At 45.5% G+C, this 72,089-nt stretch overlaps 2 protein-coding genes across 2 annotated transcripts; one reads left to right on the forward strand and one right to left on the reverse strand.

Moving 5' to 3' along the window:
- Positions 1 to 7,314: 7,314 nt before the first annotated feature.
- LOC120916901 (3-galactosyl-N-acetylglucosaminide 4-alpha-L-fucosyltransferase FUT3-like) lies at positions 7,315 to 30,631 on the reverse strand. Its single transcript, XM_040327846.1, has 2 exons — positions 30,453 to 30,631; positions 7,315 to 8,753 (listed from the first exon to the last, which is right to left on the reverse strand). Exon 2 carries the CDS (start codon positions 8,649 to 8,651, stop codon positions 7,560 to 7,562), a length of 1,092 nt encoding a protein of 363 aa, XP_040183780.1. The 5' UTR covers positions 8,652 to 8,753; positions 30,453 to 30,631; the 3' UTR covers positions 7,315 to 7,559.
- A 27,619-nt stretch (positions 30,632 to 58,250) lies between these two features.
- LOC120916902 (3-galactosyl-N-acetylglucosaminide 4-alpha-L-fucosyltransferase FUT3-like) lies at positions 58,251 to 70,747 on the forward strand. Its single transcript, XM_040327847.1, has 2 exons — positions 58,251 to 58,520; positions 69,518 to 70,747. The coding sequence occupies exon 2, from the start codon at positions 69,542 to 69,544 to the stop codon at positions 70,589 to 70,591; it is 1,050 nt and encodes a 349-aa protein (XP_040183781.1). The 5' UTR covers positions 58,251 to 58,520; positions 69,518 to 69,541; the 3' UTR covers positions 70,592 to 70,747.
- Positions 70,748 to 72,089: the final 1,342 nt, after the last annotated feature.

The following is a 72,089-nucleotide window of genomic DNA, read 5'->3' on the forward strand; positions in this document are numbered from 1 at the left end:
AGGCGTTCTGGAGCACCCAGGCCAATTTTGACATTTCTCTCCTACATGTAAAAATCATCATTTATTTGCTAAAAAATTACATAGAACCCCAAAACATTATATATGTTTTTTTTTCAAATACCCTAGAGAATACAATGGCGGTTGTTGCAACTTTTTATCTTGCACGGTATTTTCGCAGCAATTTTTTGAACGCGTGTTTTTAAAAAAAAAACTGTTTTGTGCTTAACTACTTGCCGTCGCCGCACCGTCATAATACGTCCACAAGGTGGCTCTCCTAGGCGAGATCACGTATTATGACGTCCTACCCTTTAGCCGCCACTAGGGGCGCACGCGCGCCGCCGGAGGCGCGCGCACGCGCCCCCCGCTCGCCCCCGACTCCCGTGCGTGTGCCCGGCGGGCGCGATCGCCGCCGGGCACACGCGATCGCTCGGTACAGAGCGGGGAACGGGAGCTGTGTGTGTAAACACACAGCTCTCGTTCCTGTCAGCAGGGGAAATGCTTTTCTTCGGTTCATACACTGTATGAACCGAGGATCAGTGTTTCCCCTAGTGAGGCCACCCCCCCCCCCCACAGTAAGAACACACCCAGGCATACTTAACCCCTTCCCCGCCCCCTAGTGTTAACCCCTTCACTGCCAGTGGCATTTTTATAGTAATCTAATGCATTTTTATAGCACTGATCGCTATAAAAATGCCAATGGTCCCAAAAATGTGTCAAAAATGTCCGAAGTGTCCGCCATAATGTCGCAATACCAAAAAAAAAAATCGCTGATCGCCGCCATTACTAGTAAAAAAAATATTAATAAAAATGCCATAAAAATACCCCCTATTTTGTAAACGCTATAACTTTTGCGCAAACCAATCAATAAACGCTTATTGCGATTTTTTTTTACGAAAAATATGTAGAAGAATACGTATCGGCCTAAACTGAGGAAAAAAAATGTTTTTTTATATATTTTTGGGGGATATTTATTACAGCAAAAAGTAAAAAATATTCATTTTTTTCAAAATTGTCGTTCTATTTTTGTTTATAGCGCAAAAAATAAAAACCGCAGAGGTGATCAAATACCACCAAAAGAAAGCTCTATTTGTGGGAAAAAAAGGACGCCAATTTTGTTTGGGAGCCACGTCGCACGACCGCGCAATTGTCTGTTAAAGCGACGCAGTCCCGAATCGCAAAAAGTACTCTGGTCTTTGGGCAGCAATATGGTCCGGGGGGTAAGTGGTTAAAAACAAAACAGTAAAGTTAGCCCAATGTTTTTGCATAATATGAAAGATGAAGTTACGCCGAGTAAATAGATACCCAACATGTCACCCTTCAAAATTGCACACGCTCGTGAAATTGCGCCAAACGTTGCTACTTAAAAATGCCCATAGGCGACGTATTGCAAGGTATTGGAGTATTGAGGGGGTATTGCAGAGTATGGGGGGGTACTGCAGAGTATGGGGGGGTATTGCAGAGTATGGGGGGGGTATTGCAGAGTATGGGGGGGGGATTGCAGAGTATGGGGGTGGTATTGCAGAGTATGGGGTGGTATTGCAGAGTATGGGGGGGTATTGCAGAGTATGGGGGGGGGTATTGCAGAGTATGGGGGGTATTGCAGAGTATGGGGGGTATTGCAGAGTATGGGGGGGAGTATTGCAGAGTATGGGGGGTATTGCAGAGTATTGCACTCATACTTTAGCGCTTATCATTATTTTTATATTGCAGAGTATTGCGCAGGGATGGCTGGATCTTTGACTGCAATTGTCACAGATCCAGCCCACAGTGCGGCGGCTGCTGCTGCCGCCCGCTCCCCCCCCTCCCTCTCCTCTCACACTGTACCGAACGGTACAGAGAGGAGAGGGAGGAACCGGCGTCATTACATGACGCCGGTTTGTTTACAAGTGATCGCGCCGTCATTGGACGGCGCGATCACGTGGTAAGGAGCCGCTTCCATTGGCTCCTTACCGCGATCCGTGTTGCTGCGGGTCCCGTGGACCCAGCGAGCGCCGGTGATCGCGTGTGCGCGCCCGCTCGGGCGCGCAATTCTGACTCTCTGGGAGGACGTATATTGACGCCCTCCTAGAGTTAGGGAACCGCCTTGTAGCCGTATTTCGGCTATAGGGCGGTTACCAAGTGGTTAAAAGCTGATATTCTGCCCTGGGGACCAGACATTTTCCCCTACTTCTTATCTTCATTTGTACTGCTCCCCTCACCCCCCTTGTGGGCTCTCCTACCTCTGGAGCCTATAAGAGAACACACAGCTGCTGGAAGCTTTGCCTTTACCAATTGAAGGTGTGCACATCCAGCAAGCAGTGATGTGGACATCTGAAGAAGGACCTCAAGAAGTAAATAGAAGAGTGGAGTAGGATCTTCAGGTGACCATGGCTTCAATTAAGTAAAATGGGCATTCAGATTTTTTTTCCATACCAGCAGTTACTATAGTTAGAGGGGAAGATTGGACAGCCGCACTTCCACGAAATCCTTAAAAAGGTTGCCTTTAATGATAAAAATGGAAACAGCACTACAAATCACAGCAGACAGTGGGGTATATAGCTGACGTGTTTCGCACTGTAATATCAGCGCTTAGTCATAGCTAAAACAAAATGGTACACAACTCAAATATATACACACCTAAACGTGTGTTGATGTGTGTTGGAATGGTAGAAAACAATCGATGGTGATCACCTGGAGGGGTGGACCACATTAGTGGTGAAGTCTAACACACATAACTGAGGTAAAAATTGGATAAAAACCAGGTGCAAAATGTATAAGGATACATCTTTCCTTTATTTCATGGTCTAAATATATTTTCATGTATTTTGTGGACTCTCCTGTAGTCGCCATGATATATATCATATTCACCCACTGAGGGTCCCACTATAACAAAAATAGAAGCATTGGGATGTTCATTCTGTGACTCGTCTATCTGAGACCTCACATTCATGTCTTCTGCTAGGTCATTGATACTAGAAAAGTCAGGCAATTTAGCCAGACATTAATTAATATAACCTCTAGCACACATGAGAAAGACCATAATACTAATACCATCATAATTATATCCTATAGGTCTCGGACATCCCTCTACTTATGTACACAATTTTTTATAATTTTTTATTTCTTTTTTTTTTTATATTCATCTTATTCATAACCATACGGGTTAGTGCAAATTGCCTTTTTACGTTATATGAGAACATCTTCTCACATTTAATTGTGACAATATGCTCTGTTATTTAATATACCTCTACACATTACATCTAGTACATTCACTATTCATTATCCTTCCTCGTTGGTTTCATGGGGCTCTTGGGGGTTCTTTATTGAGGATCATTCACATGCTAGATTGGCCGACTTATCGAGCCTTTTCCACACAGCATTTATTTCGATCGGGTGCACATGTATGCTCTCTTTTATTTTGTCATACAATTTTATTATTGTTTACAAAAAATAATTTGTTACACATGGACACACTCTGGTCTTCATACCAGTATGTGTATATTGTTTAGAGAGCACCATACGTGTTGCCCCTGTCTTCTATATGATGATATGTTTAGTCCATACACACAATAATCCTCTAATCAATTCCCTAGATGTCCTCATGGTTGAAGACTTCAAAGGTCTCAATACTTTTAATGCCTAAAAATTCTTCCTAGGTTTTTTATTATGATATACATCTTGAATAATTGTACATGGTGGGGATCTAAGGTTATGTGGTGGGAGTCATACCTATATTTGCACCTCTCTTCCCCATATACCTCCGATTTCTATTGTGTTTCTAGATGTATGGACACACACATAACGATCACCCAACTTTTTTCTCAAATATACTCACCATCACAATTGTATGATGAGCATAGATTTGATTATTCTTAGTTAATAGGTACATGAAACATATACTTTATTTTAATATAGCTCTTTATCCGAGCTTCATTATAGTCACCGATAAATTTGCACAACTCTACTTTTACATATAACTTTGAGCTTTGTCTTCTTATCACATTAATTTCTTCTCCCATTGATTTTCTTTTTGCTCACAACGTTTGAGTTTCCTGTTACATAATGCCACCTTATTTTTGATGTTTTTTTTATTTGCATCATCATAATTTACATACATGCACAGGATCCTCTGCTTCTTCACGTTGTTTCACATGTCGAATAGAAACACATGCACACATTTGTGTTTGAATGACATCGCTCTGTGCTATTCATTGTCACATTGATTATATTTGTATGTCAATTTATTGTCACTAGACTTTATTCATGTCTTTATTTTATATTTAAGGTTCATGTCCTTTTTATCCTTATACATTTTGCACCTGGTTTTTATCCAATTTTTACCTCAGTTTTGGGTTTTTCTATATGTGTGTTAGACTTCACCACTAATGTGGTCCACCCCTTCAGATGATCACCATCGATTGTTTTCTACCATTCCAACAAACATCATTAGCGATGGTTGGTCACAGGTGAAGGTGGATCACGTGACTGGTTTGGCTTGGTTTAGGTGTGTATATATTTGAGTTGTGTACCATTTTGTTTTAGCTATGACTAAGCGCTGATATTGCAGTGCGAAACGTGTCAGATATATACCCCACTGTCTGCTGTGATTTGTAGTGCTGTTTCTATTTTTACCATTAAAGGCAACCTTTTTAAGGATTTCGTGGAAGTGTGGCTGTCCAATCTTTTCTTCAAGTTTTGCTCCGTGCATTGCCTGCACCCACGCTTCTGAAAGGACACTGATTGCTTAGTGCACTCACCTGGAGAGGCAGTTTATTTCTCCTCTACCTGTCTATGGACTTTGCATTCATTTACTGCCAGCTCGGGAGTGCGTACTAGCTTGTCCGTCCATTGGATCTGGTTCTACCATCCGGACACTATTCTCTCGGAGGATCAGCTTATACATGGATACTAATATGCCTACTTCAACAGCAGCAGAACCGGGATACAGTAGGACCCTCAAGGCGCCTTCAGATAATCCATTGAGATTGAACACACAAGTCCCAATACCGACCATCAATGAGGACAGTAACATTCCACTCATTAAAATGTTCAGGAAACTTGAACAGCTGATGACAAAGGAAATCAAATCATACTGGGATACCCACTTTTTATCCGAATACATATCTTTGACTCAAATCCCACGAGGCTTACAGATCAAAAAGTTTCCATCATCTGAGCTTTTTGATGAAGACCTGAAATCAGAGTGGACTGACACCTTGAACATTTGCTCACTTAAAATGATGGAAATTCTTACACGATCAAACCAGAAGCAAGTGGAAAAGCTACAGGCAGAAATTATTTCTATGCAGAAAGATCTAGTTCCATTGCAGACACATATCGAATTTGCAGAACTAGATGGACATCTAAATAAAAAATTGGACAAACTAGAAAAATCTGTTATAGACACCAAGGGCCAGATCCATGAAGAAGTTACTTATTCAGTTCTAATAAAGAGAAGGAGGATACCCCAGCATTTACATCCACACATGTAGCACAGTACCCCTATTCCAATCACCATAGAATGTCTCAAGGTGGATATTGATTGACCAATAATCTACTGTAATAGGAGCAGTAAAATTTGTGTAATCACCCTGTTCAACTTACATAATTCCATCCCTTAGTGTCTAAAAGTGTGCATAGGTGTTATTCAGAGGTGCATTGGTGCTATTATTTTCATGTAAAAGGCTGAAGGTGTGAATTGTTTTCAAATTGCCAGGGTTAAAACGGCATTATATGTGGAAGACCGATGTAGTAGAAGACCCCAAGCCAGTTTAGTTATGGAATGTACCTTTTCCTTAAAATGTAAGAAAACTGCTGTAGGCTATTTTCACACCGAGGCATTGGGGGCATCGGCGGTAAAGTGCCGCTATTTTTAGCTGCATTTTACTGTCTTATTTGCAGGGCTCTGGCTTTCACATTGGAGTGAGAGAAGAGACACTTTACAGGTGCTATACAGGCGCTATTTTTAGCGTATAGCGCCTGTAAAGCGCCTCAGTGTGAAAGCGGCCTCAGAATTTGCCTCCTTATGTCGGGCTGCTCTTTGTTGAGAGTGTGTTTATCTCCACAATGTACAGATCTTTGAAATTCTTACTACACTGTACTGTATATGACAATTTTACACATTACAAGTTAGCTTGTGTTTGGATGTTGAGTCTTTTGGATTAACAATCTATCGCAATGCATTTCTGGCCTTGAAAGACAAAGGATAGGACAATCAACATCTCCCTTTGCACATTCCATGGTGATTAAGGGGACAGTGCTACCTGTGCAGATATACATGCAGAGATATGTTCCTGAATGCTCAGAACTTAACCACTTAAGCCCCGGACCATTTTGTTGCTAAATGCCCAGGCTAGGTTTTGCGATTCGGCACTGCGTCGCTTTAACAGACAATTGCGCGGTCGTGCGACGTGGCTCCCAAACAAAATTGGCGTACTTTTTTCCCCACAAATAGAGCTTTCTTTTGGTGGTATTTGATCACCTCTGCGGTTTTTATTTTTTGCGCTATAAACAAAAATAGAGCGACAATTTTGAAAAAAATTCAATATTTTTTACTTTTTGCTATAATAAATATCCCCCAAAAACATATATATATATAAAAAAAAATGTTTTCCTCAGTTTAGGCCTATACGTATTCTTCTACCTATTTTTGGTAAAAAAAATCGCAATAAGTGTTTATCGATTGGTTTGCGCAAAATTTATAGCGTTTACAAAATAGGGGATAGTTTTTTTGCATTTTTATGAATTATTATTTTTTTACTACTAATGGCGGCGATCAGCGATTTTGTTCGTGACTGCGACATTATGGCAGACACTTCGGACAATTTTGACACATTTTTGGGACCATTGTCATTTTCACAGCAAAAAATGCATTTAAATTGCATTGTTTATTGTGAAAATGACAGTTGCAGTTTGGGAGTTAACCACAGGGGGCGCTGTAGGAGTTAGGGTTCACCTAGTGTGTGTTTACAACTGTAGGGGGGTGTGGCTGTAGGACTGACGTCATCGATCGAGTCTCCCTATAAAAGGGATCACTCGATCGATGCAGCCGCCACAGTGAAGCACGGGGGAAGCTGTGTTTACATACGGCTCTCCCCGTTCTTCAGCTCCGGGGAGCGATCGCGACGGAGCGGCTATAAACGAATAGCCGCGCCGTCGTCCCGGATCGCTCCCCGCGGGAATCCGCCCGCCGCACGCAGCGGAGGGGGTCCCGATCGGACCCCCGACCCGCTAGAAGGCAGGGACGTATATATACGCCCATCTGCTTGTACGTGCCTTTCTGTGGACGTAAATAGGCGTGAGGCGGGCGTTAAGTTGTTAAATGGCGTAGATAGGCTGTGAAACATCTCCAAAACTACAGGTCAGGTCCAGTTGAATGTGACTTGTTAATACTAGTTATACCATGACCTGGAATAATAAGAACCTTCACAGACAACCTGCGTAATTTATATACATTCTGTTTTAAAGGAATGAGGTGGCAATTGCTTGAGAGCGCCATCAGATTTAGTGTACTGCTAACCTCTTCATGCATAATTAACAAGTGACTAATATTATCTTTAAAAAAAGTGCATTTTATGTAATCACTTAAACCATTCAGCAATACTTGGAATTGCCCTATAAGTCGGTGCCTCCTTCAGTGTTTTACAAACTTTACAATATTCCGTTATCCAGGTTTTCCTCTTTTCTGCAGGTGCATAATGAGACCTCCAGTTAAAATATTGTCGGTATCTTTGGTCATCCTTGTCTAAACGTAGAAGATAGGCAGCCAGCTCTTGTGCGGATGAAAAGTCATCCACATGAATAAATGAGTCCGGAGGCATAAAGCGCTCATAGTTTTTACGTGGTGGACCCAGTACAACTGGTACTACTCCTGCATAAAATGCATTGTACCAGAGTTTCTCTGTGATATAATCCTCATGAACAGAATTCTCAAAAGCCAGGTAGAATTTATACTTAGAGAGGATTAAAAAGTGGTCTTTTCTTGGTAAAGGCATATGATACTTTCCATAGATGTCAACGTGAAGATGTTTCTTTAGTTTGATAAAGTAGTGCACTCTCTTCTGTTTGCGGCTCCAGTTGCTTACTATCCATGCCACAAATTTGGATTTACTGGGAAGTGTGAATTTTTTTGCTTCATTGTTACTTTCTAACCAACCATAAGGGGTAAAGATGTTTGAATCACTCCTATAGGACATAGTCAGGTTTATGATATTGTCCATAATGGTGAGCTTACGCAGATGTTCTGGGGGCTCCATATTAAACCAGATCCAGTACTGATTCAAAGGTCTTGGAGTTGGGGGTAATTGTTTCTTTGAAGTTATATCTCTGTGGTGAATAACAACAGCATTTGCTTCCAAATACATGCTTCTATTCATTGTGAAGAAACACCCAGATGAATCAACCAATGGAGGACATTGGTTAAGAGGGAAGGTGTGTTTTGAAGGCCATGTCCACAGTAGAATAGTAAAGAGAAATTTGTTGGATATCAAAGTCATTTTAGGTGTCACTGAGCAATTAGTTTGCATTTTTATTTCAGCTCTTGGGTGCAAATGTATTTGGGCAGGTACTTTGTTTGCATTATAATAAGCAAATATGGAAAATATATTATAACCCTGTAGAGACAAACACAAAAAAATGCAGCCCAACTTGAATGATTGCTTAAAGCGAGCCATCGCAAAAGTATTGTATATTTTTCTGTGGCAATTTAAGCAGGTGTGTTAAGATGACGCTGGAATAGGTTTCTTTTTTCCTTGTAGTATTTATTGTTTTGAACCCTTTGGAAAAGAAAAATACATTTTAGTTACATTTTTCTGTAATACTATTTTAAAACCTATATCCTTTTCTATTTTTTCTTTCTATTTTTAAATTCTAGCAATAATTGTTGATAAATAATGTTTGTCCTGTTAGGAATGGGCTTGCACTAAGCTCTAAAAACGTTTATAAAACTACAATAGTATCCCTTGGTACGGTGTACAATACATGTCCCTACATTACAGCTAAATTACTTCTACTTTTTCTTGTTAGATCTGTTTTACTGAAACGACAATCAAGTAGGTATGTCACACAGTGAGTGATATTATAGAAAGAAATTCTTGCATTTTAGCTCAACAAAGAAAATAAAAAAAATAAATACATATAGCCAGATTCAGAAAGACTGGCTTAACTTTGTGCAGGCAAAGCGTATCGCATATACGCTACGCCGCTGTAAGTCAGAGAGACAAGTGCTGTATTCAAAAGTGCGTAAGCACGCCTAATTCAAATGAGGAACAGGGGGGTGTGTTTTATGTTAATCAATCGTGACCCGACGTGCGCCGTCCGTGGACAGATCCCAGTGTGCATTGCTCCAAAGTACGCCGCAAGGACGTATTGGTTTCGACGTGAACGTAAATTACGTCCAGCCCCATTCACGGACGACTTACGCAAACAATGTAACATTTTCAAAATTCGACGCGGGAACGACGTCCATACTTAACATTGGCTAGGCCAGCTTTTTGTTCGACTAATTTTACGCCTGAAAACGCCTTACGTAAATGGCGTATCTTTACTGCGACGGGCAAGCGTACGTTCGTGAATAGGCGTATCTCGCTGATTTACGCATTCTAGGCGTAAATCAGCGTTCACGCCCCTAGCGGCCGGCGGAACTAGACAGCTAAGATACGACGGCGCAGGCGGTCGTATCTTAGCTACATTTAAGTGTATCTCAATTTGAGAATACACTTAAATGTACAACGGCGTAAACCTCTCTGAATCTGGCTATTACTGTATATACTGGACCGCTGCAGCCCATACACTGGGCCAATACCAAATAAAAAAAATTAAATATATATATAGTATGTTAAATAAATTCTAGTTGATAATGTCCATATACTGGTAAAAGTGCCCAGCCTGGCATGCTCAAAAAGTTCTTCACAAAAGTGCTCAAATTTGCTCTTTCAAAAAAAAAAAAAAAAAATGACCGCTTACCAAACGATATTGACGAATTACAGAGATCAAAAAAAGCATGACATCCATCTCCAAGTAAAAGGCTACCATATCAAATCAAATCGTGACAGTAGACTTCCCCAATGGATTAAATGGGATCATAAAGAACCAGCCCTCGTGGTCTCATAGAATCGCTCTATACAGGATCATGTATGAAAAATAAGCAGGGAAAAACTCATAGCGTAACACAGCCAAAAAAGTTTTATTTAAAAAAGAGAAGTTGCACTCACATTTAGGCAGTACATAAAAGGGTCCAAACCAGTGGCGGCTGGTGCTCAAATTTTTTGGGGGGGGCGCAAACGAAAAAAAAAAAAATTGCAGCCTCACTGTGCCCATCACATGCAGCCACTGTGCCATCAAACGCAGCCACTGTGCCATGCCACCAAATGCAGCCACTGTGCCATCAATTGTCACCACTGTGCCATGCCATCAAACAGCAACTGTGCCATCAATTGTCACCACTGTGCCATGCCATCAAACGCAGCCACTGTGCCATCAATTGTCACCACTGTGCCATGCCATCAAACGCAGCCACTGTGCCATCAATTGTCACCACTGTGCCATGCCATCAAACGCAGCCACTGTGCCATCAATTGTCACCACTGTGCCATGCCATCAAACGCAACCACTGTGCCATCAATTGTCACCACTGTGCCATGCCATCAAACGCAGCCACTGTGCCATCAATTGTCACCACTGTGCCATGCCATCAAACGCAGCCACTGTGCCATCAATTGTCACCACTGTGCATGCAACACAGCAACTGTGCCATCAATTGTCACCACTGTGCCATGCCATCAAACGCAGCCACTGTGCCATCAATTGTCACCACTGTGCCATACCATCAAACGCAGTCACTGTGCCATCAATTGTCACCACTGTGCCATGCCATCAAACGCAGCCACTGTGCCCCTCAACTGTTGCCACTGTGCCAATTGTCACCACTGTGCCCTTTAATTGTCACCACTGTGCCCCATGATGCCACTGTGCCCATTGTCACCACTGTGCCCCATGATGCCACTGTGCCCATTGTCACTCACCACTGTGCCCCATGATGCCACTGTGCCCATTGTCACCTCTGTGCCCTTTGTCACCACTGTGCCCCATTATGCCACTGTGCCAATTGTCACCTCTGTGCCCTTTGTCACCACTGTGCCCCATGATGTCACTGTGCCCCTTTCCCTGTAAAAAGCACTTACCTGAGGATTCCATGTGCTCCCTCGATGTCTTCTGCCGCTGTGGTGAAGCTTCAGCCAATCAGGTTCCTGATAACCAGAATCCGGGAACCTGATTGGCTGAAACGGCCGTTTGTCTTATACAATGAGCGCAGATTGCCTGCGCTCAGAGTATAGACAGCTGAGAGCCGGAGAAAAGCCTATCAGAGCCGCTGGCTTTGATAGGCAGTTCCCCTCAGCCAACCAGCTGCCGCTATTCGGGTAACCGGCGTCCCGCATCCGGTTATCTGAATAGACCAGGCAGCGCTGGCAACCAACAATAACATACATTTGTGCATTTATGCACGAATGTGTGTGTTATTTGCGAGAGGGGGTGGCGCTGCAGCGCCCTCTATAGACGGCCACCAGAACTGCGGCTAAAATGTCAAAATGACGTTTTAGCCGAATAAAAGTTCTTAAAGGGCCCGTTTTTTTTTTTTTTTGTGACTGTGGGAGGGGGGGGGGGGGCGGCGCCCGTGCGTTCCTATGGACGGGCCGCCACTGGTCCAAACCCTCCAATCCCAGAGGATGCCATTTTTGGGAAAAAACGTCGGGCAGAGAGTGTGTGACCACGTACTGGTTGGTCGGAAGACACAGCAGCTGGCAATTTTTATGTTTGAAACCTTTTATGTACTGCTTAAATGTGAGTGCAACTTCTCTTTTTAAATAAAGCATATTTGGCTGTGATACGCTATGAGTTTCTCTTTTCTTGTTTCTCATACATGATCCAGTGGAGAGCGATTCTATGAGACCGTGACTGGCTGGTCCTTTATGATCCAATTTAATCCACTAAGCAAGCCTTTTCCTTCCAGATGGATCCCTGTAATTCGAGATCAATATCGTCTGGTAAGCGGCCATCTTTTTAGAAGGCGCACATTTACATTTGAGCACTTCAGCACTTTTGTGAAGAATGTTTTGAGAACTGGGAACTTTCATCACTATTACCTGTATATGGACATTATCAACCAGAATTTATTATTACTGTAAATAGTATGTTGTATTTTTTGTAAAGAATATTGATTTACACATTACTCAACTACATATTTGAGGCATTTAAGGTCCATGCATTGCTGAAATATGCACATCTTTTTTTGCACTTTAAAACCACAGATTGATTAACTATTTAAAGAGACAGCGCGCTATTATTTTAAATGTCACACAGTTATACAGTTTTACCACTTTATGGAGCAATGAAAGACAACCTTCTGAAGGAACTAGCTAATGCTCTCTATTCAGAATGCACAAAATAAAATGTTTGTGCTAACTGTAAAATCCTTTACTTAGAGTCCATTGGGGGAGAAGTTTTAACCTACAGGTTATACTGTCACAAACAGGAGGAGTGGACATTGAAAACCTAAAAAATGTACTCCTGTGCAGGATAAACCCTCCTACTACCAGCATGCCTTTGTTTTGTAGAGCAGGGCTCAAAATTTCAAGTCCTGAGCTACTAGCCAGGCCTCAAGGGTTACTCGCCACCAGTTCGCCCACCCAGCCCGCCCCTAATTCCACACCTAAACACGCTCTCATAAAATGACACTCAAATGTATTATGCAGAATTAAGTTATTAAAATAAATATTAACAACAACTGTATCCGTGCCCACCAATGCAGGCTGCGTGTGTTCACCATGCAGCCTTGTGCCCACCAATGCAGCCTTGTGTCTAGTGCCCACCAATGCAGCCTTGTGCCCACCAATGCAGTCTTGTGCCCAGTGCCCACCAATGCAGCCTTGTGCTCACCAATGCAGCCTTCTGCCCACCAATGCAGCCTTGAGCCTAGTGCCCACCAATGCAGCCGTGTGCCCACCAATGCAGCCGTGTGCCCACTAATGCAGCCGTGTGTCCACCAATGCAGCCGTGTGCCCAGTGGCCACCATGCAGCCATGTGCCCACCAATGCAGTCTTGTGTCCACCATGCAGCCGTGTGCCCATTGCCCACCAATGCAGTCTTGTGCCCACCATGCAGCCTTGTGCGCACCAATGCAGTCTTGTGTCCACCATGCAGCCTTGTGTCCGCCAATACAGCCTTGTGTCCACCAGTGCAGCTGTGTGCCCACCATGCAGCCGTGTGCCCACCAATGCAGCTTTGTGCCCAGTGCCCACCAATGCAGCCGTGTGCCCACCAATGCAGTCTTGTATCCACCATGCAGCCGTGTGCCCAGTACCCACCAATGTAGCCTTGTGTCCACCATGCAGTCTTGTGTCCACCATGCAGCCGTGTGCCCACCAATGCAGCCGCGTGCCCACCAATGCAGCCGCGTGCCCACCTACGCAGTCGTGTGCCTAACAATGCAACCATGTGCTCACCGATGCAGTCGTGTGCCCACCAATGCAGCCGTGTGCCCACCATGCAGCCGTGTGCCCACAAATGCAGTCTTGTGTCCACCATGCAGCCGTGTGCCCAGTGCCCACCAATGCAGTCTTGTGTCCACCATGCAGTCGTGTGCCCACCAAGGCAGTCTTGTGTCCACCATGCAGCTGTGTGCCCAGTGCCCACCAATGCAGTCTTGTGTCCACCTTGTAGCCGTGTGCCCAGTGCCCACCATGGAGCCTTGTGTCCACCTTGCAGCCTACCTGTGCAGCCAAAGAGAGGAACAGGAGAGCCGCCCAGGTGATTAGAGCGCAGCGGGGGAAACAGTGATAACAGCTTTCATTTCAATAGCCGTGTTCCCGCCGTGCAACATCATATACAGCCCTGGCCGGGGGAACGTTGATAGACGGATGACCCGTCCAATCCCAGTGACGGGTGATCTGTCAATCAAAGTCCCGGGACCAGGGGGCGGAGCTGTATCTGACAGCAAGTTGCGGGGAACACGTCTATTGAAATGAAAGCTGTTATCAGCAGCTTTGCACAGAGCAGCCCAGATCCTCCTCTTCTCGGGTCACTTGCCAGTGCTCCTGGCCCCTCCCTCCTGCTAAGTTCCCCCAGAGCAAGCAGCTTGCAATGGTGGCACCAAAGGAGGACTCACTCCTGGGCCACAGTTCTGTGTATCCATTCACATACACAGCCGCAGCTTGGCCTCACCCAAGGATGGACTGGCCATAGGGACTACAGGGAGTTTCCCGGTGGGCCGATGGCTCAGTGGGCCGTTTTTTAAAACAGAGATGCTGCTTGGAGGACTTTTTTTTAACACCCTGGCAGCGCCCAAGTGTGAAAGCAATCAGGCTTTCACCATGGGACTGCAGCGGAAGCGTTTTTCAGTTGCTTTACAGGCGCTATTTTTAGCCCAAAAGCGCCTAAAAAATGCCTCAGTGTAAAAAAGGGTCCTACACTCACCCCCCCTCTCTCACCCACCCCATTTCCCTCAACCCTGCCTCTCATTCCCCTCTCTCTCACCCTCTCATGATATACAATAAAGGATTTGGTGGGCATGATTTTTCAGGGGGGTGGGGGCAGCATTTTATTGAATAAAGTGGGCCGGTTTGGATGAAGTCCAGGGCCAAATTTTTGTCCCAGTCCAGCCCTGGCCTCACCCCCTATCTCTCCTCATTGGCTGTGATTGGCAACAGTGGGAGCCAATGTCTCGGCCGATGGGGAGAGAGAGTTCCCAGAGAGCCAGGGCTCTCGTTGATATCGCTGGATCATGATGGGCCTCAGATAACTATTGGGGGCTGCTACAAAGAGAAGGTTTTTAACTTTATGCATAAAATGCTTGAATGTAAAAAACCTTGAAACTTTAGTACCACTTTAAGAGAACGTAAAACAAAGGCTCGTGCACAGGGCAGAGAATTTAAGGAAAAAAATGAAAAAGAAGGAAAATGAGAACAAATTTCTAGAAAGATCAATTTAAATTTGTATAAAGCATTTTCGCAAAAGAGAAAAGTGGATCCTTGTAAGCATCAAAAGAGGAAGTTGAAAAACACCTCAGAATTATAGGTGTGCACAGCCTATTGCATTAGGGTGTGCATCCCAAAGCTCAAACACACATGCCTTTCTCTGCAGCGTCAGCTGCACTGGACAGTGAATGAATGGGAAGTGCTCTGTGCTGAGCGACTTCCTGTTCATTCACAAACTGAAGCATAGTAAACACAGTTTACTATGCCTAAGTTATGAATGAACACAGTGAGTAAGTGTGTTCACTATGTTTATTTAGAACGGGAAGGGGCTGGTAAATTACATATTTACTAGTCCCTTCCCCCACTCTCCATTCTGAAACATTCCCCGCAGGAGCTGGGGGTAGAGGGGAGGAGAGGAGCCAGTAGCACTGCGGGGGTGGAAGGGCTTCACAATACGGGGGGAAGCCCAAGCAATAGGGAGTAGCCTGACATTAGTGCTGAGGGTTATTAGTGTGTCAGCTGACATTAGTGTTGGGGGTTAATAATGCATCCGCTGAGACCAGTGCTGGGGGTTAATAGTGTGTCTGCTGAGACCAGTGCTGGGGGGTTAATAGTGCATCTGCTGACATCCGTGTTGGGGGTTAATAGTGCATTCAATGAGACCAGTGCTGGGGGTTAATAATGCATCCCCCCCCCCAGTTTTGACTGTGGTATCTTTTGTGCCCCCCATATATTGTTCCTAGAGTCACCACTGCACACACACCACTTGAGCTTTGGTCTGAAATGCCTGACAGCACTGTAACACAGTCCGGCCTCCTAGATCAGACTCCTGTGAGATAGACAGTGATATTGGATCAGTGTGACGTGTATCATAGGAGCCGCAAGCCGGTCTAGGAGGCAGGACTTTGTTACAGTGGCCGCCTGGGAGATTCAAATCCAAGTTCCGTGACAGCAGGAGATCGTCACCTCTCGGTGTGGTAGGCTGCAATTGGTGGGCACTGGCAGGGTGCAATTTGTGGGCACCAATAAGCTGCATTTGATGGGCACTGGTAGGCTGAAATTGGTGGGCACTGGTAGGTTGAAATTGGTGGGCACTGATAAGCTGCATTTTATGGGCACTGGTAGGCTGCATTTGGCGGGCACTGATTAGCTGCATTTGGCGGGCACTGGTAGGCTGCAATTGGTGAGCACTGATAGGCTGCAATTGGTGGACATTGGTAGGCTGCAATTGGTGGGCACTGGCAGGCTGCATTTGATTTGCAGTGATAAGCTGGATTTGGTTGACACTGGCAGGCTGCAATTGGTGGACACTGATAAGCTGCGTTTGATGGGCACTGATAAGCTGCATTTGGTGGGCACTGATGAGGCTGCATTTAATGGGCACTGGTAGGCTGCATTTGATGCATTGATCTTTTGTATTATGTCATCAGTCTCTGACCATCTCTTGTAGTATGTCTGCAGTCTCTGACCATCTCTTGTAGTATGTCTGCAGTCTCTGACCATCTATTGTACCATGTCTGCAGTCTGTGACCATCTACTGTATCATATCTGCAGTCTCTGACCATCTCTTGTAGTATGTCTGCAGTCTGACCATCTCCTGTACTATGTCTGCAGTGCCTGACCATCTTCTGTATCATGGCTGCAGTCTCCGACCATCTCCTGTCTGCAGTATGACTGGGGGCTCTTTCTAACAGACTCTCTAACAGAAGCCCTCTCTGTGCGCATCAGAGAGACCCCCATCCAGGTCCCATTAGTGTACTTTCTTTCTGTATTTTCTTTATTGTAAAAAGATCATGGGATGATCCCATTGTATAGAAGACTTCTTATGGGAGCATCTCTGTCTTTGAGTCGTTGTCATTGAAACATTTGTAAAGGGGAGGGGTTAGTAAGATGACCACGCCCATGAGTGCACCCAGGCATCTGTGACAGTGGCGTAACTAGAACCTTCAGGGCCCTGATGCAAGAAACCATGAAGGGCCCCCCTGACTCCTGGACATGGCTCCTTCCTCCAAGCCCAGTTGCGGAAGGAGGAGAAAGTAAGATGACCACACCCATGTGGGGGCACCAGAAAAATTTCTGCACCCAGGCTTCTGTGACCTTAGGATCGGCCCTGCAACTTAGTCCCCCAGAGCCATGATTGGCAAAAGGCACCCTGCCTTTGGCCAATTATGGCTCTCTCAGCAGAGCGCGCTGTGATTGGCCAAAGCATGCAGGTCAGTTGCATGCTTTGATCAATCATCATACAGCAATGCACTGCCATCTTGCAGTGCATTATGGGGCGCTCCGCGGTGCTTGGATTTCCTGCAAACGCCCCATAATATTTGCTGTTCTACAAACAGGCGAGCACACCAAATGTTCGAGCTCATCCCTAATCAACATCATATAACCTAATTTTGCTGATTTACCATTTCATGGATAGAACATTTGATGTCACTGACAAAAGGAGTTATAAAGTGAATCAGCGCTAAATACTGTGACCAATACTTAAATATAAAGTGCTAATATAGTGCAAATAATAAATGGGTATACATATATATATATATATATATATATATATATATGTGCAAAAATGCAATCCAATGACATCAAAAATAGACCATCAAACAAATATATAAATCCATACCCTTGATAAAGTCACGTGTGGTGTGACGCAGCACGTCGGATTATACTGCTAATTTAAAAAATAAACCGCATATTTTGGATAAAACTACTACACTATGGAGGCTCTTCTCTTCTGTCTATAATCCTGTGGATCTGGAGATACAATTTGAAGTATAGTAGAAGAGTTGGTTATTGAATCTGGATTTCTCTTATCGTCCATGGACGGACACAGCTCCTTAAATCTTGACAAGTGGGTTATGTTCCCTGTTTACGGGAGAGGACTAGGCAGAAACATGTTAAATAGTTAAATACATGTGTAACAATACGCCAAATTAGATTCAGGTTTATGGATCGCAACTGCGGAGACTTCTCAGGTTCGAACCCAGGTTTCACTCTTAACTCAGTTAAGAGTTTGGGTTCTATCATCACAGCCTCAGTAAAGTAAATAGTGCTTATTCCAGCATAAGCAACATTAAAGTAAATCTTGGTATTAATGGTATACCGTGTTTCCCCGAAAATAAGACCGGGTCTTATATTAATTCTGGCTACAAAAAACACACTAGGGCTTATTTTCAGGGGATGTCTTATTTATGTATAAAAAAAAAAACTTCAAAAGTTTAGTTAGAACTGCAGATCGCAGAGAGCCTTGTCGCTGGCTCTGCAGCTTACTCATGTACTTGCAAATGCGTGCAACCAATCATCTGCTTTTAACATATACAGTTAGACAGTTGAATTTGGCTTGCTGTTTGGGTGGTAAGTATGAGCCTGGTTATAAACGTTTACTATTTTACCTATAATACTGTTTGTTTATAAACGCATCTCATTTAAAGTCCCAAAAAAAACTTTTTTTTTTATATCCAATAGGGATGGAGGCGTGTGTTTTTCATACACCTCATTTAAAGTCCCAACCCCAGTTTTCTTTGTCTTATTTATGTATGGTATGTACAAAAAAGTTTCTCCCCTTGTCAGCTCTGGAGTCAGCATTGTGAAATTCTGTAATCCCAAAAATAAATCTTTGTTAAAGACCTTATAAAATGATGTAATCCGTTCTGTAAAAAGATAATATCATGTGCAGTGTGTCTCCCTGTGTAACATTATTGTGGAAAATACCTTATTTACAGTGCCGCTTGCCGCTCACGTGACCCGCTGGAGCTCTTCTTCCCTATTCCAAATACTGCAGAAGGAGGGGCCAAGATGCCCAATGACATCAGCCTCACTCTGAGTACTGCAGTGGGTAGAGACTTAATAAAGTTTTATTTAAAAAAAAACAGCTGACATCAGCAGGGAGGAGAGGAGAAGAGCTCCGGCAGGTCACGTGAGCGCCCAGCAGTGCTGTAAATAAGGTATTTCCACAATAAAGTTACAAAAGGGAGACACACTGCACATTATATAATCTTTTTACAGAACGGATTACATGTTTTTACAAGGACTTTAACTAGGGCTTATTTTTGGGGTAGGGCTTATATTGCAGCCATCCCAGAAACTCACGCTAGGTCTTATTTTCGGGGTAGGGCTTATTTTCGGAGAAACAGGGTAGCACAGGTATAGGAATAAATGTAGCCGCAGTACTGGGACTGCACACTAGAGGTCAGTAATGAACACAGGCATAGAAGCAAAGCAGCAAGCAGAGCATAGTAATTGATATCTATAGCAATGAACTTAACCACTTCCATACCAGGCACTTACGCAGCTTCCCGCCCAAGCCAATTTTCAGCTTTCAGCACTGTCGCACTTTGAATGGCAATTGCGCAGTCATGCTACACTGTACCCAAACAAAATTGGCGTCCTTTTTTCCCCACAAATAGAGCTTTCTTTTGGTGGTATTTGATCACCTCTGCGATTTTTTTTTTTGCGCAACAACTAAAAAAAGGCTGAAAATTTGGAAAAAAAATTACGTTTTTATTTTTTTCTGTTAATTTTTTTGTAAATAAGTTTTCTCTTTCAATTACGGGCACTGATATGGCGGCACTAATGGGCAACGATGAGATGGCACTGATGGACATCGATGAGGTAGTACTGACGGGCACAGATGAGGTGGCACTGATTGGCGGCGCTGGTATGCGACACTGATGGGCACTCATAGGTGGCACTGATGGGCACACATAGGCGGCACTGATGGGCACACATAGGCGGCACTGATGGGCACACATAGGCGGCACTGATGGGCACACATAGGCGGCACAGATGGGCACTCATGGGCGGCACTGATGGATACTTATGGGTGGCACAGATGGGCACTGATAGGTGGGCACTGGGCATGGATGGGCACTGTGGGGTGGCACTGATGGACACTGGGGTGGCACTGATGGACACTGGGGTGGCGCTGATGGACACTGGGGTGGCAGCACTGATTTTTGCCAGGTTGCCAGTCAGTGCCCATTTGTGGGCACTGACTGGCATCTTTTTTCTTTTTTTTAATGCTTTTTTTTTTTTTTTTTTTTTTTAGACTTTTTTTTTTTTTTTGCAGGCTTTTTTTTTTTTTTTTGCCCACCCTGGTGCTCCAGGGTGGGCATTCCTGGTGGTCCAGTGTGGCGATCCGAGGGGGGGCTGCGCTGATAAACAATCAGCGCGAACCCCCCCCTGTCAGGAGAGCCGCCGATCGGCTCTCCTCTACTCGCGTCTGTCAGACGCGAGTGAGGAAGAGCCATCAACGGCTCTTCCTGTTTACATCGTGATCAGCCGTGATTGGACACGGCTGATCACGTGGTAAAGAGTCTCCGCCGGAGGCTCTTTACCGAGATCGGAGATGCAGGGTGTCAGACTGACACCCCGCATCACCGATCGCCGCGATGCGCGCCCCCACGGGCGCGCGCGGCATGAAATCCTTAGGACGTTCTAGAACGTCCTGTCAGGATTTCATAACCACTTCCCGGACGTAAATCGGCTATAGGCCGGGCGGGAAGTGGTTAAACATGAGTGCTGTAGTTGACTTTAGTGAAACTCCATAGTACTTGATAAGATTAGCATAGCAGTGAACATAACTTGGAAGCAAGCGACAAGTATGGGATCAGCGTCTAGTAATTGGTTTCTATAGCAGAGTACTTGCGGTTGCAGATAGCTGGGCATGGATGTGCGTCCTGGGAGCCTGGACCTGGTTGATGAGAGCGGCAGCTGCTAACAAGGAGTCCTGGTGATCCAGTTCAGGAAGCTGGAGCTCAGTTCAGGTGAGTCTGGAAGCCCAGATGGCTGTGGCGTTCTGTCAGCAATAGAGGAACACCTTCCTGTCAGTGCTGGGAGTTTAAATAGGCCGAACAGGAGAGAACCAGGAAGTACCACTAGGTGGCGCACCTCCGCAACCACCGTGGGGAGCAAGGCTGCAGAAGTGAGAGGCTATTCAGAAAGAAGGAAGAGAGTTGACTGGGAAAGAAGCAACTATAGTTGTACTTAGTGCAAAGTTATTGGTGTGACGTTACAACATGTTACATTAACAGAGTTGAACAGCCACGCCCAGGGGGCGGTCCCTCCAGACATAACCCTCCTCACTGCAGCTTCAGTTTCGTTCTGCCTAGCAAGGAGAAGGACGTATGGCTCCCTTTGGGCCCAGCGCCCTGAGGAGAAATTGTATTTTATTTTACTTTTTCTTGAAGAATCTTCTTTCAACTGTCAGCTGAGAGACAGGCTGGATAATATAGATCCTTGTAGTCTACTCAGTCCGACCAGCAAGCATGGGCACAGCTTTGCAAAGAGGCTTGGTCTGCCACACCATACCCCATGACTCCTGGGGTGGCCGGTGAGCTTTGCTCCGAGGTCCACATATGACTGGGCTGTGGTGTTGTCTCACTCACAGTGGACCGGGCCGACAGCTACCTCCATTTCGGTTGTAGTTCTGTCAGGAATGCGTCAGCGAGTCCTCGCTTGGACGGGTAAGTACAGTCCCTCCTGCTTCGGTGGGTTGGTACCAGGGGAGGGCTGGCAGCCTTAGGCCTGGGGGGGAATGTCCAGTCAAGTGGCCCATAGAGCGTGGAAAAGTGATGGATCGAGGAAAACAGTCTAAGATTTTTCACGATCACAAGAGTTCGTAGAGAGGCCCCCCTTACATCAGAGTCCGCACAGAGGCCCCCCTTACATCAGAGTCCGCACAGAGGCCCCCCTTACATCAGAGTCTGCATAGAGGCCCCCCTTACATCAGAGTCCGCACAGAGGCCCCCCTTACATCAGAGTCCGCACAGAGGCCCCCCTTACATCAGAGTCCGCACAGAGGCCCCCCTTACATCAGAGTCCGCACAGAGGCCCCCCTTACATCAGAGTCCGCACAGAGGCTCCCTTTACATCAGAGTCTGCATAGAGGCCCCCCCTTACATCAGAGTCCGCACAGAGGCCCCCCTTACATCAGAGTCCGCACAGAGGCCCCCCTTACATCAGAGTCCGCACAGAGGCCCCCCTTACATCAGAGTCCGCACAGAGGCCCCCCTTACATCAGAGTCCGCACAGAGCCTCCCCTTACATCAGAGTCCGCACAGAGCCTCCCCTTACATCAGAGTCCGCACAGAGCCTCCCTTACATCAGAGTCCGCACAGAGCCTCCCCTTACATCAGAGTCCGCACAGAGCCTCCCCTTACATCAGAGTCCGCACAGAGCCTCCCCTTACATAAGAGTCCGCACAGAGCCTCCCCTTACATAAGAGTCCGCACAGAGCCTCCCCTTACATCAGAGTCCGCACAGAGGCCCCCCTTACATCAGAGTCCGCACAGAGCCTCCCCTTACAACAGATTTCGCACAGAGGCCCCCCTTACATCAGAGTCCGCACAGAGCCTCCCCTTACAACAGATTTCGCACAGAGGCCCCCCTTACATAAGAGTCCGCACAGAGGCCCCCCTTGCCCACACATGCCCACACATGACTCAGAAGGAGGAGGAGCAGATGAGCTCTATCTCTCCTCGTGTCTGTGCAGAGAGAGAAGTGGATGTCAGCGCTGGTGTGCGCTGAGACTGAGCTATGTGTGAGATGGGACATAGCTCAGCTCTGCAGCCATCTACCTCGGAGCTGACACAGGCACGGCTGCACAGTGGGAGGTGAGCAGCGGCCGTGACCTGTGTTAACAGAGCTCCAGCAAGCATATTCCTGCTCTGCAAAAACAGCATTTGGTAGTGGCGGCCAGTGACTGTGCATAGTGTCACCAGCCCGGGGGGAGATTTCCACCCTGCCAGCCCTCCCCTGGTTGGTACGGCTGAGCATTCCTGGGGTTCGGGGGTCCCTTCTCCTCCCTTCCCTGCTCCTTTCCCTTGCTGCATTGCTAACATTGCCGCTGTCAGGGGGGAGGGGGCCTTCCTGAGGGGACTGTGTTATCTGGCCTGAGTTTTTTCTTTTTTGTATTGGGCTTTCCTGTGAGGGGTTTTTCACTGTTAAAAAGCCCTGTGATGAGCACAGATGTTTATGATTATACTTCAGCAGACGCTGACTGATTGGTGACACCTGTAAAGGTTTTGCTTTTTATGCTGTATCTGTGTCTTATCCTTAGATAAAAAAGCCCTAGGAGGCTTTTCCTGTTTAAACACAGGTCCCTGCAGAAGTTACCTCATGGTTCTTTTCCTCTCACAGGCAGCGCTGGGCAGTCTCCTCCTGAGGGAGTCCCCTGGTTACCCCTGGTCAGCGCAGCAAGTGGGTGAGAGGCCCTGAATAGGGCTCTAGGAGCTTTTGTCTATTTGTATGGACAGGTGTGCATATTATAATACACACTATGTAAATATTGGAGTCAGTATCTGGGTTCTTCCCCATCTGCTGGTGGTGGCAGCAGGTGTTAGCACCTGGGATTCCCACAGAGTTTTTATTGTTAGTCCTGGACACAGTGAGGGCGGTATTAAGCCTTTTTCGGCCGCTAGCGGGGGTTAAAACCTCACCGCTAGCGCCCGAATATCGCAGTAAATACGATGGTATAGCCGCGCTACAAATAGCGTGGCTATACCGTCACCGCGACTTTCTTCTGAGAGCAGCTTCTGTCTCCGACCTAGTGGATGGGTTATTCGCATTCAGACCCTCCGAAGATTCGGGTGGGTGTTAAATGTTAAGGCCAGAAGGTGTAGCTCAGTGGCAGCAAGCCTGCCCTCCATGTGTGTGACCCAGGGTTCAAATCCTGGGCATGCTAGGTTCCAACTCAGCGTTGGAGTATCTAGTGTTGATCCAGACTCCTCGGTGGCAAAGGTCCTTCTTCCCCTGGAGAAATTTTAGACTCTTCAGTCTGCGGTGAAGGTATTGGCATCACACAATCGGTCTTCTCGCCAGGCGCCTGCTGGTTCGGGGCCTGTGGGTAGCCTCCTTCAAGGCGGTACTGTATGCCGAGTTCCACACCCTGGTTTTCCAGGGGAAATACTGCCCAGGTGGTAAAAATCTCTTGTCTCTGAAATCATTAGATTCCTGTGCGCCACCTAGTCAGAGTCTCTCTGAGTTGGTGACAGAGATCCCTGACTGATCTTTCTTCCTTCCAGTGGTCGGTGTTTACGACGGATGTCAGCTCACGGGTTGTGAACCTGGGGGGTTCACAAAACAGGGGGGTCCAGTCGGCCCTTAGTCGCTGGACTTGCGTGGACCTACGGCCACACCTCCCTGAATGTGTCTGGTCTCGGTAGCTACCCAGGGTCGGGCCTGGCTAGTGCCTGGTGGGAGACTGCCTGGGAATACCAGGTGCTGTCTACTGTTCATTGTCCTACTATTTTAGGCGATCAGGCTATGCTTCTCCTTGTGGTCGACCGATCTGGTTTCAGCTGGACAACGCCACGGCCGTGGCTTTGGTCTACCATCAGGTATGCCGGCAGGCGGACTACTGGAGTCGCCAGATGCTGGACCAGGGTGTTTCGACTCCCTTGCAGGAGGTGAGCCTCACAGGACATGGATCTCCTGGACGCTCGTCTCCGCCGCAAGGGTGTCAAAGTTACTGGCCAGGTCTAGTGATCTGGTACAGACGCATCAGTCGCGCTGGTGGCCCTGTGGGGTCTGTATCGGTGATTTTTTGCCGTTCCTCCATGGTAGTTGCTTCCTCGACCGCTCCACAGAGTGGAGGCTGAGAAGATCCCGATGATTCTAATTGCTCCAGATTGACCTTAGCGTCCTTGTTCCGCTAATATTGGGCGCCTGGTAGCGGAGGTACCCTGGCGGTTGCCAGGGCAGGAGGTTCCTCTGTCTCAAGGTCCCATACTTCCTCCTGTTGTACAGTCACTGACTTGCTCAACATGGTTATTGGAAGCCAGACTTTAGGTGACCGGGGTCTGTCTGACTCGGTCATCTCAACAGGGCACCGTAGTCTTCTTCCGGAGGATCTACCGTCGCACCTCTCTTGGTGTGAAGGGATGGAGTGACGTCCACGGACATACTCGGTGTCCAGGGTCCTGCTGTTTTTAAAGCTTGGAGTGGATCTAAAAATTGCTTAAAGCACCGTTTGGGGGCAGATTTCAGCCTTGGCTGTGTTCTTTCAGTGGCCTTTTTGCGGCATGTTCCCTGGTGGATCGTCTTTTTTTGTGTGCAGGGGGTTTGTCATATACTTTCCCCTCTTGGCCCATCTCTTCCCCCATGAGTTTTGACTCTAGTGCTCTCAGTTCTTCAGGAACCTTCCTTTTGGAAACATCAGAGAGATTTTCTCTTGACACTATCTCAGAAGGTGGCCCCTTTAGTGGCCTTTACCTCTGTTAGAGGGGTTTCTGAGTTGGCGGTCTTGTCTTGCAAGCCGCCATGCTTGATCCTCCATAAGGATTAGGTAATGGTGCGCCCGCGACCTTCCCTTCTTCCGAAGGAGGTTTCGGCCTTTCATACTTTAGGCGTGGTACGTGCTTTGCGGGTATACCAGCCTACTACGGCTCCGTTTCGGAGCTTCTGACTCTCTTTTGTGTCAGTGTCTGGTCCACAAAAGGGCCTGGCGGTCTCGTCGACCAACATTTCTTGGTGGATCAGGCAGGCCGTCATACAGGACTATGCTCCTAAGGGGCGGGCCCCCCTTTCCGGTCACGGCACTTTCGACCAGGGCAATTGGTGATTCCTGTTTTTTTTTATGACATCATGCGTCGGTCTCACAGGTGTGCGAGACGGCGATTTGCTCGTCCGTTCACGCTTTTTCCAGAATTGACATGGTTGCTGTGAGTGCATCTTATGATGTTTTTTTCAGCCGCTGGCTTTTGTTGGCGGCTGTTTAAAGTTGCACCTCCTCCATTGAGGAGCTCTGCTTGTTTTGGGGTGAAGTTAAAATTGGTTTTACTGATATATTTCCCACCCCTCGTTTTTTGACACTGCTTGGGGATGTCCCACTTGTCAAGATTTAAGGAACTGTGTCCGTCCATGAACGATAAGAGAAAATAGGATTTTTTGTACTCACCGTAAAATCCCTTTCTCTGAAGTCCATGGACGGACACAGCTCCCACCCCTCCTTTTTAGGTTTGTACTGCTTGTTACGAACTGAAGCTGCAGTGAGGAGGGTTATGTCTGGAGGGACCACCCCCTGGGCGAGGCTGTTCAACTCTGTTAATGTAACATGTATTTAACTATTTAACATGTTTCTGCCTAGTCCTCGCCTGTAAACAGGGAACATAACCCACTTGTCAAGATTTAAGGAGCTGTGTCCGTCCATGGACTTCAGAGAAAAGGATTTTACGGTGAGTACAAAAAATCCTATTTTTTATGGAAAAACAGCCTTGAGACTGCAGTGATCCCTGGTTCAGGATACTTCCACTGAGGAGGAAGATAGAACAATCTATCGGGATCAAACATCTTTAATGCATGACTAGACTCGTTGAGGTCTACCCTTAAGGTGAGAGGCTAGAACACACTGGCCCAGATTCAAGAAGCACTTGCGCCCGCGCAACCATAGTTGCGCGGCGCAAGTGCTTACTTGCTCCGGTGTAACGAGTGCTCCTGATTCAGGAACCTCGTTACACCGAATGCAGCCTAGGATGTGACAAACATAAGCCTCCTTATGCCTTCACATCCCAGGCTGCATTCTTGCGTTGGCCGCTAGGGGGCGCGGCCTTTGTGATCGGCGTGTAGTATGCAAATTGCATACTACCACCGATTCACAAGAGTTGCGCGGGCCCTGCGTACGCAAGGTACGGAGTTTCCGTACGGCGCCTTTAGCATAAGGTTGCTCCTGCTAATAGCAGGCGCAGCCAATGCTAAAGTATAGCTGCGCCTCCCGCTCGCGACGTTTAAATTTCACGTCGTTTACGTAAGTGAACCGTGAATGGCGCTGGACGCCATTCACGTTCACTTACAAGCAAATGACGTCCTTGCGACGTCATTTGCCGCAATGCACGTCGGGAAAGTTTCCCGACGGAGCATGCGCTGTTCGCTCGGCGCGGGAGCGCGCCTAATTTAAATGATTCCCGCCCCCGGCGGGATCATTTACATTAGGCAGCCTTGCGCCCGGCTGCTTAGCATATTGCCCGCGCAATTTACGGAGCAACTGCTCCGTGAATCGCGGGCAAAGCGCAATATTTGCGTGGGCGCAGAGAAAAAAATTTGCTCTTTGCCCACGCAAATATTGCGCGATTCTACTTGAATCTGGGCCACTGGGTGCGGATAATAGAACGACATATACAGGCTATTACTTTCATATTTAAAGAGACAATTTTTTGCTATTCTTTTTAAATTTTGGATGCACTTTATTATTATTATTGGACTATATATTTATATATTTGTTTGATGGTCTATTTTTGATGTCATTGGATTGCACTTTTGCACTTTGGGATAAGATATATATATATACTCATTTATTATTTGAAATATATTAGCACTTTATATTTAAAGGGGTTGTAAAGGTTTGTTTTTTATTTTCTAAATAGGTTCCTTTAACTGCTTGCCGACCTGCCGCCGTCATTCTACGGCGGCAGGTTGGCTCTCCTGTGTGAGAGCCCGTAGCTCTACGTCGGCTCTCTATCCAGCGGCGCGCGCCCCCCGACACCTGTGCGCATGCCCGGCGGGCGCGATAATCGCCGGGCACACGCGATCGCTCGTTACAGAGCGGGGACTGGGAGCTGTGTGTGTAAACACACAGCTCCGGTCCTGTCAGGGGGGGAAATGCTGATCCTATGTTCATACAGTGTATGAACAGAAGATCAGTGTTTCCCCTAGTGAGGCCACCCCCCCCCCCACAGTAAGAGCACACCCAGTGACATACTTAACCCCTAGTGTTAACCCCTTCACTGCCAGTGGCATTTTTATAGTAATCCAATGCATTTTTATAGCACTGATCGCTATAAAAATGCCAATGGTCCCAAAAATGTGTCAAAAGTGTCCGAAGTGTCCGCCATAATGTCGCAGTACCGAAAAAAAACGCTGATCGCCGCCATTACTAGTAAAAAATAAGTATTAATAAAAATGCCATAAAAATACCCCCTATTTTGTAAACGCTATAACTTTTGCGCAAACCAATCAATAAACGCTTATTGCGATTTTTTTTAACAAAAAATATGTAGAAGAATACGTATCGGCCTAAACTGAGGAAAAAAATAGTTTTTTATATATTTTTGGGGGATATTTATTACAGCAAAAAGTAAAAAATATTATTTTTTTTCAAAATTGTCGCTCTATTTTTTTTTATAGCACAAAAACTAAAAACCGCAGAGGTGATCAAATACCACCAAAAGAAAGCTCTATTTGTGGGAAAAAAAGGACGCCAATTTTGTTTGGGAGCCACGTAGCACGACCGCGCAATTGTCAGTTAAAGCGACGCAGTGCCGAATCACAAAAAGTACTCTGGTCTTTGACCAGCAATATGGTCCGGGGGTAAAGTGGTTAAGCTAGTGCATTGTTGGTTTTTCTTCGATTTCCCTTCTAAATGTTTTTTTTCTTTGTCTTAATTTCTCACTTCCTGTTCCTCCTCAGTAAGCTTGCCCTATCATCCGAGCCGTTTTGGCGGGGGTTAGTCAGCGTGCTCGCCCCCTCCCTTGGGACTACATCCCTGTGGGGAGACGCTGGCTGGGGGTTATTCAGCGTGCTCGCCCCCTCCCTTGGGACTACGTCCCTGCGGGGAGACTCTGTGTTCACAGCGTCTGCCTGCAGGGATGAACCCCCAGCCAGAACGGCTCGGATGATGGGGGCAAGCTTACTGAGGAGGAACAGGAAGTGAGAAATTAAAGCGGGAGTTCACCCGAATTTTTTTTTTAACATTAGATTGTGCCTAATTACGGGAAGCAGAATCGGTTGTTTTGTTTAAAATCAATGCAGTACTTACCGTTTTAGAGATAGATGTTCTCCGCCGCTTCCGGGTATGGTCTTCGGGACTGGGCGTTCCTATTTGATTGACAGCCTCCCGGCGCGTTTGCACAAAGCGCGTCACGAGTTGACGAACGTCGGTGCGGCTCTATACGGCGCCTGCGCACCGACGTTCGGCTACTTTCGGAAACTGGTGACGCGCTGTATGCGATGGTCGGAAGGCTGTCAATCAAATAGGAACGCCCAGTCCCGCAGCCCATACCCGGAAGCCACGGAGAACATCTATCTCTAAAACGGTAAGTACTGCATTGATTTTAAACAAAACACCCGATTCTGCTTCCCGTAATTAGGCCCAATCTAATGTTAAAAATTGATTTTTTTGGGTGAACCTCCACTTTAAGACAAATAAAAACATTTAGAAGGGAAATTGAAGGAAAAGGTAAGTGAACCAACAATGCACTAGCTTAACCACTTGCTTACTGGGCACATATACCCCCCTCCTGCCCAGGTGAAATTTCAGCTTTCGGCACTGCATCGCTTTAACTAACAATTGCGCGGTTGTGCGACGTGGCTCCCAAACAAAATTGACGTCCTTTTTTCCCCACAAGTAGAGCTTTCTTTTGGTGGTATTTGATCGCCTGTGCGGTTTTTATTTTTTGCGCTATAAACAAAAAAGTGAGACAATTTTGAAAAAAATACAATATTTTTTACTTCTTGCTATAATAAATATCCCAATTTAAAAAAATAAATAAAATCGCAATAAGCGACTGGTTTGCGCAAAAGTTATAGCGCTTACAAAATAGGGGACAGAATTATTACTTTTTACTAGAAATGGCGGCGATCTGAGATTTTTAATGGGACTGCGACGTTATGGCGGACACATCGGACACATTTTTGGCGCCATTCACATTTATACTGCGATCAGTGCTATAAATATGCACTAATTACAGTATAAATGTGACTGGCATTGAAGGGGTTAACACTAGGGGGTGAGGAAGGGGTTAAATGTGTGTCCTATATAGTGTTCTAACTGTGTGTGGAGGGGGGTGACTGGGGGGGTGACCGATCTGTGTCTCTATGTACAAGAGACACAGATCGGTCTCCTCTCCAGAGACAGCACCGCTGCCTCTGTGTAAAACGGCAATGAGAGATGATCTCATATGTTTACATATGAGATCATCTCTCATTGGCCGCACAGATCGCATCGCGAACGGCCACTCTGATTGGCCGTTCGCGGCGATCTGTAATTGGCTGTGTCCGAGGGACACGGCCAACACAGATTTTCCCCGCAGCGCGCTCTGGAGCGTGCGCGGGGACCGCCCTAAGGGGCGGACGTCAATTGACGGCAGTTTGGAGATTGGGATCCGCACTGTAGCCGTCAATTGACGGCAGGCGGATCCCAAGTGGTTAAAGGAACCTATTTAGAAAATAAAAAATGTACCTTTACAACCCCTTTAAGTATTGGTCACAGTATTTAGCACTGCTTCACTTTATCACATACATATCCATTGGTGCTGGCAACACTAGAAGTTCAGCAGCTATATACACTTTGTAGTAAGCACTTTTTCTGCTCTTATCGTTAACACTTCTAGTAGTGCATCAGTACCTCACATATAATACTGACAAAAGGAGCTAATTTCATGTAAATAAAAGGCAGGACACATTTGATTTAGCTTGCTTATCTCTAAATATGTCAGTATTGTATGCAGTTTACCATAGTATGCACGGTATATGCAGATATATGAAATTACAAATATATGTATAGTACTCACCACTGCAGCCTCCACCTCAATTGGGTTTAAATTTACTCCACAAACAGATACTGAAGTAAGATGATAATTCAGCTAAAGAAGGAAACGGAACAAATAGAAGTATGGATAACTAAGAACGTTTCTATGTCTCAGTCTGAAAATAAGTGTTTATCTGATAAAAAAGCCTTCCAAGGACTCACTGAACAAGGTTTTCAGGTCCAGCTCTGGCATTTTCTTTAGGCCCGCCTTATGTGGAAAGAAACATTTTAAATATGACATTGTCCTGGATTCCTAATGCAGTATTAGATTACTCATTAAATGCTAAAGTCAGTTGAAGGATATTTTTATATAAATATGTGAATTGAAAAAAATATACATTTATTAGTGTTTAAAATATTTATCACCATCAGCAGAATAAAGAAAAAATTAAAAGAGGCCTCACTACTTGTCAAACCTGTCTAATCTAAAAGGACAAATAGCTCACTGACTATCTCATTCCAGAGAAACCTGAGCTGGGACATTCACCATATACCACTTACTGAGAATGGTTGGTATTTAAAAAGAAATATACCAGAAAATGTAAAAGTGAAAAAATGTCAACAAGATGAATGCATTCAACTCTGTCTTCACCTGGGAACTGGCCTTTCTTAATGCATTTAATCACTCCTGGTGCTTAACCGCTTAAGGACCGCCGCACGATGATATACGTTGGCAGAGCGGCACTGCTGGGCATAAGCACGTACAGGTACGTTGCCTTTAAGAGCCCAGCTGTGGGTCGCGCACACCTGAGTTCCATTTCGCGCCCGTGGGACCCGCGGACCCGATCGCTGTGAGTGTCCCGCGATCGGGTCACAGAGCTGAATAACGGGGAGAGATAAGTGTAAACAAACCTTTCCCCGTTCTTCCTAGTGGCACTGGCAGTGATCGTCTGTTCCCTGTCATAAGGAACGACGGTCAGTGACATGTCACGCCAGGCCACGCCCCCCTACAAAAAGAATCACACACTAGGGCACACTTAACCCCTACAGTGCCACCTAGTGGTTAACCCCTTCACTGCCAGTGTCATTTTCACAGTAATCAGTGCATTTTTATAGCCCCAATGGTCCCAATAATGTGTCAAAAGTGTCTGTGTGCTGCGACATGACGTTGGCGGTATTCCCCATACCTGCAGTCTTTGTACTGCAGTCCACCCTAGGAAGCATTCTCTGGAACTTCCCCCACACACATTTTGCGCCACTATCCTGAACAAACCTCGTCTTTATGGCGACCCAGGTATGACACTGCTATATTTTTACACCCTTATCACCTTAATACAATTTTCTATATCTTTCTACTTCCCCACATCTTTCTCTCACAATTATCTGGGGGAACTCATCCCCTTTGTGTCACTTTAGGACAATCATTGTTCAACTACTTGTAAACATTGTTACTACTAGGTTATTATTATTATTTTTAATAAGACACAATCCTACTATACCCATTCTATTACCAGTCACTAAGTTAGGCACCCTTTACCATAAAACTTTTTCTCGTGATTTATACCACTCCCACAATTCACAGGGTCATTCCCATTGGAATGCTCTTTCCTAATGCTATTTCCATCTTTGGTTTGGGGTTCGCCGCCTCGGGTTCCAGTGCTGACTGACTCCTCGGCCTGCCACTAGTCTCCAGGTCCATGTCCAGACTCCGATATGACTTGCAAGTATGAGTAATATACTTTATATACTGTATATATTTTTTCTAAAGCTTAATCTTGTTGTTACATGACTATTTATTATTATACCTACCTTTAATATCCATAGACATATCCTGTGCATCTGCTCCTGAAGAGTAGCGCTACAGTTACAAAACGCGTCAAGCTAAATAGATGCTTTTCCCTGCAACCCTTTCATCTAAATTACCATTACCATGGTTCACTGGAATATGCCAATCTACAATTTACAATGGAAATACATTGCAACCTGTCTGATGTGGTTTTTATGCTATTATTGTGGCTCTAGGCCAGCAGGCTATCACTGTGTCATTATGCTATTCTGTTTTTTATTATGTATCATGTTATGGAATAAATGTTTTTTATTACCCTATTATGATGGCTATGACGTTTATGCATTTACTATATGACACCATTGATGGCCCCAGTGCCGGCCCAAGACATTGTGCTGCCTGGGACCAAGAATGAAACGCTGCCCCCCCCCCCCCAGAAAAAAAAACACGCCAACCAAAAGGCCCCCACATTCATTATTTTATATCATGATAACTAAAGGGGACCCGTCATGGCTCTATACATGTATAAAGGAGTATAAAGAGGACCTGTCATTACTCTTTACATGTAAAGGAATATCAAGAGGACCTGTCATGGCTCTATAAATGTATATAGGGCTATAAAGAGTACTTGACATGGCTCTATACATGTATAAAAGAGTATAACGAGGGCCTGTCATGGCTCTATAGATGTATAAAGAGAACCTGTCATGGCTCTATACATGTATAAAGAAGTATAAAGAGGACCTGTCATGGCTCTATACATGTATATGAGGACCTGTCATTACTCTTTACATGTAAAGGAATATAAAGAGGACATGCCATGGCTCTATAAATGTATATAGGAGTATAAAGAGGACCTGTCGTGGCTCTATACATATATAAAGGAGTATAACGAGGGCCTGTCATGGCTCTATAGATGTATAAAGAGGGCCTGTCATGGCTCTATACATGCATATAGGCGTATAAAAGGACCTGCCATGGCTCTATACATGTATCCAGAAGTATAAAGGGACCTGTGAATTGCCGGCGGCCACAATGTCTTTTGCGCAAACTAATCAATGTACGCTAATTGTGTTTTTTTTTTTTGGTACCAAAAATATGTAGAAGAATACATATTGGCCTTAACTGAAGAAAATAGTTTATTTTTCAAAATTTTGGGGATATTTATTATAGCAAAAAGTTAAAAAAAATATATATTTATAGCACAAAAAATAAAAACCGCAGAGGTGATCAAATATCACCAAAAGAAAGCTCTATTTGTGGGGAAAAAAAAGAACATCAATTTTATTTGGGTAGCGGAGCTGGCGGAACGGGCTGGCGGGCATCAGTATGCTGCCCCCCTAAAAGTGCTGCCTGGTACCCATGGTACCACCCGGTCCCATCATAGGGCCGGCCCTGAGGCATGTTGAGTCCATGGAATATTATATATTTTGCCACAAGTTGCGGGAAATTGACAATTTTTTTTGCACAATGTTGTCACTAAATTATATATTGCTCAAACATGACATGGGCACATGTGGAATTACACCCCAAAATACATTCTGCTGCTTCTCCTGAGTACGAAGATACCACATGTGTGAGACTTTTTGGGAGCCTAGCAGTGTAAAAGCCCCCGAAAACCAATCACAGCTTCAGGCTTTCTAAGGGCATAAAATGGTGATTTCACTTCCTCACAACCTATCACAGTTTCGGAGGCCATGAAATGTCAAAATAGCACAAAACCCCCCCAAATGACCCCATTTTGGAAACAAGACACTTCAAGCTATTCGCTAAGAGGCATGTCGAGTCCATGGAATATTTTTAATTTTGCCACACGTTTCTGGAAAATTTTTTTTTTTTTAACAGAAAGTTGTCACTAAATTATATATTGCTCAAATGTGCCATGGGCATATGTGAAATTACACCCCAAAATACATTATTTTGCTTCTCCTGAGTACGGGGATACCACATGTTTGAGACTTTTTGGGAGCCTAACCTCGTACTGGACCCTGAAAACCAAGTACCATGGCTGAAAGAAAGGGGGGGGGGGGTAGAGGCGGGACTTTATATGAAGCACACAGAAGCAAATAATTGGGTAAGAAAAAAGACAGCCTTTAATTAGTTTAAATAGTCATATAAATTTCATTTTTCATTTTAATGCATTCTGCTATACAATTATATTTTTTAGACATTTAATTCAAACCAAAAATTACACAATGAATTGATATTTCAATAGAAAAATTTCATATATTTGTAAGTACAAGGAATGGTTGATACAATTAATACCTGTACAGATTATTGACCCACTGATAATATAAAAAAAAAATAATATAAGAGGAGATGAGGTTTGTTAAAAGAACATCCACGGGAAATTAGGTAAGTATAAACACATATCGAGAGTTGTTAGCTCTATGCGTTTCGGGGCCCTAAAGCCACTCATCAGGACCAAAAACATCTATAGACAAAAGGGGAACAATAATATTAAAAAAATCTAAAAGGGTTATGAATTTATGTAAGGCAAAATGTTAAAATAGGAGGATGCATCTGCGCAGTGATGGTACGGCAGACCAGCCAGGTAGGTCACTTCCAGGAGCTGAGGAGGCGCACAAGGCGACAACGGCCCACACAAGCGACACCCCCGGAGTAGCGGAGTGTGAAATAACACAAATATGGGTGATGACATGCATTTGGCCTACAAGGAAATACAGTAATATCTTCTGGACTTGTAATTCAAATATTGTCCACTAGATGTCACTCTTAACAAAGGACTGTTGATGGGCAGTGTTCTATGGTAATGTACATTTCCTTTTGTGTTACTGAAAACTGTCTTCACTTCCTATCACAACTTTTTCATCTCTTTTGCACTGGACAGTTCACATGGAGTCAGCTAAGTCTGCACCACATGTTTCCTAGGTCCTGATCCTCCTAGGGCAGCATCGCTGGTATGATGAAGAATGTTTATCTATATGCCTAGTAGACATTTGTTTGTGTTCATATAATTCTTATATGTTCATTTATTTGTTTAGCTCTAGTTTCACCATTATTCATATGGCCACCACCTGTTCATCGTAATAAAGATCCAAAGTTACAGACAGTCTGGTTATTTAGGATGCAAGATTTAAGCTGTATGTTGAGCTACATATGCGCCAGGGGCAAACGTGTAGTGAGAACAGAACAGTGAAACAGCGGCTATCCAGCAAGTGGGGTTTAGGACAGTGACTACACAGAGGCCTGCTACCCTGTCAGCGCAGCCACCTGCATACAGTGATAAAGCAGTCTCTACACAGTCAAGCATTCATGCAAGCAACATGTCACATAGCCAGGCATCCTCACTCAAGACAAGGTCCCAAGTTTTCGGCTCCTCTAGATCTTCCTCCACAAGCAAGCCGAAGCTGCCAAGACCCGAGCAGCCCTTGCTGAGCAAGAAATGCAGATTAAAAAAGAGAAAGTGATGCTGCGTACACACGATCATTTTTCGGCATGAAAAAAAAACGTTGTTTTTCGGCATGTAGAAAAAACATATTTTTTTCCAACTTCATCATTAAAGCAACTTTGTCCACACACGATCGTTTTTAAAAAATGCTCTAGCAAAGCGCGGTGACGTACAACATGTACGACGGCACTATAAAGGGGAAGTTCCATGTGGATGACGGCACCCTAGGGGGTGCTTTAGCTGATTTCCTGTTAGTAAAAGACGATTCTCGCTTTTCTGTATGTTACAGCGTGATGAATGTGCTTACTCCATTACGAATGGTAGTTTTACCAGAAAGAGCGCTCCCGTCTCATAACCTGCTTCTGAGCATGCACAGGTTTTTAACATCGTTTTAGCCCACAAACGATCATTTTTTACAACCCGAAAAACTACATTGTTTAAAACGTTGTTCAAAAATGCAGCATGTTCGAAAAATAATTTTTGTCGTTTTTCAGAACCTGAAAAATTATGTGAGGCCCGCACACAATCATTTTAAATGACAATTTTTTAAACTGTCGTTTTTTTCATGCCAAAAAATTACGTGTGTACGCGGCATGAGACTAAAGACAGAGAAAGTGCAGCAAGAGACACAGAACGTGCAGGAACAGGCACCGTTAGAGGCACAGAAAGTGCAGCAAGGGACACAGTTAGAGGCCGAGGAAGCCCTCCTAGAAGTATCCCTAGAGAAACTCACTGTAGAGAAAGATACAGCAGCTGCCATAGCTGAAGCAGGGGCCTTAGAATTAGCTGTATACCCAAGAAGCGAATGCAGCAGACGCAGCAATATTCTCAACCCAGAAGCTGAAACTTAAGATTCTCTACAACGAACTTCAGATTACATCATTCAACATTTTAAGCCAAGCAGTGACAAAGATGATGTCAAAGAGACAGCGACAAGTCTCAAACCTGCAAATAGGAGAAATCCACGCAAAGTGATGCCTCCTACGACAGACTCCCTTTACGTGAGGTAACAGAACCTTCTAATCGTTCTCCAGAACCAACGTCCAAGTCAGAACGGTATGACGGAGGCCGGCTTGACACCCTCAAAAGGTATGACTATACACATCCATATCACCATGGGAACACACAGCAGGTTAACCAAGCCACCATAGACCTTACAAGGTTCTTTGCACGACGTGAGTTAGTCACCAAAGGACTTGAAAAGTTTAATGACTGCCCTGAAAGCTACAGAGCCTGGCGGTCTTCCTTTCAAAATGCCATCAGAGACTTAGGTTTTTCTTGCAGTGAAGAGATAGCCAGGCATAGCCTGATCAAATGGCTTGGAAATTAGTCTGCTGAGCACGCCAGACGAATCAGGACAATAAATATAAACCACCCAGACACTGGTCTTGAAATGATCTGGGATAGACTTGATGAGTTTTATGGTTCAGCAGAAGCAGTAAAAAGTGTACTATTTAAAAGACTTGATAACTTCCCCAAAATACCCAACAAAGCCTACCAGAAACATAGGGAGCTAAGTGACTTGCTAATGGAACTTCAAGTAGCTAAATCCGAAGGGGACTTACAAGGACTTGCATTCCTTGACACAGCCAGAGGTGTCAAACCCATTTTACAAAAGTTACCCTATAACTTGCAAGAGCAGTGGATTACACATGGATCTCGATTTAAAAGACAGCATGATGTTCCATTCCCTCCGTTTTCTGTTTTTGTGGACTTTGTGTGTCAGCAAGCTAAAACAAGAAATGATCCAAGTTTTGATTTTACACCTCCATAGCAGTACACAAAACTAATGTGACTCCTCCAGATTCTTTTCACAGGTCTGCCAGCTTCTCTAACTCGGAGACAAAGGTCAAAGATCCTGGTAAGCATTTTTCCTTGCATCGGAAACCACATCCTCTCCTAAAATGCAAAGCCTTCAGAGAGAAAACCCTGCAGGACCGCAAGGCCTTACTCAAGGAGAACCACATCTGCTACAGATGCTGCTCTTCAATAGAGATGAGCCGAACACACCCCCCCCCCCCCCGTTCGGTTCGCAGCAGAACCTTTGAACGGACCGAACGTTCGTGCGAACATGTAGAACCCCATTGACATCTATGGGACTCGAACGTTCGAATTCAAAAGTGCTAATTTTAAAGCCTAATATGCAAGTTATTGTTGTAAAACGTCTTTGAGAACCCGGGTCTTGCTCCAGGGAACATGTATCAATGTAAAAAAAGTTTTAAAAACAGTCGTTTTTTCAGGAGCAGTGATTTTAATGATGCTTAAATAAAAAAAATTAAAGATTCCTTTAACCACTTAAAGGACCATATTGCTGCCCAAAGACCAGAGCACTTTTTGGGATTCGGCACTGCGTCGCTTTAACTGACAATTGCGCGGTCGTGCGACGTGGCTTCCAAACAAAATTGGCGTCTTTTTTTGCCTACAAATAGAGCTTTATTTTGGTGGTATTTGATCACCTCTGCGGTTTTTAGTTTTTGCGCTATAAACAAAAATAGAGCGACAATTTTGAAAAAAAATGAATATTTCTTTCTCGTACATCACGGGACACAGAGCGGCATATTCATTACTATGTGGGTTATATGGAGTACCTTCAGGTGATGGACACTGGCAATCTCAAACAGGAAGTCCCCTCCCTATATAACCCCCTCCCATAGGAGGAGTACCTCAGTTTTTTCGCCAGTGTCTTAGGTGTTGGTCATGGATTAGCTTTGCCTCCATATCCTTGGGATTAAGGCGGGCTAACCGGATCTGTCCAAAGTGCCTCAGTGCCAAAGTGGACAGTACCCGGGCCCCAAACCGTGGGGTTTTGCCTATAATGCCCTCTCTAAGAGGGCTGGACCCTGGGCCCAGGACTTAGAGCTTTTCCTAAGCCAAAAGTATCCTGTTTGCCAGGGTGCTATATAGGTCCAGGTCAGTCGGTTCCTTCCAGGACCCCAGTACCTGATGGTCTACTACTTTACCCACGGAGATGGGAGAAGATTGGACTGTTGTTGCTTGGCAAACGTCCTGCGGCATGGAGCAGGTAAGTGGAGAGCCTGCGGGACTTGGTCCGACAGTGGGCTCTCCAGGGGAGATCTACGGGGGGTTTGCCTGAGTATGCTCTGCATTGGCACCATGGTCACTATGTCTGTTATGTCTGGATGATCTAACTTTTCCCCCCATCACTGGATCCCCCTGTCTAGGTCATTTCTTTGCTGGCTACCTGCTGCCCCGCTGGTTGGGAAGGTCTTCTTAGGAGACCTGTCTCAGGGCTATAAATGAGTCCTTAAGGGCCTGTTTTTAAGTCCTACCTGGCCGGGGTTTTGAATTTGCCGCTCTGCAGCCCGTAGGGGCGATCCTCTCCCTGCTTCCTGAAGCCTGGCAGCGCGTCTCCATGTGTTCCCCTCCCCTGACATACGGGCGCGCGCGCGGGCGCGTGCACGGTTAATAGAGCGGTTTCGCGCTGTTCGGGAGGGGGGGCGGGGAGCGTGCAGGCCGGCGTCGGAAGAGGCGGGCTTTCGCCTCTGTTATTTGAAGCAGGTCCTCGTTCATGGCTCAGTCTGAAACTGAGCTGAGAGCGAGAGGACACAGAGCGGCACACTAGTGACCCCCGGTGGCAGGAAAGGGGTAGTACATGCTAGGCTTAGCCTATGTATATCTGTTAAGCCAAAAATCCTCTTTGCAGCAGGTTGGAGGCTGGTAAAGTATTGGTGGGGCTGTATGTTTAAAAAAAACCTTTAATGATTTAAAAGGAATATATATATATATATATATAATAATGTATTGAAAAAAAAAAAAAGTGGTTCTTTTTTTGTTGGAACATACGGAGCCCCACCAGGTTTGGGACATTAGTAATACTGCTGTTCCCTTAACCACGTAGTTTTTTCCTAGCTACAAACAGTCAGTTGTTGTATGCTGGGGTACCTCGGTCTTGTACCATGGCTCCCAAAGGCTCGGGATCTAGGGGGGCAAAAAATGCCAAAAAACAAAAGGGTTCCCCCTCAGATTCTGAGGATATGAGTCAGGCTATGCCAGTACTCTCCCCACCTGTTAACCCAGGGGTGGCCGCCTTGGTTGAGCCAGTAGGGGGGCCTGGTGCGGAGGCTGGCCCAGATCCTCCCAACCCGGTGTTTGTCACAGAGGAAATGCTAGCTATCTCCTTAGGAGGGCTAGAGAAAAGATTGGCAGCTATGATCGCTAATTCTTTGACAGACAAGAAGCGGACTAGGTCCCCTTCGCCAAAGTGTGTATACTCAGATGCTGAAGTTCTCTCTCCAGAGGAATTAGAATCTCAGGAGGACCTGTTGGACCAGAACCAAGAAGGTTCAGAGCTTGAGGATTCTACTGTGGAGGAACCATTCTCAGCCTCCCAAGCAGAAAGTCTGTGGATCCAGTCCTTGACAGACATGGTCCGATCGGCATTTAAGTTGCCCTCACCGGAGCCTCGGGCTCCGACAGTTTCCTCCTTGGGCTCTTTAAAAGCCCCCTTGAATAACGCAGTTTTTCCAGTCCATCCTCTGTTGGAGGAATTGATTTACCAGGATTGGGTACGACCGGACAGAATTTTTTTGCCGCCTAAAAGATTTTCTGTTATCTACCCCATGGAAGAGAAATTTTCCAAAAAATGGGCGCCCCCAGCTGTGGACGCAGCCATCTCATGCGTAAATAAGTCATTAACTTGTCCGGTAGAAAACATACAAATGTTTAAGGACCCGGTTGATAAACGTTTAGAGACACTTTTAAAGGCTTCCTTTGCTACGGCAGGAGCAGTGGTACAGCCTGCAGTGGCTGCTATCGGAGTTTGTCAGGCTTTGAAGGTCCAGACTAAACAGATGCTGAAAGACATCCCTGCCCAACAGGCAGAGGAACTATCTGATATTCCCAGAGCTTTATGCTTTGCGGTGGATGCTATAATGGACTCCATCCAGCAGGCGTCTCGTTTATCACTATTGGTAGTGCATATGAGAAGGCTCTTATGGTTAAAGAACTGGGCGGCCGAGCCCCCATGTAAAAAACTTCTGGCAGGGTTTCCCTTCCATGGGGGAAGACTCTTCGGAGAAGATCTAGATAAATACATTCAGACTATATCGAGTGGTAAGAGTACCCTCCTACCAGTCAAAAAGAAGTTCCGGGGTCCTGCCTTTAAAAGGCCGATTTCCCCTGTCCCGGGGCCCTCAAATTCCAGGCAGTATCGACGGCCTCCTGCGCGATCCAACTTTAACAATAAGTCACAGGGACAGGCCCCTGGGGGCAAGAAGCCATGGTATCGCAAACCAACAAAGCCAGCCCCTAAGTCTGCTTTATGAAGGGGCGCCCCCACTCACTCGAGTGGGGGGAAGGCTTCGTCTCTTTTCAGAGGTTTGGGAAGCCAACATCCCCGACAGATGGGTCCAGTCATCTGTGGCCATAGGCTACAAGTTAGAGTTTCTAAAGTTTCCACCGCCTCATTTTCAGGAGTCAAGGGTACCGAACGATCCAGCAAAAAAGGCCTCGTTCCTAACGGCATTGGATCGTCTGCTCTACCAGGGCGTGATTGTAGAGGTACCAGTCCAAGAGCAAGGACTAGGCTTCTACTCCAATCTATTTGTCGTACCAAAGCCCAACGGCGATGTCAGACCAATTTTGGACCTAAAAAGTTTAAACGTTTACCTAAAGGTTCAGTCATTCCGGATGGAATCTGTTCGGTCAGCAGCCACCGCGCTCCAGAAGGACTACTTTCTGGCTTCCATAGACATAAAGGACGCTTACCTTCATATACCGATCTTTCAGCCACATCAAAGATTTTTACGCTTCTCGGTGGCTCAGCGTCACTTCCAATTTGTGGCGCTTCCTTTCGGGCTGGCTACGGCCCCCCGGGTGTTTGCGAAGGTTCTAGCTCCAATTTTAGCCAATCTAAGAATCCAAGGGGTCACGGTCCTAGCATACTTGGACGATCTCTTGATCATAGATCACTCACCTACTTGCTTGGAGCAAGCGGTTGCCCTCACGGTTCAATACCTCGAGAGGTTCGGCTGGGTCTTAAACCGAGAAAAATCAGCATTCCAACCAACAAAACAGTTGGAATATCTCGGCATGAGGTTAGATACAGCTCAGCAAAGGGTATTTTTACCCCTGGTCAAGGCTATCAAGGAATTGATTCAGCTGGTTCTAAGCAAAAAAGAACCAACCATTCGCCTATGTATGCGTTTACTAGGCAAGCTGGTGGCTACGTTCGAGGCGGTACCTTACGCACAGAGCCATACTCGCATCCTACAGGCAGCCATTCTGGCAGCCTGGAGCAGGAAAGCACAGGCCTTGGAGTTTCCTTTAGCACTATCATCAAGAGCCCGGCAAAGTCTGTGCTGGTGGTTAAACCCTCAGAATCTGCTGAAGGGAAAATCCTTCAGCCCCATAGCCTGGAAGATAGTGACCACAGATGCCAGCCTGAAAGGCTGGGGAGCGGTCTTGGATGGTTGTACTCGCCAAGGTACTTGGGCAGCGGCGGAGAAGCAGCTGCCCATCAATATCCTGGAGCTCAGAGCTGCTCGGCTAGCCCTCCTGGCATGGACATCCAAATTGCAGGGATTCCCGGTGAGAATACAATCAGACAATGCCACGGCTGTGGCATATATAAACCACCAAGGGGGAACCAAGAGTCAGGCCGCTCAGAAGGAAGTGAGCTTGATTTTTCTGTGGGCAGAGGCTCATGTACCCTGCATATCGGCAATATTCATTCCCGGAGTGGACAACCTGCAGGCAGACTTCTTAAGTCGCCAAACTATGTCGCCAGGGGAATGGTCTCTACATCCCCAGGTTTTTCAGACAATCTGCCAGAGATGGGGAGTGCCAGACGTGGATGTCATGGCATCGAGATTCAACAAGAAGCTAGACAGGTTCATGTCCCGGACAAGGGACCCAATGGCCTGCGGAACCGATGCGTTGGTATGCCCTTGGCATCAGTTCAAACTTCTCTATGCCTTTCCCCCGCTACAGCTACTACCCCGCCTGTTGCGCAGGATCAGGATGGAGCACAAGCCAGTGATCCTGGTTGCTCCAGCGTGGCCCCGGAGGGCATGGTACTCACTAGTCTTGAGGATGGCAGTAGAAGACCCTTGGACTCTTCCTCTACGACCAGACCTACTCTCTCAAGGCCCGATCCTCCACCCTGCATTACGGCGTCTAAATTTGACGGCCTGGCGGCTGAATCCCTGATTCTCAGGGGTAGAGGTCTGTCTAAGCAGGTTATCTCTACCCTGATCAGGGCTAGAAAGCCGGTCTCCAGAGTAATTTATTACAGGGTTTGGAGGGCCTATGTAGGCTGGTGTGAGTCCAAGAAATGGCTTTCCCGCAAGTATACCATTGATAGAGTGTTAAGTTTTCTCCAGCTGGGAGTGGATAAAGGCCTGGCATTAAGCACAATTAAGGGACAGATTTCAGCTCTGTCAGTGTGGTTTCAGAGGCCGCTGGCCACCCACTCGCTGGTTAAGACCTTCATTCAGGGGGTCTTACGTATTAATCCTCCGATCAAGTCGCCACTTTGTCCGTGGGACTTAAATCTTGTTCTGTCAACTTTGCAGAAGCAACCTTTTGAGCCGTTGGCTGAGATTCCTTTGGTTTTACTAACAAGGAAGTTGGTATTTCTGGTTGCCATAGTTTCAGCCAGGAGAGTGTCAGAATTGGCTGCCTTATCTTGTAAGGAACCATATCTTATTCTGCATAAGGATAGGGTGGTTCTCCGTCCTCATCCTTCCTTTCTGCCGAAGGTTATATCCGGTTTTCACCTAAACCAGGATTTGATTCTACCATCCTTCTTTCCGAAACCTACGTCTAGAAAAGAAGGGTTGCTGCATACCCTAGATATTGTCAGGGCCATGAAGGCCTATCTTAAAGCTACAGAGAAGATTCGGAAAACAGAGGTGTTGTTCATTTTGCCGGATGGGCCCAAGAAGGGGCAGGCGGCTGCAAGATCCACCATCTCGAGATGGATTAGACAGTTAATTACTCAGGCCTACGGCTTGAAGAGGTTGCCTCCTCCTTTATCAATAAAGGCTCATTCTACCAGGGCCATGGGCGCCTCCTGGGCAGCACACCATCAGATCTCTATGGCTCAAATATGCAAGGCGGCAACCTGGTCATCAGTCCACACGTTTACAAAGTTTTACCAGTTGGACGTAAGAAGGAATAAGGATACAGCCTTTGGGCAGGCAGTGCTGCAGGCTGCGATTTAAGACCCTCGGAATCGGGGGCACCCTTGATTTAAATTTAAATTTAAATTTATTTTTCTTGACTAAGTTGGATTTATTATTATTTTGAGTGTACCTCTAATTAAATCCTGTTGTCTTGGGAAGATGTCTCCCTCCCCTCATTAAAGCATTGCTTTGGGACATCCCACATAGTAATGAATATGCCGCTCTGTGTCCCGTGATGTACGAGAAAGAAAAAGGGATTTTTAATACAGCTTACCTGTAAAATCCTTTTCTTGGAGTACATCACGGGACACAGAGCTCCCACCCCTCTTATGGGGACCATTTTGGGAGGCATACTGCTTGCTACAAAACTGAGGTACTCCTCCTATGGGAGGGGGTTATATAGGGAGGGGACTTCCTGTTTGAGATTGCCAGTGTCCATCACCTGAAGGTACTCCATATAACCCACATAGTAATGAATATGCCGCTCTGTGTCCCGTGATGTACTCCAAGAAAAGGATTTTACAGGTAAGCTGTATTAAAAATCCCTTTTTTTTACTTTTTGCTATAATAAATATCCCCCAAAAATATATAAAAAAATATTTTTTTTCCTCAGTTTAGGCCGATACGTATTCTTCTACATATTTTTCGTAAAAAAATCGCAATAAGCGTTTATTGATTGGTTTGCGCAAAAGTTATAGCGTTTACAAAATAGGGGGTATTGTTAGTCTGTAAACTAAGGTCCGTTTTGTTAGGTTGTTACAGCATTTAGACACTTTATAAAATAGAAATTGACTGGGGCCATCTTAAGTGTGGGCATCGTGAAGCCAGACTGTATGACTTCCTGGATTTCAGCCTTACAGATCTCGCACATGCTCAGTGCTGCACAAGCAGTGTAATAGGTTTCAGATCAGGTTTCAGCACCTGTACCGTCCAAGTCACATGATTCTTCGAGACTGGGGAGTGCACAGACTCCTGGAAAGTTACACCCACTACATTCCCAGGAGTCTGTGTGGTGTAGGTAAGGCCCCGTACACACGACCGGAGTGATCCGCTGGAATTGACCTGCGGATCAGTTCCAGCAGATAGATCCGGTCGTGTGTACGGCCTAGCGGACATTTTCAGGGGGATAAAAATCCAGCCGACGGATTTTCAGCGCATAAAAATTTCTTAGCATGCTAAGAAATCTATCCGCTGGAATCCAGTCCAGCGGGCTGATACGGTCGTCTTTACAGACTCACCGGATCAGTCCGTCCGCTCCCATCCCTCGCATGCGTCGTAATGATTCGACGCATGCGTGGAAGTATTTACCTTCCAGGGTCGCGCACGTCGCCGCATCATCGTCGCGGCACGTCACCGCGGATGTATTCCACAGGGATTTTGATCTGATGGTGTGTTCAGCCATCAGATCAAAATCCGCCAGAGATTTATCCGCTGGAAACGGACCGTTTCCAGCGGAAATCCTCTCGTGTGTACAAGGCCTTAGGAAGCTTAAGCACCTACGTGCAGGAAGAGGGAAGATTAACTATTCTGCCTAGCAACAACACTTTGAAGGCATCTAAAAAAAAAAAAAATGTAATGTTATATTTATGGGTGGAACTCCACTTTAATATATATTTTTTTACTAGTAATGGCGGCGATCCACTTTTTTTTTGGTACTGCGACATTATGGCGGACACTTCGGACACTTTTGATACATTTTTGGGACCATTGGCATTTTTATAGCGATCAGTGCTATAAAAATGCATTTGATTACGGTACTATAAAAATGACACTGACAGTGAAGGGGTTAACACTAGGGGGCAGGGAAGGGGTTAAGTATGTTCCCTGGGTGTGTTCTAACTGTAGGGGGGGTGGCCTCACTAGGGGAAATGACTGATCTTCTGTTCATACATTGTATGAACAGAAGATCAGCATTTCTCCCCCTGACAGGACCGGAAGCTGTGTGTTTACACACACAGTTCCTGGTCCCCGCTCTGTAACGAGCGGTCGCATGTGTCCGGCGACGATTGTGCCCGCCAGGCACGGGAGTCGGGGCGAGCGGGGGCGCGCGCCCCTAGTGGCCTGCGCGAGAGCCAACGTTATACTACGGTCTTTCGCGCAGGGGAGCCGACTTGCCGCCGTAAAAGGACGGTGGGCGGTCGGCAAGTAGTTAAATATTGTACCTGCTGGGTGTCTATAGTATGCCTGTGAAAACGTCTTTGAGAACCCAGGTCTTGCCCCAGGGAACATGTATCAATGGAAATATAGTTTTAAAAACAGTCGTTTTTTTCCTGAAAAAACAACCGTTTTTAAAACTTTTTTTCCATTGATACATGTTCCCTCGGGCAAGACCTGGGTTCTCAAAGACGTTTTCACAGGCATACTATAGACACCCAGCAGGTACAATATTTAAAGGAATTTTTCTTTTCTTTTTTTTATTTAAGCATCATTAAAATCACTTGACTCTTGAATCTTTAGGTGCAAACTACAGAGCACACGGCCAGTACACACCAAGTAGCTTTAGGTGCAAACTACAGAGGACACAGGCAATAAACCACGTAAGAATACTGCAGCTAGCACAATCACCTGCCTGCTAGTAAATTAGGAAGAACTGATCTAGCTAAACTATACAGTGTATAAATATATGTACAACACCTGGGATGTACTGTATATATATCCTCTACACCAGGGGTTGACAAATTTGCTTTGAATCTAGGAGCCAGCTAAAAAAGTTAGGAGCCAGAAAACGCACCCCGTCCCAACGAGCTTGCGCGCAGAAGCGAACACATACGTGAGCAGCGGCCGCATATGTAAACGGTGTTCAAACCACACATGTGAGGTATCGCCGCGATTGGTAGAGCGAGAGCAATAATTCTAGCCCTAGACCTCCTCTGTAACTCAAAACATGCAACCTGTAGAATTTTTTAAACAACGCCTATGGAGATTTTAAAGGGTAAAAGTTTGTCGCCATTCCACGAGCGGACGTAATTTTGAAGCGCGACATGTTGGGTATCAATTTACTCGGCGTAACATTATCTTTCATAATATTAAAAAAAATGGGGATAACTTTACTGTTGTCTTTTTTTTTTTTATTAAAAAAAGTGTAATTTTGTCCCAAAAAAGTGCGCTTGTAAGACCGCTGCGCAAATACGGCGTGACAGAAAGTATTGCAACGATCGCCATTTTATTCTCTAGGGTGTTAGGATAAAAAATATTAATAATGTTTGGGGGTTCTAATTAGAGGGAAGAAGATGGCAGTGAAAATAGTGGAAAATGACATTAGAATTGCTGTTTAACTTGTAATGCTTAACTTGTAATACCAACGGCCACCATCAGATGGCGCCAGCTTACACATCTGGTGGTAATAACTTGTAATACCAACGGCTCACCACCAGATGGCGCCAGCTCACAAAAAAAACTATTTCATGGCGACCTGGCGACCGGGATTTGTCGAGCCCTGCTCTACACACTGTAACATTAACTGACTAGCCTGCCTGCCTACTCAATCTACCTGCAAAAAATTACACTCTCTCTGTCCTCTCTTAACCACCGCAACACACTACACAAGGCCGACCTGCAGGCGGCCCTTTATAGTGTGGGGCGTGTACTAAATCCCCTGAGCCATAATTGGCCAAAGCCACCCTGGCTTTGGCCAATTATGGCTCTCCGTTTTTTGCAAGCTGTGATTGGCCAAGCATGCGGGTCATAGTGCATGCTTGGCCAATCATCAGCCAACGATGCCGCAGTGAATTATGGTCTGTGAAACATAACTCGAATTTGGCGCGAACGACCCGTTTTGTTCATATTTCGACGAACGATCGAACATACAATGTTCGACACGAATATGAAGCTCATCCCTACTCTTCAACATCTCACCTCGCCAAGGACTGTAAGGTCAATTTAAATCGCACAGAATGTGACAGCTCGGATCACAACACAGGTTTACATCCTGGGCCAGCTCCATGGACTTTACAACACACTCTCAGCACTAGGGAGGAAGAGCACACCATTACAACTGCACCATAGATCACTTCGCAATGTACAGAGGTCTGCAAAGGAGTCATAAGTGGCAGGTCCTGCTCCAAAAGACGCGTGTGTGTGTCTGGTGCGAAAAGGACATTGATTGCCAGATCAGAGAGAGAGGATAGCAGCGCAAGTCATGTCGGTGTATTCGCTGCCACCAACTGCACTGAGGCCTACCATGTTTCCGTCCGGAGCTAGTGTGAGCTCTGCATCGCCAGGAGCCTTGCTGACAGACACGGCATTCGGATGAGACCGCATGGGCGTTTTGTTCTATACACCAGCGGAGATGTGGAGGTGCTTGGTATGTTGTGCCCGAGATGCAAGGGATTGGCAGTCCAGCTTCGACCCTTTGGCCAATGCTTCCAATGTGGGGAGTACTTGTTCGGAGTGGATCAACCCACTGGATCGCCCTGCGCCTATCGAGTGGATTGGATCACAGACGCCGTCACTTTGGAAGAAGTTACTTCCTGGCCTATGTCCAGACCTACACCTGCCGTGCCTGCTATGGTGAGTGACCTCAACAGAAATGTCACTATTGCAAGTGTTCCGGAGCAACCAGCAGATGTTGTTCCCTAAATTGTTTGCAGGACAGTTGCTCCTACTGCTCCTACGAGAAGAAGTTGGGATACGGAAAGGCTTCCCGCGGCCGCGGTCGAGGTCAACCCCAGCGACTACCGGGACCGGACTCAGAAAGAGATGTTGCTATTGTGAAGTCCACGTCAGGAACTGCTAAGCAGGCTGGGGATAAACTGACAAAACCTGTGCGCACCTATTTACCTGCAGAAGAGTGGGGGGACTCTGATCTGGACTCTTTATCAGACGCAGGTGATGAACACTGGTTTGAACGATAGTTCCCCAAGCTAACGTGGAACAAAAGATGGAGACCTGCCTCGACTCATAGCTCGGAGAAGTGTTCAGCTATGGACCCTGGGGAGACAACGCCTCGGGCGGAAACCCCGGGTGTTAACTTAGAGACTGTTATTGATAAGAAAAGAAAAACTGCGCCAACTCAATAAGCCAGCTGTGATACCAGAAAAAGTCAATACATTGATCAAAATGAAACAGTCCAAAAGAATGTCCTAATGTTAATAAGGCAAAAAAATGCAGCAGGAATATTTCAGCTGGAGTCTGACAACACTGCAGTGAAGGACATAATTAATCAGTGAAACCACCACCACGTAGACAGCCTCTTACCAGATTGATAAGAGGGAATAGCCTTGAACAAATAAACCACTCTGTAATGACACCAGATCCGGGGGAATCCAGATCAGATCCTCCAAAAGAGAAAAGCCAGCTGCCCAGGAAATCCTCCAATCCTCCACAGAAGAAGTAGCTGCCCTTCCACTCAGAAGTCCCGCAGGTCACCAGAACAGAAACAGACCATAGCGTGATACCGTTTGGGGGTATTTATTTTAGTAAAAAAGATTGTACTTACAATTTAAGCAGAATCGTAAAGCATTTAAAATATGTGCCGGCCGGCAATAAGAACCCTTCCTCATTCAAAATTAGCGCGGTAGCGTCACTGAGTGCACGTCCCAGACGCGTTTCGTCATAGGTTGACGTTATCAATGGGGATGTTATTGATGCAGGAACTGTTTCTGGTGAAAAAGATGCACCCCCATCTATTACGCTTCTCTTAAAAAGGTCACTGGAGGCATATGTAATGCCGGTACTAGGGAGCTCCCATTCACTCCCCAGACTCGCCTTCTTGCAAAGGGTATTAATGAAGAGAGTAGCTATTGAGTATGGCCTGGAGTTCCCCTATGTGCCAAAGGCGACTATGGAGGAGATTGAAGCCAATCAAGAGAAGTGGTATGAGGAAGCCATCTGGGACTATTTGAATGTGCCTAAACTGTCCCGGAATTTGGACTATTCCTTTATAATGGCTCACCGCTTCCAGGGATGTTGGCTGCATTGGAGCTATGGTCTGCACATTTACACCGATCGGGTAGTCATCCAAAGACCTGGCAAGGATGACAGAGTGTACTTTGTCACCACCCTTGACAAGCAGGGAAAATCCCTGACCCTGCCGGATCCTCGGTTCTACGTGTAAAAGACCGTCAGGGTCTGTGTTGGAGAGTTTTTTTTCTTTCTCCAAAGAAGTTCCATGAAGGAGCTTTTTTTCTTCAATTTTCTGTGATACTTGAACTCGGGAGGGGAGTAACTAGTCAGTTAGGACCAGGGCCTCTGAGGACTCAGAGATCAAGACTTGTTTGCCAAGGACTTGTGCAAATTGTAAATTGTGATTTCTGCCTCCAGGTGGCAGTGGTCAATAAGAGTAGGGAAAATACTCTTTAAAGCCTAGCTACTGTGTTATTTTAGAAGGAAGAAGGAAAGTTCCACCTTCCCGGAGGTGCAGCTTTGCTCTGTCCTGACTGTCTATAATATTAGAAGTAGAATTATTGTGTGTATGTTCTGTTTTCTTTTAGGTAAGCTGATCTTCTATCAAGAGTGCCGGAGAGTGGGCAGGTTAGATAGACAGAACAGGGATGGTGATGTAAATCTGTGAATTGTTATAGCATGACAATGTATCCTGTGTTCCTATTTCTTTTCTTCCCTTCCCGTCCAAGTTAAAGGTTCAGGTGCTGGCGCTCAGGCTTGAGTGCCATTGTTTCCACCACTGGGGACAGTGTCTTTCTGTAGTGGGGGGAGTGTGTAGCGCCCTGCTCCTGATGAACAAGTTTAATGGGGGTCTGAGCTGTTATTTGGCTCAGACCAGATTGATTAAGGGCAATTTAGCCTCTGTTCTAGCCATGGCTGTGCTGGGAGTGATCCACCATTGATCGCCTGGGGGGGTTATTACCACCCCAGGCAAAGTGTGGCAGCAGTCAGGTCATAGTATATTGAGTGTCCCCCTCAGCAACGAATTAGTGGGAGTATTTACCCCGCTGTGCATGCTGGGGAGTGGTATTTAAGGGACAGACTGTAAGCGACGTCTGTCGCTTTTTCGCCGGTTGCGTTCCACGTTGGAACGCATCCGGCGCTCGCGCAATGATGTCAATGCTCTGCGCCGATGCGTTCCACGCTGGAACGCGGAAGTGCCAAGCGCATCGTGCGGCTCCTCTCATCCACACTTCCTGACCCTATAAAAACACTTCTGGGACACAAAGACGGCGTTCCTTTATTTTTAGCCGTAGCCTTTTTTAACGCCGGTACCACGCTACCATCAATATACTGAATCCTGGATCAACGCTACCACCAACGCATTGAATCCGGGATCCACGCTACCATCAATACACTACTTGCTGTGGAAGACATTCTCCCGTATTACCTGGACCTGACTTATGACCCCCTAAGGCGTTCCAGACCAGAAACAGTTCTGCCAGTAGAAGCACCTATCTTCTGGGAAGCGATAAGTACCTCTGTGTCTATAAGTTCCATGCTAGGGACTTGCCTTTGTTTCATACTGCTTATAATTATCTTGGGTGCACATATTGAGATCAGGTGTCTTTAAGTTACTTTCATACTTGGAGATAGCCATTGTGGATTCATACTACTATCAAATGACCAGCCTTACTTAATAGTGCATGAGTACTCTGGAAGCACATAATGTCATCAGCCGGGTTAGTTTATTTCATAACTGGAGATAAATTCTCAGGATTCATACAACTATCAAGTGACTTTCTCTAAAGTTTTATCTGGAAATGAGATAACTCCACAATAAAATCCATAGACAGGTGGGTCTAGGGCCTCTCTCCATTCGGTATGGGTTGTAGGAGGCCCACTGGAAGGTGTAGTGGAGTCTTACTCTGAGCACACACGGAACAGGCATCTACGAAGGCGGTTACATCAGCACGTAGACTAGGCCACCAGAATTGTTGGGAAATGGCCCAAAAGAGTTGATTCTTCCCAGGGTGGCCACCAGCCTTAAGAGAATGGTAAATCTGGAACACGGTCGTACAAAGACTCTCGGGAACAAAGCAGCGGTCACAAGGTTTCTCAGGAGGGGCATCGACCTGAGCAGCAATAATTTTGTCTCCCAAAGGAGAAGCGAGACTGGTGCAAACCATAGCCAGAATACGATTAAGAGGAATCACAGGTACTGAAACCGACTCCATCTTGGAAGTGCAGGAAAATTGTTGTGACAAGGCTTAACATTCTTAGTACCGGGTAAGAATGAGACAATGTAATTAAAATTCAACGAGAAAAGAGCCCACCACGCCCTTCTGGGAGAGAGGCGCCTGGCCTCAGACAAGAATGTGAGATTCTTATGGTCAGTAAGAATGAGAACCGGCAAAGTGGTACCTTCGAGGAGATGTCTCCATTCTTTCAGGGCTAAAATGATCGCCAACAGCTCTCTCACCAATCTCATAATTGCACTCTGCAGGTGACAATTTCTTGTAAAAGCGCTGTCAGAGCTAGGACGTTGAGACAGAAGGACGCCAACTCCAGTCTCAGAAGCATCAACTTCAAGGATAAAAGGCAACATAGGTTCAGGATGTGCCAGCACAGGAGCAGAAACAAAGGCAGCCTTAAGACTCTCAAAAGCCTTAATGGACTCTGGAGACCAACTCTGTTGGTTACCGTCCTTTCTGGTCATATCAGTCAGGGGCTTGACCAGAGATGTGAAGTTACGAATAAACTTTTGATAATAGTTGGAAAAGACAAGGAAACGCTAAAAAGGATGTAAACCCACAGGTCAAGGCCACTGTAGGACAGCAGAAAGTTTCTCTGGGTCCATCAAAAACCCAGGCGTGGAAATTACATAACCCAGGAATTTGACCTGAATTCACACTTCTCCAGTTTACAATAGAGATTGTTCTCTCTTAGTTTCTGAAGCACTGGACAGACAGTCCACCTGACACTCCAACTGGGACAGGCAACCCGGACCCCCCCTGTCTTGGAGATTGAATGAAGCCTTGCTTCAGTCAGAGGACATCTGTTTCCAAACTACAGACCATGATTGGATTTACCTCTTTCAGTAGAGACAGACTGCGAGTGCCACCCTGTCTTTTGATGTACGACACTGCCGACGTATTGTCTATCCTTAGGAGGACTGAGGACCCTTTTATTAGGTGAAGGAAGGCTTGTAGGGAACAAAAGGCTGCACGAAGTTCCAGGACATTGGATATTACTTTCCGGGACGGAAAGTCCCACTTCCCCTGGGCTACCTCCTTCAGGCAGAGAGCCCCCCAACCTGTGTTGCTAGCGTCCGATGTTATTGTGATCCAAGAGACAGGAGCTAGGGAATGGCAATTGAGGAGGTTTTCCCGTAATAGCCACCAAGGAAGACTTTCCTGCATATGTGAGGTTATCCGAATCATTTGATCCCAAGATTTCGGATCCCATTGTTGGAGAAAACCCCTCTGGAAGGGCCGCATCTTCCACTGAGCCCATCTCACCATAGGAACCGTGGAGACCATGGTACCTATTATGTTGAGGCATTGTGAAGCTTTGAGAAAAGTAGACTCTAGGGCGCGACAGATTCTGTCCCGAACCACTGGGATTTTCTCCAGGGGCAACGAGATGGTACTCTGAGCTGTGTTGAATTGGGCACTGAGAAAAATTAGAGATTGTGTCGGCTCTAGATGGCCCTTCTCTCTGTTTAGTAGCCAACCAAACTCGGTTAGAGTGGATATGACCAGGGGCCGATGTGTCAACAGTTGCTCTTAGCTTTGTGAAAGTAGTAGTAGGTCGTCCAAGTAGTGATGTAGACGAATGCCTCTGGTTCTGATCAAGGCTACGACGGCCAGTAAGAGCTTCGAAAATACCCGTGGCGATGTTGTGAGCCCGAACGAGAGGCAAGTAAACTGGAGGTGTATACTGCCTACTGCAAACCGAAGATAATTTTGAAACTTTACCGCTATAGGAACATGAAAGTAGGCGTCTTTCAGGTCTATGGCCACAAGCCAGGCACCTGGCTGAACTGCTTGACGAATCGTGAGTAGCCACTCCATTTTGAATTTCTCTTTCTTGATAAAGGTGTTTAGATGTGTCAGATCTATCACTGGTCTCCAGGAACCTGACTTTTTTAGAACCAGAAACAGGGGCGAATACATCCCTTGAAACCTCTCGGCCGTTGGAACGTGTATAGCGGCCCCCTGAGCCACGAGGGAGCTTGTGTATGACAGGAGGACTTGTCTTTTCTCCTCTGAGCAGGGCATAGTTGTGGGAATGAACTGAAGAACGGGTGGATTGATAAACGTCCAAGAATGACCTGTAGATACTGTCTTGATGGACCAAAAATCTTTTATCGAGGCTGTCCAGACATGCCAGAATTGGCAGAGATGAGCCCCGACTCGTTCCGTCTGGGCCGACCCTATCTCAAAAGGACTTAGGAGCCTCACGTCCGCCAGAAGAAGGGCCTTTTGCAGGCTTCTGACCAGAGGGCTGGTTTCTTCTCCAGTTCTTCCTAAAATCACGCCCAGGTCTGTACCGACGAGCCTCCCTTGCCCGATCTTGATCTTGTCTGGGAAAAAATTTCCTCTGCCCATACGAACGACGATCGTGGGGAAGGAACCCTGACTTACCCCCTGTGGCTCGGGTGATGGCGCTGTCCAATTTATTCCCAAAAAGGGAAGATCCTAGAAAGGGTATTTTGCACCACGCCTGTTTAGAGGCAGGGTCAGCCACCCAAGGGCGTAGCCACAGGGCACGCTTGGTCATAACAGAGGAGAGCATGACCCGAGCCACTAAGCAAATAAGGTCAAGGGAGGCCTCCCCCAAAAAAACCGAAGCCATTTTTAGTTCTTGGACTGGAATGCTTCTAGCTATGTCTTCAGAGACGCATGACAACACAGATTCCATCTCACCTGTCCAGGCCTCCATTGCCTTAGACAAGGCTGCAAGAGCTAAAGCTGGTTTACAAGCCATGCCTGCCGTAATATAAATATGTTTTAGATCAGTGTCTATCTTTCTTTCCAGACCATCCTTGAAAGAAACGGTGTCTTCCAGGGGAAGTGTGACATGTTTTACCAGTCTCATCAAGGCTGCATCAACTAGAGGGGCTGACTCTAAATGCCTCACGTCTTCACTCTTGAATGGGTACATCTTTGCTATTTTAGAGAGTAAAGAATTTTTCTAATCTGTACCAGCCTATTCCTCTCCAAGCTCACCAAGAAGGGCAAAGAACTCGCCTGCGTTGTGCCCGGCGTCCCCCGCCGAAGACCTCGCGCGCATGCGCGATCGCTGTCGTCCAGACTGGAACGCACATGCGCAACCAAGCCTCGTTCGCAAACGAGACCCGCGCATTCGCAAACCACTAGGAAGCGACGAGGCTGGAACGCAAATGCGTTCCAGCGGCCATGACCAGAAGGAGCAAACGAACAACACACAAAAACTGGCTGCCACAAAAGTAAGTTTTAAGAGTACATTACCAGCAAGGAATCCCGCGGTCCCGCCTGGAGATATGAGCCACCGCTGCTCACTCTGCATGGTCTGGGTTATAAAGGATGGGGCCAACTGCTAATAGCCAGGATGTATAGCCAGAATGCTGCTTACCTGCCAGTGGCAGGCTAGTAAGCTTTTTAAAAGCACCACAGACACCGTAGATGTCCATCCAGCTAATAGCTGAGATTTGTTGGACTCCAGAGCCATAACCAAATTCTCTGTACGTGAACACCACCAGGACTTTAAACCGAGGGACATACTTCTTTAAGGTAAAATCTACCCAGGTCCTAGGAGGAGGACAAAAAAGGAACACAGTCTATAGTGAGAAGCAAAGCTTTATGGGAGTAGGGTCCTATGAGGTATGAGAGGCGGGATTAACCCACACATAGGCTGCCATGAAGTCTGTCAGGAAAAGGACAATACATCAATCCACACATAATGGGAAACATTAAAATGTGTATTGCGGGGACTGTTTATCAAATATGAAACAAGATAAAAAAAGGAAAAAGAACAAAAAATATCCCAATTGTTACGAGAAATTTCCAGATTAGAAAACATACACAAACAGAGCTGTAATTCGACAGATAGAATAATGTTAAACGATAAGCGTATGAAATTACAAACCTTGTTTGATGAACAGACCCTATGGCTAAGGGATACAAAAATAGAGCCCAGGTATATCAATATAGAAATAAAACTGGAAAAACATTAGCTAGAAACAACAACACTCTTTTATCTCAATAGTAAAAGTATTAAAACCTACTGGAGAATTAACTTACGATCCTATGGAAATATCCAAAAAAATGTTTTTACATACTATTACAGATTATATAATATAAATACACAGCAAGAAAATAAAGAGGGGGATAAGAACTTAGAAGAAATATGCTAATACATCAAGGAAACAGCATTACCCACATTCTCTAAGGAAATAACAGAAAGCCTGGAAAAAGAGATTTCTACGGAGGAAGTACAACAAGCTATATCCGCACTGGTCCTGGGCAAAAGCCCAAGCCCAGGCCCAGATGGATATACGTCAAGAATCTATAGGGTATTTCAGGATATAATTACACGTAATTCCATATTGGCTTTACAGACATTTCCACCACAAAGTATGGAGGCTCATATTACACTAATTCCTAAACCAGAAAAGGACCACACATTATGCAGTAATTACCGACCAATTTCCCTCACAAACATAGATATACGATTGTATTCTAAAAAACGAGAGATAATATAATAAAAACATGCACATTGGTAGAATATGCCCAGAAGGCTGCGATCCCAACATGTCTCCTGTCAATAGATGCAGAGAAGGCATTCGACAGGGTGGGATGGCGGTTTCTGGAAGAAACTCTAATCCAAATAGGAATGGGACCTATGATACTTGGTAGGATTATGGCGCTATATTCCAATTCTAGGGCTAAAATAAGAACAAACTGAATGCTTTCCGAATATATAAAAATATCAAAAGCTATAGGAAGTAACAGTTGCGCAGAGTGCCTGTTAACAGGGGACAGGCAGCGCTTGTTACAAATTCTCTCCTAGCATTCCCGGATACGTGTTGGAGATGCGGGTCGGGTGTTGGCACAATGCTCCATGTGTGGTGGGACTGTGAGACCCTCCAGCCCTTTTGGAGGGAGGTCCACAGTCTCATTTCACGCATCACCACCTTTATCCTGGACTTCACCCCGGCCCAATTCTTGTTGCACCATACATCGCTGCCCAAAAAAGATTACTATAAGTCCTTGGCCATGCATATGGTTAACGCTGTCAGACTATGTATCCCCAGACTCTGGCGCTCCACCCATGTCCCGACAGTTAGGGAATGGTTAGCAAGGATCTCCACCATAAAAGAAATGGAGGAAATTATTCACATTTCGCAAGATAGGATTCACAAATTTTCAACAACATGGGCTTGTTGGACCTACTTCTTAACTACTGACAGATACCTTCAACACGTCTCTTATGCCGCATACACACGATCATTTTTCGGGTTGTAAAAAACGACGTTTTTTAAATATGTCATTTAAAATGATCGTGTGTGGGCTTCAGAGCATTTTTCGGGTTCTGAAAAACGGGCAATTTTTTTTCGAACATGCTCTATTTTTTCACAACGTTTTAAACAATGTCGTTTTTTGGGTTGTAAAAAATGATCGTGTGTGTGCTTTAACGACGTTAAAAACCCACGCATGCTCAGAAGCAAGTTATGCAAGTTACGGGAGCGCTCGTCCTGGTAAAACTACCGTTCGTAATGGAGAAAGCACATTCATCACGCTGTAACAGACAGAAAAGCGTGAATCGTCTTTTACTAACACAAAATCAGCTAAAGCAGCCCAAAGGGTGGCGTCATCTGAATGGAACTTCCCCTTTATAGTGCTGTCGTACGTGTTGTACATCACTGCGCTTTGATAGATCATTTTTTTTAAACGATCGTGTGTAGGCAAGGCCGTTTTAATGATGAAGTTGAAGTTTTTCTAGAGCCTGAAAAACAACGTTTTTTACAACCCGAAAAATGATCGTGTGTACGCGGCGTTAGAGTTGTTGTACGATCTCGACGCTGCTTTCACCATTATGCTTGAGTTGGTGGGGTGCGGATCCACTCATGTCCCCCTATCATTTGCCCCTTCTTTGCTTTTCCCCCTCTCTCTATCCCCCCTATAAATTTATCTGTTTCTCCCCTTTTTTCCTGCTTCTACTCGCCTCTCTTTTTTCTCCTTTCTGGCTAACCCCCTATTCTATTTATTTTCTCCCCCCCCCCCTTTTTTTTCTCTCTCTTTTTCTCTTTATCTTTCTCTCTCTAATGAGGGTACCTTTATTCAGTTTTGAGATTCATGCTATGTTAAGATACGTTGTACCCTAGACCAAGATCAATCTAATATGCCTTTCCCTTCTCTCGAATGGCTCGGGGGGGGGGGGGGGATGGGTTTGGAGGGAGAGAATAGAAAATGTGATCCTCCGCCCTTTTATGCTATAGTAGAACTATGTATTTTGGTCGTGGTCTTTTACTTTATGTTTGGAATTTCATGTCGTATCCTGTTTTTGGTACCTTTCATGTTATTCTATTAGTCTCGTGTTAATTACTTGGACATGTATCTCTTCTTTGCTGAATACAAATTTTATGGAAAAAAAAAAAGAAGGTGAAGTTATCCTTTAACTCACTGCCAATCCTCTGCCACACCTGGGGGTGGTCTATATATATACAAAATGAAGTGCAAGATTAGAGCTAAGCTAACATAAATAGCTTGGGAAAGGGAGCGAGAGAACAAATAAAGATAACATTCTTATTTAATCAGATTCTTCTTGTTATTTGGTCTTGGGTTGTTTAAAGTTACTGACTTAAGTTCTGTTTGGGAAAAAGATATTTGTTGGTGTATATGGAGCCTTTAACTCACATGAAGAAATAACTTGGATGAAATCCTTTTCTTTTACAAGGTGCGTGATATATTTTTATTCTCTATTACTCAAACACTGTACAAGACATACACTTGAAGCAAATTTTTGCTTCCATGAGAATTGGTAAAACAGTCATAATCTGATTTAGAATCTTAGAAAATATAAATGGATCAAAATACAGTGCAGGATTATTATTTTTTTCAACTAATGTTTAGCTATGTTATTTATACTATTTATACATTATTCGTGTATATTTTTAAACTATATTTTCAAAATATTAAAAGTAATATAACATTAATCATTTATTTATATACTGTATTGTGAATAATTCAAAAGCTTGTCTGCCTGAAAAAAATTTAGGCTGATTTAGTAAAAGCATAGAGGTTGTCTCCTTAGTTAAGTGAATATAATTTTTGCAAAGTTTACATTAGTAATTAGGGTAAAACATTTTTCTTTTTTAATGCGCATCTCTCAAGCATGGTTTGTTTTTCAAATGGAACACAGTTTTGATTAACTGATTGATCAATGTAATATTAGTACTTTACTTAACAGTGTCACCTTTAGTATAACAATCCCTCGGGGTGTTGTTTGACTGACATCTGAATTATCGATTCTTCTGGGAAATTCAGAGCTCAATAACATTTGCCATTTTTAAAAGTCCAGTGCTCCCAAAACAGATCTCTCTGTGTTTAGTAGATGTCAAAGTGTTAAACCACCTAACAATTTATTATTTGTCAATGACTCTGTTGGAAGGTCCTTGTACTTGAGTTTCTGGGTCGGTACACCTGCTTTGGACATTATGAGGGGTTTCAACTCTCCATGCTGTATGTTTTACTTCTTCTTAGCATGGAGAATGCTACAACACCCAAAAATACTCATGTGGGCAGGAACAGAATTGAGAATTATAGTAGGGAGATCGCATTGTTCTAGTATTCAAGACATAAGAAGTCAGGGGTTAATTCATCCCACCCAGTAGGGAATTTTTTTTTTTGAGTGGAATAAAACTTTAAAGGAGTTGTAAATGAAAAAAAATTCACCTTAATGCAATCTATGCTTTAAGGTGAAAAACATCTGATGTTGCTGCCCCCCCCCCGAGCCCCCGTTTTACTTACCTGACCCGTCGAAAGTCCCGCGCTGGCCCGAGATCCTCTTTGGCTAGAGCGGATGGATTGGGAGCCATTGGCTGCCGCTGCTGTCAATCACATCCAGTGACCCAGCGCGCCGAGGGGCGGGGCCGAGTGATACAGTGAGCGGCTATGGCCGCTCACTATATCACAGGAGTGCGCGCGCAATTACTCACCACCATGCGAGCTCTCGCATGACTGAGGTCAGTAATTGCGGGGAGGACCAGAGACAGCCGCCGAGGGACCCCAGAAGACGTGGATCGGGGCCACTCTGTGCAAAACGAACTGCACAGTGAAGGTAAGTATAAAAGTATAACATGTTTTTTTTTTTAAAGGAAACATTTTTTTTCCTTTACAACCGCTTTAACTTATTACCAAAGTTACATTCTTTTCAAAAATGTAAAACGATAAAGTAATACATTTATCAGTGATTCATTCCCAGTACAGACTCATTCCTGCTTGTTTTTTGCCACACACTTTTGCCACGTTTGATGTACTGCAAATAGGGGACTTTAGCTGAGTCCACATGGCAATAGCTCCTTTTACTAAGCAAACAGAAAATAATGTAACATCCAAGAATAGTGAAGGCAGTAGTAGCAGATTGCCTCTGAATACAGAGGCACACAACCTGACCATATCACTGTTTTCTTAATTTTTTTTTCACTTAACCACTTAAGACCCGGACCATTATGCAGCCGGACCAGGCCCCTTTTTGCGATTCGCCACTGCGTCGCTTTAACTGACAATTGTGCGGTCCTGCAACGTGACTCCCAAACAAAATTGGCATCCTTTTTTTTCCACAAATAGAGCTTTCTTTTGGTGGTATTTGATCACCTCTGTGGTTTTTATTTTTTGCGCTATAAACAAAAATAGAGCGACAATTTTGAAAAAAAAAATAATATTTTTTACTTTTTGCTATAATAAATATCCCCAGAAAATATATATTAAAAAAAACTTTTTTTTCCCTCAGTTTAGGCCGATACGTATTCTTCTACTTATTTTTGGTAAAAAAATCGCAATAAGCTTTTATTGATTGGTTTGCGCAAAAGTTAAAGCATTTACAAAATAGGGGATATTTTTATGGCATTTTTATTACTATTTTGCTATAAAAATGCACTGATTACTGTGAAAATGCTAATGGAAGTGAAGGGGTTAACCATTAGGGGGCGCTAAGGGGTTAAGTGTGCCCTAAGGGAGTGATTCTTACTGTAGGGGGGCGTGGCTGGACGTGTAACGTCCCTATAACAGGGAACAGACGATCACTGATACTGCCACAGAGAAGAACGGGGAAGGTGTGTTTACACTCACCTCTCCCCGTTCTTCAGCTCCTGTGACCCGATCGCGGGACACCGGCGGTGATCGGGTCCGTGGGTCCCGCGGGCACGCTCACGGAGCTTCAGGCTGGGTCACGAGCACGCCGGCGGCGGTGCATGCGCGACCCACGACTGGACACTTAAAGGGCAACGTACCTGTACGTGTCTGTGCCCAGCCGTGCCATTCTGCTGACGTATATCGGCGTTAGGTGGTCCTTAAGTGGTTAAAGTGGAGGTTCCACCAAATTTTTTTTTTAAAGCCAGCAGCTACAAATACTAGATACAAAATGGACACTTACCTGTCCAGCGCGCCCGCGATGTCATCAGCCGAGGACAAGCAATCGCTCGTCCCTTGGCTGAACCCACCGCCATCCTCAGTTAGGGAATCAGGAAGTAAAGCGTTGCGGCTTTATTGCCCGGTTCTCTACTGCACATGCGCGAGTAGCATGCCTCGCCGTCACTGGTCCTCCCTCTCTCCTGGGAACAGTGTGTTTCCCAGAAGATAGCGTGGGCTGCGGGTAGAGGCGTGGCTGCCGCAGTACCATATTCCCGGAAGTGGGTGCAAATACCTGTCTTAGACAGGTATCTGCACCCCCCCCCTGAAAGGTGCCAAATGTGACACCCGAGGGGGGGAGGGTTCCGAAAAGCAGAAGCTCCATTTTTGGGTGAAGCTCCGCTTTGAGAATAAAGGGCCAGATTCTCGTACCTTTGCCGCGGCGCAACGTAACCCGTTTACGTTACACCGCTGCAAGTTTTCAGTGTAAGTGCCTGATCCACAAAGCACTTACCTGTAAACTTGCGGCGGTGTATCGTAAACACGTCCGGCGCAAGCCCGCCCAATTCAAATGGGGCGTGTACCATTTAAATTAGGCGCGCTCCCGCGCCGGACGTACTGTGCATGCTCAGTTTAGAAATTCCGCCGTGCTTTGCGCGATGTGACGTCATTTTTTAGAACGGTGACGTGCATAGCGTCCATTCGTATTCCCGAACGTCTTACGCCAAAACAAAAAAAAATTGAAATTCGACCCGGGAACGACGGCCATACTTTAACATGGCTCGACTAAAGTTAAGCCATGTTAAAGCAGGTGTAAATTTGCGACGGGAAAAAATTACTAGCGACGACGTAACGAACGCGAAAATCGTCGTGAAATGCTCATTAGCATACCGGACGCAGGAAAACGACGCAAACTCCACCCAGCGGCGGCCAAGGTACTGCATCCTAAGATCCGACGGTGTAAGTCTATTACACCTGTCGGATCTTAGGGCTATCTATGCGGAACTGATTCTATGAATCAGTCGCATAGATACTCTACGCCGTTGTATCTCTTCTGTGAATCTGGCCCATACTCCCTAGGCACATGTGCCCCTATGTGGGGCATAAAGACTTCTTTATGAGACTGACATCAGAATGTCAAATACTGTAGGTGGCTTATAGAATACATACTACATATTGCCAAAAAACTATCACATTTGCATAAGATTAGGATATCATTATCCAGGGCAGAAGCTAAAAGTGGGGCAGGTGCATAGTTGCCAACATTGTAAAAAAAAATATAGGGATACTTTTTTGGCTGTAGGCGGGGGTCTTATTATAATTAGGGGGTGGGGCATGGGTTTGTAGGTGTGACCAGCGGTGGTGCATCCATAAAGGGCGCCCCCCTTTCCTGTCACTCTCTAATTACCATAGATAGATTCATGCATTGCATGAATCTATCTATGGTCGCTGATGACACCCCCATTAGGGTGCCCGGCCCCTTTTCATTCACCGGGCACCTGAATTACAGCAGTGGGGGTGTTTTTTGGATGCACCTGATTAGGCTCTAATAGGCATCCAAAAAAGTGAGAAGCGGGCGCAACGCTGTGCGCTCGCTTCTCACTCAGCTGTATGTTAGGAAAGCGAAGAAATCCGCTTTCCTAACATTAAACCGCCTCTCAGCTGATCAGGTGCACAGGGTCTGTGTTACCCGTCACCTGATTGGCTGAAGCGACAGGCGCTGTGATTGGATGCCTAGGCATCCAAACACAGCACAGGACGAGAGGAGAAGTGGGCGGGAGAAGCAATCGGGTGGGGGGAAGATGGAGGACACGGACACCGGACACAGCTCGCCGCCCACTGCCATCACATGCTGCCCACCCGAGACAAGGTAAGTGCTGGGCAGATGACGGAGGGCACAGTGGCAGCACTTTTGGCACAGTGGCAACATTTGGGGCACAGTGGCAGCACTTGGGGCACAGTGACAGCACTTAGGGCACAGTGGCAGCACATGGGGCACAGTGGCAGCAATTGGGGCACAGTGGCAGCAATTGGAGCACAGTGGCAACACATGGGGCACAGTGGCAGCACTTGGGGCACAGTTGGAACATTTGATGGGCACAGTGGCTGTGTTTGATGGGTACTGTGGCTGCCTTTCATGGTCAAATTGGCTGTGTTTCATGGGCAAAGTGGCTCTGTTTCATGGGCACAGTGGCTGCGTTTGGTACAGTGGTTGCAATTGATGTTTTTTTCCCCCAGATTTTTAAGTTTTTTTGTGCCTCCCCAAAAATTTTGAGCACCAGCCACCACTGGGCATGGCATAGCGGCACATAAAAATGCGGCGCGCATAGTGCATCGTGGCAAAAATGGGCGTGGTATATGTGAACTAGTGGGCGTGGCTTTGATGGACGTGGCTTTGTTAAAAAGGGGTGTGGTTAGTGTCTGAGATGAATAAGGGATGGAGGGAGAAAGAAAGGGGGAAAGAGGGAGGGAGAGAGAAAAAAAAAAGGAGGGAAGAAGAGAGAAGGAAGGAAAGAGGGATGGAGGGAGAGCAGGCCCAGATCCTACACCACAATATACGTATATATATATATATATATAATATATGTATATTCCAGAGTTTAACAAATCAGCAGATAAATATACTCCAAACACCTGGTGTTAGCGATTCAATCATCCCGGCACCATGGTTGTTATGGTGTTAGGATGATTGAAGCGCATTATTTCTATTATTACATTATAATATAGAATGAAATCATTCAACTCACCATAATGCAGAATCAGTGGCACCTGCCACCAGATGCCATCGGGTGCCCCCAGCAGAGTCCGTTCTTACATCATGTGCCCCCAGCAAAATCCGTCCTTGCATCAGGTGCCCCCAGCAGAGTCCATCCTTGCTTCAAGCGTCCCCAGCGGAGTCCCTCCTTACATCAGGTATCAACCGCAGAGTCCCTCCTTACATCAGGCGTCCCCAGCAGAGCCCCTCCTTACATTAGATGTCCCTCATTGGAGCCCCCCTTACATCAGGTGTCCCCCCCATTGGAGCCTCCCTTAATCTGGCATCCCCCGTTCGAGCCCACCTTACAAGAGGTGTCCCCATTCATGGTGGTATTTGTAGTCCCACCATTCATGGTGGTATTTGTAGTCCCACCATTCATGCTGGAATTTGTAGTCCCACCATTCATGCTGGAATTTGTAGTCCCACCCTTCATACAGCACTGCTAATGGACACCACATTACAGGACATGGACTATATCCGCTGCTTATCATTATACAGGACTTTGCACCATGTCACAGCTCAGCAAGAAAACTAATATTGACTCAAACAGGCTTCCATCCACCAGAAACCTCCTAGCGACAGTAACCAAGCAGTAGAAAGCGGGAGGTATCCCAGAAGTCTCTCAGTCACTGAACTACTCTCGGGCTGTTGGTGTGGAGGAGAAAGGTACAGGGGGCGGGGACATGTGACATCACAATAGAAATGAAGCTGCGGCACCACCCACCCCGCCCCTTTCCATAACACCCGTGGTCTTCTTAAAAATGGCGACGGCAAAAAAACTGGAAAAAAATAGATTTCCCGGGACACAATAAAATCAGGAAAAGGGTCTAAATCCCGGGAATGTCCTGGGAAATTTGTGACAATTGGCAAGTATGCAGATGGGTGTCGATGGGTGCAGATGGGTGTCACGTACCCAAAGGGAGACTAAAATAAAGAGGTCGGCCTCTCTTGTATCTCCAACCCAGGTCCCGCTGAGATTGAAACAGAGGGAGCCGAGGCACAGGAGGAACATGAGTGCCTGTAGGTGTAGGCCCAGTAACTTGCAGTAGGAAATGTGATTCCGAGAAGACAGAAGAACCATCAGATCAGGAGCAGTAGCAATGCACCGTAGTTTAGCTGAGGTTAAGGAAGCACTCTGCTTGTACTGCAAGACTGGGACATATGGCAGGGTTGAGCTTCCAGCAGGCTTGCAGCAGGAACTCACAGCAGATCGCAGGACTGTAATCGCAGACAGCTGGGCAGGCACTCTGATGAGCCAGGAAACCAGGGTCAGCAGACAGGAGCCTGGTCGCAAAAAAGCCAGGGTCATCAACATGCGGGCAGTGAGGTACAGAATCAGGAACAGAGCCAAGTCAAGAATGATTCGGGTCAGGAGGAAGAGCAAGATAACAGAATCCGAGATCAGGTCAGGAGTAAGTCGGGTCAGCAACCAGGGAAACACATCGGAAGTACACAGGACTCAGGGAACAGCTCAGCATTAAAGCACAGACAAAGCCCTCTTTAAATAATCCGTCTGGTGCCAAGATACCTTGTGCGTGCACCCATTCGAGTGCACGCTTTCACATGAGCCCTTCCGAGAAGATTTGAGCGCATGCGCATATCTATTAGGCAAACGTTGTAAGGAATTCCCTGACACCCCCCCCCCAGGGGCAGCCTCTGGATGCCCACTAAGAAACGCTTCTCACGATGAAGATGGAGGTAAGCTCGAACCAACCGTGGCGTATGAATATTAGAGGAAGGTTCCCATGAATTATCCTCAGGGATAGCCCTTCCATTTAATGTGGAACTAAATTTGGCCCCTTCTCTTCTGCAATCCAGGATGGATTTTACCTCAAATTCTTAATTTTCTTCAACAAGCAGTGGAGCAAGAGTGTCAGGTTCCTGATCAGGATTAACAACAGATCGTTTTAGAAGAGACACATGAAACACTGGACGAATCTTCAAACTTTCAGGCAAAATTAACTTTTACGGGAGGTTATAAAGAACTTTTCCACCATTGTTTCTCCTATTTCTCAGATAACCCGCCAACATACCAAGTTCTTTTGGTTTGAAGCAACGCACCTCAGCACCAGTCTTACCAAATCCAGACCCTGCCTTACACTATGTCCTGGAAGTCGATGCTTTGGAGGTGGCCACAGGAGCAGTACTATCTCAACGTCGGGGTCCTAAAGCACTGCTTCATCCCATGGCCTTCTCTTCACAGAAGTCGAGTCGGGCAGAAAATAATTATGACATCAGAAACATGAACTTTTAGCAATTAAGACCGCTTTGGAGGAATGGAGATACCTCCTTGAAGGTGCCGCCCATCCTATCTTGATCTTCGCAGATCACAAAAATTTTGAATATCTCAGCATGGCCAAATGGTTAATTTCCATATTACCTACCGGCCAGCCTCAAAGACTGGGAAGGCTGACGCCTTATCTCGAATGTTTCCGGATACTGAGGAAATCATAGCCAGTACAATCCTGTCTTCTCCAAATTTTCTTCTGTTACAGCCTGATTTAAGGACTTCAATTGAGCAGGCATCTACTCAGTGCACAGAAGAAGAAAGCTCCTCTTTAAGAAATCAGGTGGGGCTTCTGTGGCACCAAGACAAGATCTTCGTCCCTCAGCAGGTCAGGGTTCAGGTTCTAAAGACCTTTCACGATCACCAGCTAGCCGGTCATTTTGGGGTCTGGAGGACAACCGAGTTTGTTCAACGATCCTTGTCGTGGCCTACTCTGAAGTCTGACTGCAAGGAATATGTAAATTCCTGTATGACTTGCCAACGGAACAAGGGATCCAACGCTAAATCTTGGGGCCTGTTGAGACCACTACCAGTCCCCGAACAACCGCTGAAAAACATTTCTGTGGACTTTATAGTAGATCTACCACCCTCGGAAAATTTCATACCAATGATGGGCACACCGTCTGCCACGGACACAGCAAAAGTCTTTATAAAGGAGATAGTCAGACTGCATGGTTTACCGGACAACATCGTGTCTGACAGAGATGTGCAATTCACCTCTAAGCTCTGGAAGAACCTCTGCAAATCACTATCCATCGAGACATGTTTTTCCACAGCCCACCACCCACAAAGCAACGGCCAAACTGAATGAACTAATCAAACGCTAGAGCAATATTTGCAGTATTTTTGTTCCTTCTTTCAGGATGATTGGATCTCACTTTTGCCTTGTGCGGAATTTGCATATAATAACTCTGTACACACCGCAACCAACCACTCACCTTTTTGGGCAAATTATGGCTTCCATCCATCTTTCCTACCCAAAACCATCCCCGAATCCTCAGTTCCGGCAGTTCAGGACAGAATAAACTTCATTCAGGCAAATTACCAGACACTCCGAGACACAATGAAGAAAGCCCAAGAAGCTTACAAAAACATTATGACAGAAGGAGAAGAGGAGATCCCACCCTTAAGGTTGGGGACAAAGTCTGGCTGTCATCAGTTAACCTTAAATTGCCATGTCTGTCCCGAAAACTGGGGCCAAAGTTTGCTGGTGCTTTTAAAATTAAGTGGAAGATCAACCCCGTAGCCTTTGAACTTGCTCTACCTGAGACTTATAGAATCCAACCCATATTTCATGTGTCATTGCTTAAAAATGCCATCTCTAGTTCTTTTTCAGGAAGAGAAGAGGTACCTCCGCCTCCGGTCCTGGTTGGAGACGAAACAGAATTCGAGGTGGAATCCATTCTATTTCCACTAACAGGGAATGCGCCGTGAATAGGCGCATGCGCGTGCGCAATGGCGTACGCCCAGCGTGATGATTGCCCGGCCTATTTAAACCCGCTGCTGACACTGGTGTATCTTAAGCTTGTCCTGCATTCCTGAGTTCCGTGTATCTGCTGTTCCTGATCTGTGTACCGACCCGGCTTGCCCTGACCTGATCCTTCTGACCTTCTGGCTTGATCCTTGGCTTGCACCTGACTTCTCTCCGCCTGCTTCCTGCATCTGATCCTGGCCTGGCTACTGGACTCGTTTATCTTGCTCCCTGAACTTGACTCTGATTCTGGACTGATTTCCTGTGTTGACTCCTGGCTTGGCTCCCTACTCCGCTATCTAGTCTGCCCTCCGGTTCCTGCTTCCTGGACCACCCAAGCACGCCTGTCTACTGTTCCAGCTTTCCAGCATCTGTGCTTCTGTGAGCACCACACTTGCTGTATCACCTTAAGTGGTGTACTGCGCTCGGCCGTAAGGGGAGCCCTCCTAGCATCTCGGCCTTCTACCAAGTTCCTGACAATTTGTCTATAGCCTCTTTCTCTTTTTTTTCTCTCATAGTTATCACTGGTTATCAATGTTTGTCTGCTTAAAAAGTGCATATTTAATTTATGTTAGGATTGATGATCTATTTCTAATGTTTTAATCCACTTTATATAGCAACATTTAGAGGGATGTGTATTTGTATATATTTTTCCCTTTCATATTTCTTTTGATTTTATTCTTGACAAAAAAAAAATGTAAACTTCTATTGCCGGTATAGAATGCAGTTACAATTTCCCCTACCATGTGGTGGCACCAGCAAGGCACAAAAAAAGGCTGTGTACAGCCCATTCTGGTTAGCTTGACAAAGGAGCATGCATTGTAACCATCTTCCCAGTGCGCATGCTCTGAAACGCGTCATTCCAGCCCTCTCCTGTGACCTGCTAGCTGCGTTCCAGACCTCATTTTGGATTCCGCCTGAGAGCCGAGAGATTCCTGTGGACAGGACGCTGGCCCCATATAGCTTAACAAGACGAGACCATTGCTGACAGCCGAGATGGAGATGGGACAATTTCACTGGACTTAACTGTGCCTTTGTAAAGATATTTCAATATGAGTTTTTTTTGTTCTGCCCAACAGACTTAGAGCTGTCATTCAAGTGACACCCTATGTTTGACTTTCCCAACTAATGGTTGCTGGGGGTTTCTTGATCAATAAGCAAATTTCTTTCTCAGATATGTAACCACTGACACCATTGATCTTTTTAGCTATCTGTAAGGGGAGCATTCTTCCCATCAAAGTTAATGTACTGGGAGCTCAGGGTAAAAAAAACGTTTTAATAGTAGCTCCCACCCCCCCAGCCATCTCAGATACTCACCTGAGCTTGATCTTAATCTAGCGCTGTGCAGGTCTGCAGCAGCTCTACCGCCCTCTCCTAGCTCCCACAGGTTTAGAGCAGTGGGAGAAATTGGTTCCTGCTGCTGTCAGTCAATACCTCTAAGCAGAGAGTTGATGGGAGGGGGGCAACAACTCAGCAGGGGGAGGAGCCAGAAGCAGTGGCAGGGGACCCAAGAAGAGGAGGAACAGGGCTATTCTGTGCAAAAAATATGTAAGCCATTGCACAGAGCAGGTAAGTATAACTTTTGTTAATTTAACAAACAAAATGGAAGATTTACTATCATTTTAAGTCACTCTCTGTAGATAAGCTCTTCACAAAGGTAAAATATAACAGATTTATTCATTAGCATTAAAGTTCAAAACAAGTAAGACCTCTGCTTTGGTGCTTTAGATGTTACCTCTATCCTAATTTTCAGCAACACTACAGAAAATATTGCTTTGTTAAATAATGTATTCTCTTTTTTTTCCCTAGTTTTTCCTGGATGTATATTTCACAATGACCCAATCAGGTTTTCTTCAATGGTGTTTTTTATTTGCAACACAGGCTATTTTGTTTATTGTCTGTGCTGTGCTGCTTAACACGAACTGCAGATATAATATTCAGCCACAGTTCAGAATGAATCAACCTTCTTCCAAAACAGAAAAACAAAAGGAACATCTCATTCTTCTGTGGTCCCGACCTTTTGGGGAATGGTTTCCGCTCAACCAGTGTCCATTAGCTTCCTATGGTGATCCATGCATATTTACTGACAATAAAAGTTTTTATCATTTGGCAGATGCAGTGGTTATACATCACAGAGAAGTGAGCTCCTCATATTTACTGTTGCCACAAAGTCCAAGACCTGAAAAACAGTACTGGGTTTGGTTTAATATGGAGTCCCCAAACAATAGCCCAAATTTAGGCATGATGAACAATATAATTAACCTCACAATGACTTACAGGGCAGACTCTGACATCTTTACTCCTTATGGATGGATAGAGAGACATGATGGGACGGAACTCTTCAGTATACCAGCAAAATCTAAGCTTGTAGCTTGGGTAGTGAGCAACTGGGACCCAAATTTTGAAAGGTCTAAATACTATGAAGAACTTAAACATCATATAGAAATTGACCTCTATGGAAGATATCATATGCAATTACCAAAAGCCAACCAGTCCTTAATTCTGTCCAAATACAAGTTCTACTTGGCTTTTGAAAACTCTAAAGGCACTGATTATATTACTGAAAAGCTTTGGAACAACGCTTTTCTTTCAGCAGCAGTGCCAATTGTAATGGGACCTTCTCGTGAAAACTATGAACGTTTCATTCCTCAAGATTCCTTCATTCATGTAAATGACTTCTCCACTACCCAGCAGTTAGCTGCTTACATTTTAGAACTTGACAAAGACAATGAAAAATATCAAACTTATTTCCGTTGGAGGAATGTTTTTAACCCTAAAATACCTGATGACTGGAGTACATTCTACTGCAAAATGTGTAAGACATTAAAAGATGCTCCATCGTATAGAATCGTACCCAACCTGGAAAAATGGTTTCGAACATAATTTTACAGCAAATAAAATGTTGTAGTGTTAACATGTTCTGATAAAGTGTAAACATCATAATACGTGTATCGTTGGCTACGATTCTGAAGGAGCCGCTGGTAATTGATTGGGCCTGTACTCTGCTTTAACACCCCCCAATAATTTGGTCTCACTCCCCTTGACACAGCTGTGGTGCAATGCTGATGTAAAGCTCAATAATAAAAGACAGGTGAATAGACACAGATTATATTCACTTTACCTGTGTTGTCACCCGGGCATACACTGTTACACCTGCTTGGAGAATTAACAAGCCTCACAACAGATTACTGTATGTTAAAGCAAAAGGTAACTTTACTAGAACAGGTTTTAACGTTAACATGGAATCACAATTGGTAGACAACAATGAGACAAGAGGCTATAAGTGGCAACCGCCTGAGAACCTCCTGTATTGCTTCAGCAGGGGTGTCTCCAAGTGGGACTAGTGCTCAGGCAACAACCTCAGCACTGAGCACCTTCCCACTTCCAGCACACCATGTAGACACTATGAAACCCACTATGCGGCACACAGTATTCAGCAAGAATGATATATCACGGTATAATTAACTCAATATCCCCCCTTACAATCTCTAATAAGTGGTAATAGCACTGCAAGGCCTTGCGATAAGAATGCAGTATAGTCTCTGGTCTTCTTTCTTCTGCTAGCTATCGAGAGGCAAAGATTGTAATCCAAAGGGTTCTCTGATCAATAAAGCAATGTAGAACAACATCAAACTGTAGCTTAAATGGTGAAAAGTATCTGTGCACTCCTTCCTAGAAATGCACCTCCAGTGGCAGTCACCAAACAATCAAATCAGGCTTGAGGCCTATGCACATGTGACTCTGTTTCACTGAACTGATCCGTGGGACTACCGGCAACACTATGCAGTCAGTCTAGGTGTGTGACAAAACCAGGGCTGTGGAGTCGGAGTCGAGGAGTCGGAGTCGGGGGAAATTTTGGGTACCTGGAGTCGGAGTTGGCAAACAAGGCACCGACTCCGACTCCGACTCCTACTAAATTTAGATTGGAATAAAAATAAAAAAAAGCAAGTTTAAATGTCCCAATTCACAAAAAGTTATAATTAATGACTTCTCTACTGTAAGAATAAAGACCAATGCATGCAGTGCCTCACGTAACCGCAAAACAAACACGTTAAGTGACCGTGAAGAAGCATGCTTTTCATGTGCTTCACTATATGGCACGCAACGCACAATTAGGAGCTGCAATACTTATACTTTCCATAGTGTTGTGTTCTGCTTTTACAGGGAACGCATGTTAGAGAACCAGTAAGTGTCCAAATAAAACAATTCCAACAGGAGTTTTATAAAGCACTAAAAGAAGTTGAAAAGTATGATCGCTCATCAAAACTTACTGTTGAAGAAGCCATCCTTGTTTATCCAGAGATCGTTAGTGATGTGGCCAGAATAGTTACTGCAATGCCACCCACCCAAGTCCGTGTCGAAAGATTATTTTCAGCCCTAA

The sequence above is a fragment of the Rana temporaria genome, chromosome 11 (genome assembly GCF_905171775.1).
Source record: "Rana temporaria chromosome 11, aRanTem1.1, whole genome shotgun sequence".
Taxonomy (NCBI): domain Eukaryota; kingdom Metazoa; phylum Chordata; class Amphibia; order Anura; family Ranidae; genus Rana; species Rana temporaria.

What these genes read in the sequence shown, in the direction of transcription:
- LOC120916902 (XM_040327847.1), top strand. Translation starts at nt 69,542, where the DNA reads ATGACCCAATCAGGTTTTCTTCAATGGTGTTTTTTATTTGCAACACAG.
- LOC120916901 (XM_040327846.1), bottom strand. Translation starts at nt 8,651, where the DNA reads ATGGCTCGCTTTAAGCAATCATTCAAGTTGGGCTGCATTTTTTTGTGT.